The 69,643-nt window shown below is 53.6% G+C and overlaps 3 protein-coding genes across 7 annotated transcripts in view; all 3 read right to left on the bottom strand.

Moving 5' to 3' along the window:
* Nucleotides 1–5,838, bottom strand: part of LAD1 (ladinin 1) — a 22,106-nt gene extending 16,268 nt beyond the window's left edge. Inside the window, exon 1 of the mRNA XM_032422484.1 lies at nt 5,739–5,838. Coding sequence (XP_032278375.1) covers nt 5,739–5,776 — 38 coding nt within the window. The 5' untranslated portion in view covers nt 5,777–5,838. The remainder of the gene's footprint in view (nt 1–5,738) is intronic.
* Nucleotides 5,839–15,258: 9,420 nt separating this feature from the next.
* TNNI1 (troponin I1, slow skeletal type) lies at nt 15,259–44,254 on the bottom strand. Of its 5 annotated transcripts, none has more exons than XM_032422411.1 (11): nt 44,104–44,254; nt 28,478–28,624; nt 26,185–26,237; nt 22,688–22,720; nt 22,022–22,025; nt 20,484–20,525; nt 19,685–19,816; nt 18,965–19,054; nt 17,609–17,785; nt 16,566–16,675; nt 15,259–15,629 (listed from the first exon to the last, which is right to left on the bottom strand). In XM_032422411.1, exons 4-10 carry the CDS (start codon nt 22,696–22,698, stop codon nt 16,568–16,570), a joined length of 564 nt encoding a protein of 187 aa, XP_032278302.1. In that variant the 5' UTR covers nt 22,699–22,720; nt 26,185–26,237; nt 28,478–28,624; nt 44,104–44,254; the 3' UTR covers nt 15,259–15,629; nt 16,566–16,567. The 5 variants fall into 5 exon arrangements, with proteins under 5 accessions (XP_032278302.1, XP_032278299.1, XP_032278301.1 ...); XM_032422408.1 differs by having other exon boundaries at nt 28,483–28,624; XM_032422410.1 differs by lacking the exon at nt 44,104–44,254 and adding an exon at nt 38,047–38,193 and having other exon boundaries at nt 28,483–28,624.
* An 8,537-nt stretch (nt 44,255–52,791) lies between these two features.
* PHLDA3 (pleckstrin homology like domain family A member 3) lies at nt 52,792–59,734 on the bottom strand. Its single transcript, XM_032422436.1, has 2 exons — nt 59,192–59,734; nt 52,792–57,822 (listed from the first exon to the last, which is right to left on the bottom strand). Exon 1 carries the CDS (start codon nt 59,640–59,642, stop codon nt 59,265–59,267), a length of 378 nt encoding a protein of 125 aa, XP_032278327.1. The 5' UTR covers nt 59,643–59,734; the 3' UTR covers nt 52,792–57,822; nt 59,192–59,264.
* Between the last annotated feature and the right edge of the window lie 9,909 nt (nt 59,735–69,643).

Here is a 69,643-nt window from a genome sequence, read left to right as displayed (position 1 = left end):
GGGGAGATAGGGGCCCCCGTCAGGAGGCTCCTGCCATGGCCCAGGTGAGAGCCATGCTGGCCTGAACTGTGGTGGTGACAGAGAGAAGGAAAGAGGGATGGACTGGGAACACATCTTGTAGATAGAGCCAAGGGGAGATGGGCTGGATGGGGATGAAGGCAGAGACAAAGAGAAGAAAGAAGGAAGACTCCTAGATTTTTGGCGTGAGAAATTCCTGGTGCTGTTAGTAAGATGGGAAAGATGGGGGGAGGGGAGTTTGGGGAGATGGTGGCCGGCAGTGGGGGGCAGGGGGAGGAAAAGTTCCGTTTCTGGCTATTGAGGGTGAGGAGAAGACACCAGTGCAAAGGAGACCAAGGCCCTGAGCCGGGGAGATCAGAGGAAAATCAGGGCGGAGTGTGAACCTGGAGGCAGGAATGAGGTCCTGTCCAAGGCCAATTGGTGGGGGGGGGAGACCAGCACAGAGTAGTGAGCAGGGGTGCTGGTCCCAGAGCCAAGCCGGACTCGCAAGGGGAGAATGGGAGTCAAGAACGAGGAACCGGGGAGGACCAGCAACTCTTTGGAGAAGTTTTCCTCAGAAGAAAAGCAAATAAACTGGGACAGTAGCTAGAGCAGAATGGACTCAAGGAATGGTTTTGTAATTGAGGTAGAATTCATATACAATAGACACACATCAAGTTTTGTTTTCTTTTTAAAAATGGGGAAATGAAGGAAAGTGGAGAGGGTTTGAGAAGTCTGAAAACAAAGTGTGAAGATGTTGTCCTGCAGGGAGAGGAGAGCCCGCAGGAGAGGGTGTCTCTCATCTCTAGCACCCACTATGGGGCCCGGCACTAAGTGCCAACGAATGTGGAATGAACCAGTGTGACTGTCAACTTTCAGATGTGAGGGCTCTCCTCCTCCCTGGGGAATCGCGAAACGTCTGTCTTGACAAGGATGAGCATTAAGGGGGGTACAAATTCTGAGCTTCCCCAAAGACAATCCGCCCATCTGTTACGAGCCGGGCTCTGACTCCTGACCACTCCTCAGCTAAAGTTGGCTCATGAGAGATCATCAGTTCATGTGTGTGAATGAGTGAATGAATGATTGACTAATCTTCAAATACACAGAGCTCACAGGGGTCATGTGAGGGCCTATGGGAATCATGTTTAAATTCTGTGGTCAAGGCCATGGGACTCTGACTGGAGCCCTTCTCCACCAGACTTGGAAATGCCAGCTTCAGCTGGCTTTCATCTAAGGCCATGTTTTCATCTCTCACCTTCTCTGGACTTACTCCCTCCCCCTGTGTCCAATTTGGGACCAGTTCTTGCCCTCCAAAGTTGAGGAATCCATACACTGGGGAAAGGGCCCCCACAAAGCCAGAAGCTCCTCTCCCCTGACCACACCCAGCTGGGCTGGGCTGGAGCCTCCAGGATTCCTCGGTCCTGAGCAACCCCGTTCCCACACACACTCCTCTCAGCCCTGGGGGAAGCAGCTTATTTGTTTATCCTCCAGTGGGGCCATATATGGAGTGTGATCTGCCAGAGCCTTGTCTCTTCGGAAATGACTCACCCCCCCTTGTTCCCCAGGCCAGCCCTAGCCCTAAGGGGTCTTCAGGGCTGGAACTGCAGGAGGTGCGGCCCAGGTGTCCTTGAATGTCCACCAGCTTTATGCCACAACCCCACAATCCCCCAAGATGACTTGGTCACTCCCCTGCTGCTCAGGAATCATGGGGCTGCCTTCAACCCCTGGCAGAACATGAATCACTTCACCTTCACCACCTTTACCACCACCTCACCCTGGGGAAGAAACGTTATTGCCATTAACTCTTGCTTATAGGGGCGCCTGGGTGGCTCAGTCGTTAAGCGTCTGCCTTCGGCTCGAGTCATGATCCCAGGGTCCTGGGATCGAGCCCCGCATCGGGCTCCCTGCTCGGCGGGAAGCCTGCTTCTCCCTCTCCCGCTCCCCCTGCTTGTGTTCCCTCTCTTGCTGTGTCTCTCTCTGTCAAATAAATAAAGTCTTTAAAAAAAAAAAAAAAAAACTCTTGCTTATAAGATGAGGAAATGGACAGAATTGGGGGTGGAAGGGGGGAAGGAGGGGCAAGGGTCAGTTTTCAAGGGGAAACCCAGCAGGTGCAACTGTTGAAATCCCCATAATAAATATATGATAAGTAAGGGCGTTAGAAAGGTGCTTAACGTTCAGTAGCACACAAATATTAGTTGAATATGGTAAATAATAATAAGTCAATAAATAAAGGAATCAAGAAGTGAGAGTACTAACACCTAAGTGCTTACTATAATGCCAGGCACCGTTCTTAGTATTTTACAAAGAACGTGGACATTAAACTTCACAACAACCCCGTGAGGTAAGGTGGTGTTATCCCCATTTCACAGATGAGGAAATGGAAGGTCACTGGGGCTAGTAACTTTCCCAAGATAGCACAATTAATCAAAAGAAAAAAAATAAGATTCCATGCCAGATCAGCTTCTCAAAAGCCTGTACCCTTAACCACAATACCAGATGCCAGAAGAGGAGGTCCGAGGAGGGCTGCCCCTAAGCCAGAGTGAGTCCCCACCTTCTTGACAGCCTGTCAGTGTATGTTCAGAGGAAGAAGCTGGGGAGCCTGGGAGGGCCTCTGACCATGTGGGATTCTCCACCCCAGGGCAGGCCAGAGCTCATGGTGCAGCCTGGGAGAGCAGAGGTTTTGGGGAAGCCCCATGGCCAGCGCATTGACCAGAGCCAGGCCCAGGACGGAACCTGGGTCCCACCATCTGGGAGTCCCAGCCACTCTCCCCAGCTGATGCCACAGCCTTAGGCAGCCGCCCCACCACTCCCTCCTTCCCGACAATTCTTTCCTCTACCTCCTGCCCTTCACTTGGGGACAACATCCCTCTCTTCCCCTCCATGTACGGCCACTATCCTCCCCAATACGTCACTCACACCACTGCTTTCAGCTGCTTAACAGATAGAAGTTAGATCTAAGGAAGAACCTCCCTGCGGGAGACCTCAAAACAAGCTCAAAAAACAGATCAAGCCTCAGCTGCTCTGGTTAAATAGGGGAAGGGTGGGAAGTCTGCCCCAGAAACATCTGTAGAACCCTGGGCCTCAAGGAGCAGGATTTGCAACTCTTTGAAGGAAAGAACAGACAGCTGGGAGGCCCAGCTCTGACTGGCCTTATGACCTTGGGCCAGTCTTCAACCCCTAGGGAAGACAGGTCTCGGGCTGCCCTTCTGCACAAGGAGGGGTCACCACGGGCAGTCACGGAAGTCCCTTCCAGCCCTGATGGGCTAGGGAGAGGTGTCAGGGGAGGACGGAGAGCCGTGCTGGGAGGTGGGAGACCTGCTCAAGGCCTAGGCAGGGAAATGATTAACCACTGGCAGCTCAGTCCCAGGCACTCTCAGACCCACCCCTCACCCCCTGCAGACAGGCCCAGCCCAGCCTCACCCGTCACCTGGCCAGCCCCGGGAGGAAAGGACAAGGCCACGGACCAGGGCACCCTGCCAACCAGCTCGCCACCGCCCCCATCCCAGGGCTGGAGCATCTGAATGTCTACTTCACACCAAGGATGGGTGGCAGGCTGGCCCTCCGCTCCCCACCTGGACCCTGCCTGGAGCCACACCGGTCACACCCTCATCACAGGTTGACAGTGACTCACAGCCCTTTCCCTCCTGCCCGCTGAGGCTTGTTGTTCAGCCGGGGAGCAGAGCGGGAGCGGACCTCCGCTCCAGGCGCCTCATCAGAGTGACGGCTGGTACCAGCTGGGTCTGCCCACGGGGCTCTGCGCGGGCTGGGGCTGGCAGGGAGGGCAGGCCAGGGGCTCCTGTGGCAGGACTGGTTCCCCAGGGCGTTCCTGGCACTCACCCTGGGCATCCCGTGGGAACCCGGCCCCACCCCTGCAGCCACATGTCCATCTGAGCAGTGGACAAGCTAAGACCAGACCCTGCTCCCATTTTTAAAGTTCTCGTGCTCCAGCTGCCCACCCACCACACACACACACACACACACACACCCTATACATATCCAGGCACGCTCTCAGACACAAAATCACATATATCCCACCAGTCGGTGAGGTCCTGATGAAGTAGCGTGTGGTTTGCATTTTTCACCCAACGCACTATACTGAGATCTTCAATAAACGTTCACACCAAACATACTGAGACTCCTACAGCCCAAACTCAGCAACGTAAGAACCTGCTACTCACACAGATATCTCCATACTACACAGGCCATAAACACACTCACCCACACATACACCTGCACGCACCCATGTAAGCACACATCCACGGGCACAGATATGCCCTCACCTGGGAGCAAAGACACTCCCACATCAACCCCCAGGCACAATGACCCCCGTGCAGAGTACAAGGTCTGGACCCCCAAGCTCCACCCTCAGCACAGACCTTCCCCGGGGTGTGCCCAACCTCCCGGGCAGCCTAGATTCCTTTTCCCGGGGCACTGAGTTCCTTCCATTCTCGGGGCTTACCTTATCCCCTCTCTAGAACCCTTGGGCCCCGCCACATGGGGGGTTACTAGGCAACTGTGCTTCAGAGCATGTGAGGTCCTGAGGGTCTGAGGTGGGCCCCCAGCCCTCGGGAGGATGAGACTGAGACACGAGAGAAGCTGTAGAGCCCTTCTGGAGGGAGGCGAAGGAGATCCTAGAACACTGGAGAATGCCTGAAAGCCACCTTAATGGGGAAGGCCTGGGGAGGGTGCTGGTCTGCTCTGCAGAGAGAACCCTGGCCTCAGTATCCAAATGCCCACCTGGGAAGGGCAAAAAGGACAATTTCTACTTGGCTTAACCCTATGGGATCAAAGGAGTAGGAATCCAGCTCTGAGCTACTACACGGGCCTCAGTTTCTTCAAGGGCAAGAAGGGGGTAGACGGCAGGGAGAGTGGGGGGTCAAGAGATGAAGATGCTGGTGTGAACACTTCTGAGGGGAGGTGCCCCGTAGCTCCAAGAGGAGTCACCAGGGTCACCAGCCACAGTGAGGGGTGCTGCCTCCAGGACAACCCTCCAACATCCCAGGCTTATCTAACCCTGACAGGATGTCCAGCAGGCAAGGATAAGATACCCAGTGTCCTGACCCTGTGACAGACGAGCCTACAAAAAAAGACTGAAGCACAGAGGGGGACAGCAACTATCTTGAGGTCGCCCAGCCCAGACACCACCCCAAAATGCCACACTCTGAATTTGAGCCTCATTAGTGGGAGGGGGCTCTGTTGCCCAATGGTCTCTATTCCCTGATCCCTGTTCTTCTGACCCTCCAGGGAGAGAGTGCTGTCCCCACCCCTCTTCCCCAAGAGGGGGTGAGGGATACCTCCCCAGGGGCCCACTCTCCTAGTCTCTACCAGAGAAACATGGCAGCGGGGGAGGCCTCTCTGGGAGCGAGGCTTGGCGGTAACTCTTGAACACCTCCCCAGTCCCCCCAAATGTTCCCTCCACCCCGCAGGGGGTCATGGGGGGGCCTCTCCAGGCCGGGGACCAGCCTCCCCCAAGCACCCTGTGTGTGGCCTCAGTCCCCGAGAGGAGGAAAGGAAACCGTGGGGGAGCGAGAACATCCGCCCTGCCCCGTCACCTAAGAGCTCCCCACTTTGGCCCCAGTGGCTGCCACCACCCCCACCCCCCCAACCCCCAACCCCGCCCGACTACAGCAGCAGCAGGACCCAGGCTCGGAGCCCGGCTCCCGGGGACGGGAAGGGGGCCGACGCCGCGGCGGGGAGAGGAGAGCCCGGTGCGGCTCCCCGGGGCCGGCCGCGGCGCTCACCTGGACAGCGCCGACCAGTCCTTCCTGCTGACAGCCATGCCGCCGAGCCCGCGGCCGCCGAGTGCGCGTGCAGGGCCGGGCGGCCGCCGCCTCACCTGAGCGCCCCTCCCCCGCCGCCCGGCCCAGGTAAGGTCACATGGCCGCTAATCTCAGCCCGCCCGGCCCGCCGCGCTCGCACCCGCCGCCCCGAGCGGCCCCCGGGGTGTGGGCGGCCCCGCACAAAGCCGCATTGATCTCCGCCCCGGCCGGCCCGACCGCGCGCCTGCGAGCGCCGGCTAGCTGTCCGACCGGCCGCCGGACGGACCGACGGACGCCCAGGCCGGCGCGGGGTCGATCGGCCGCCGACAGCGAGGGCGGGGGACTTCCTGCTCAGAACCAGTCCGACCAGCTCGGCGCTGAGCCGCCTCCTCTCGCGGGGGCCGGGGTGCCGGGGAGTGGGGCGGCGGGCGGGGACCCGACGATCGGGGTCGGGCCGAGCTCGCTGCGGGTAAACCGGCTTAGCCCGGAGAAGCCCAAGAGCAGAAGCCGAGCGGGAGAGTTAGAGCAGGTACCGTGACCTCGGGTCCGGGACCCGAGCACCGGCTCCCGGGCCTGCAGCGCCCGCCGCGGCCCTCCGCCCCTAAGAGGCCCCGAGAGATGAGCCGGGCAGGGTTTTCGCTGAGCCGCCAGCAAAACCACAGAACGCGCCCCGTGTAAAGCCAGCCTCCCCCCAGACGAGATTCTTAGATTCAGTTCAGTAAACGTTTGAGAGCCCGCAGTTCGGAAAATGCAATGATGTCAAAGGCACTGTCCTGGCTTTGCTGGTGCTGGTCTTTGGGCTGGAGCGGCGGGCTGTGTAACAGGGCAGAGGAAGCTCAGCTTCTCCCCGGGAAGGAATGAACACGATCACCGGGACTGGGATGCTGAAGGCCGCTCGGGCACCAGCAGCAGCACCTGGCTCCCTTAAAGGGTGCCGCTGGGCGGGTGGGTGCCAGGGGCTCTCTATCCAGGAACCAGTCTCGGATGGGCTGAGAGACGGCCAGTCACTGAGCATGGAGACTCTGATCTCCCCTGATGGATCAGAACTGCAAGGTCAGCAGCAGCAGTTCCTGCTCTGAGAGGGATGGGTCGCAGCCCCAGGCACCAGGAGGAGGAGGAGGAGGAGGAGGAGGGGAGGCAGAACTGCCAGCATTCTGGCCTTGCTCCCCAGCCTGGCCTCCCTTTGGCACTGATCCAGGACTGATGGTCTCCACTGTGCCCTCCGGCTCTGAGATCTGAGTGTGATGAGCAAGCCAGTTGCTGAGCAGAAGCCTGGAAACACAGACACACAGCTAAGGCATCTCCTTCCCCAAAAGGCCCCCTCCTCCAGGGAGCCTTTCTTCTTGGCCTAGGTGGTGAGGAGTGAGGTTTAAGGAATGATTGCCGGACTAGGAGCCTGGAGATCTGGCTTTGAGCTCGGATTCTGCCATTTAGGAACCATGTGACTTGGGACAAATCACTTTCGTTTCCTCATCTATGTAGTGGAAATAATGATACTTTTTTTTTTTTTAAGATTTTATTTATTTATTTGAGAGAGAGAGCGAGAGAGCACAAGCAGGGGGATCAGTCGAAGGAGAGGGAGAAGCAGGCTCCCCGCCGAGCAGGGAGCCCGATGCGGGGCTCAATCCCAGGACCCTGAGACCATGACCTGAGCCGAAGGCAGACGCTCAACCATCTGAGCCACCCAGGCGCCCCGGAAATAATGATACTTTGCTTCCTTCCAGACTGTGGGGGTCAAATGAGTCAATCCTTGAGTGTTGGTGGCACGGGGGTGAGCAGTGTTAAGGTTGACAAGGCCCCAGAACGTTTTGAACAGAAGCCAAGGCAGGACCCAGAGCCATTTGCTCTTCGAAGGAAAGAGAAAGAGGGAATGATGGTAATTGAATGATGGTAATCTATGTCCCTGGATCCTCTGATACAGGGCCTGACGCTTCCCAGGGAGCCCACTGTCTGCTGGGGACCTAGGGAATGCTCTTTCCAAGGTTTGTCAGTGGCACCTCAACTTAGGAAGGAAAATACTCCCAGTCATGTGACACCTGTCCTTCTAGGGACACTTTATGAAGCCAGGGAGACAGTCAAGTATCTCTAAGTCCAAAATCCAACACCCTCTCTGTGGATATAAAAGCCCAAAGACATGGAAGGTTGGTATGTGGGTGATTCTAGAAGTAAGGAAAAGTGAATTAGGTTCATGTTAAAGCCCCCAAAGTTGTTTGAGGGCAGGCATTACAGATTTACTAGACGTTGTCTATGCACCAGACCCTGTGCTTGGTGCTGTCAACGTAGCAGCTTCCTAGGGCTGCTGTAGCAAGGTCCGCAGATGAAGGGGCTTAAAACAACAGAAATTTATTTTCTCACAGTTCTGGAGGGTAGAAGTTCAAGGTCAAGCTGTGGGCACAGACAGGCTGCCTCCCCAGGCCCTAGGGGAGAATCGTCCTCGCTTCTTCCCAGCTTCTGGCAGTTGCTGGTAATCTTTGGAGTTCCCTGGCTTCCGGGTGTGTTATTCCAATCTCCACCTCTACCGTCACAAGGAATTCTCCCTGTGTCTCTGTGTCTGCGTCCAAATTCCCCTCTTCTTATACAGACGTCAGTCATTAGATGAGGGCCCACCCCATGGAGTCGTACTGACGTACCTCATTTTAACTTGATTACATCTGCAAAGACCCTAGTTGCCAGTAAGGTCAGGCTCTTGGGTACCAGGGCTTAGGAATTAAACATGTCCTTTTGGGAGCCAGAATTCTACCCACCACAATCAGCCAAGTGGCTTTGACTTCAGGGACACAAAAATGGTAAGGCGCCGGCTCCTGACCTCCAGACCTTCCCACTCTAGCAATGGAGATGCACACCCAAGCCTCATTCCAGACAGACTGATAAAAACTGAAGTTATGTCATCAGGAGGGATTAACTCTAATGGAGGGATTGGGAAGTCTTAAAGAGAAAAGAACATCGGGGTTGGCCTTTGAAGGTTAAGTGGAATTCAACCGTCAGAAATGGCAGCTGAGCATCCAGCTACTGGACACAGCATGAACAAAAACAGAGGGGCAAAAGTGGAAGGTGTTTGTGGAGCAGAGAGAAGACTCATGTTCTTGAGGCTTAGAGCACCTTCCTTCCAAGGCTGAAGGGAAAGAGGGGGGACAGATAGTGAGGACCCTGGGTTGTGCTCAGGTGTTACCTTTTCACCATAGAATATGTAGAACTTGAAGGAAAAGGAAGGGTTAGTGGCCTTTGAATGGGAAAGGTCATAGACCCCGAAAGACAACTCTGGAGGCAGTATGAGTAGAGGTCAGATTAGAAGTGGGAGGCCATGCTGGGGAGGGTGTTTTGTACAGTCCACAAAAGAAATGAAGGGGGCTTGAGCAAGGGCAGCCAAGTAGGGGGAGAGGAGAGGTGTTGGCAAGAGCTTTCGAAGTTCAGTTGTCAAGACTGAGTTGACTGATTGTGGGCGGCAAAGGAGGACAAATCCCTGTGAAGCCCATCTCCCTAGGCTGAGGGGCTGGGTGAAGGCAGGTGCCACTGATGAAACTGGGCTGCAGGAGGAGGAGGAGGTTTCGGGAGGAAGGTGACTTTAGACCACTAGGGGTTCTTTAGCCTCAGCATTATTGACATTTTGGACCTGATCATTCTTTGTTGTGAGGACTGTCCATGCATGGTAAGATGGTCAGCAGCATCCCTGGCCTCCACTCATTAGAAAGTAGGGTCCGTGAAGACAGCCAGGTGGAGCTGTCCAACAGACGGCTGGCTGTGGGGAGTATGGGTGCTCCAGAGCCCCCAGCAGTGAGCTGCAGAGCAGGCAGGAGGAGGGAGGGTTTCCTGAGGACAGGCGGGGGAGAGAGGTGTTAATGTTCAAGATGTCTGTGCCCCTGCACTAACCCCCTGAGTGTCTTAAGAGCAAATGCCTTATTCGCCTCAGTATCCGCTCAACTCTATGCCTAGTATAGTAGGTGCTCAATAAAGGTTTGGAGAATTGCACTAACTTGCTTTGGGAAGAACAGGAAAACCCAAATCGGCCAAACCCCCTGCTGAGTATAACCTTAGGAGCTGGGTCTGGGAGAAGCTGAGATGGGGGCGGGGGGGACTCTAAGCATCCCTTGGCCTCCCGGATATAGCAAAACCAGGATATGGAGCATTAGCAACTACCCCTGTTGTTGGAAGGGGCGCACGAGGTACAATCTAGCAAAGGTGAAGATATGGTTCTTGACGCCCCAGCAATTGCGCTCCTGGGGAGAGAAACTCAAGCAGGAGCAGTAGAAGAAAGGTTCGTGAATATTCCAAGCAGCACTGTTTATAGTGGCAAAATTCTGGAAACCACCTCCATGTCTGTTAATAGAAAAATGGGTGAATAAGTGATGGTATTTTTGTCATGTCACAGCAAATGTATCAACAGGAGTGGATTTCATCACCTTCACCTCGAAGGGGAAAAAGCAGGAAGCATGCATTTATGTTAGGTTTACCCAAAAAATGCAAAAGCAGACAATATCTTGTTTAGGAATTCATAAATACAGAGCAGCGCTATAAAGAGAACAAAGAGAATAGTAAACACAGAGCTGAGGATTCTGTGGATTCCTCTGTGGAGAGGAAGGGCCTTGGAAAACATTTACAATACCCTCGTTCCTAACATGAGTGGTCGGCACATGGATGTTCGTTTTATAACTCTTCAACTGTACGCACGTTAAAAACCACAAGCGTGTGCTGGTCACTTCCTCCAAGGACAATCCACGGAGATAGGGCTTTTCACATGGGGAATTCCCTGGTCAAGGGCAGGAATTTTCAGGACTTCCCAGCCAGCAGTGGGGGAAGGGGGCATCTCTCTCCTCCCAGAACTGACGTCAGGCTCTGGAGCCCCCACCCCCACCCTTATCTACATAGCTCATAGGTCGTCCTCTCCTCCAAAGAGGCCAGAGTGGGGACCCAGGGGGATCCCTGGCCCCAGACTAGCAGGTTTGTAAATCACACCCTGACATTTCAGGTTTATTCCCATTCATATATACCCGCTGAGCACATGCCATGCCAGACCACTCTAGGGGAAGGCAGAAAACAAATGAGGTAATCACACTCATACCCTCAAAAACCCAGGGCGGTGGTTCCCTGGCTTTGGGTTTTTACTAACGAATAATATGTTTTAAATATGAATACCCTGGGGCGCCTGGGTGGCTCAGTCAGTTAAGCGGCTGCCTTCGGCTCAGATCATGATCCCAGGGTCCTGGGATGGAGCCCCACGTCCGGCTCCCTGCTCAGCGGGAAGCCTGCTTCTCCCTCCATCTGCCACTCCTTTAAAAACATATATGAATACCCAAATGGTGTTGATACCATTTTATTTTGCAAAGTAAGAACATTAAAAAACAATGACTACCTACCCTGCTCCCACTCCGTAAGTAAAGAATATGTTAGGACTAAAATCATAACATTAAGGCATGCATCATTTTAGAACAAAGGAGAGCCCTCGTCACTGAGTACATTAAGCTTTATGGAAACTTCCACCACAGCAGCCCTGGCTTCCCCATCGTGCAGCCGTTGAAATGTGGGTCACAAAGAGCGAGCGAATCAGGAGAGTTGTGTCTGGGAAGCCCCAGCACAAGGGACACACGAGCATCCGCCCCACCTGGGACAGGCAAGCCATTGCCCGCTCTGTGTGCACACGCACCAGCCTCACCTTCCGATGAACGGCTGCGAGCATTCACACGCACGCACACGCACGCACACACACACATCCCCTCCCCCAGGGGCTCCTAGGTTGGAACACCCGGCCCCCCAGATGAGGCCACACTTCTCTCTCAGACCTGGAGTAGAGGCGGGCTCGCCCGGTCTGTGCGGACCAGTGAGGGGGTACTTGGCACTAGGGCTAGATGCGTGCTGGGCCGGCCCAGAGGTGGGCCACCTGCTCAGGTCCCTGGACCTCTGCCTCTGGCTGGGATACCAAAACTCTACCCACATCCAGTTTTTTCAGGAGACTGGGGGTCCAAGGACCCATGTTTTCATCCCAATTATATCTGTGACCTTCAACAAATCACTTTCCCTCTCTGGGCCTGCAGACACTGACCATAGTTCTCTGGTGCCAGGGCCCCGGGGCTACAGGGACTCACTCTTCTCAGCCTCAGGGGACCCACAGGCCAGTTTAGGATTGTGTCTTGGGAGTAAGGGAATACCCTTGTTCCTCAGCTCCAGTGAAGGAGCCTCGGCCGGCAAGCTTCGGGGGTTTTTGAGGCGAGAGCCCCGATGTGGTCAGGAGAGGACCTGCCATCTGCACGGGTCCCAGCAACCTGTCCCAGTTTTCAGTAGCTTGATCACCCACCTGGAATGAAACTGCCCCCCTGGCTGCCCAGCCCGGATCCCTGCGGGGAGTCTGACTCACTTCGTGGGGGGCCTCTGGGGCTAATGTTTAACTCAGCTCCCTCCCTCCGCAGGCCCTGTAGTCCCAGCAGCCCTGGACACTGGGCCTGCCCTGATCGCCCTGCTGGGGGTGGGCTCCAGACAGACAGGGGCCCAGCCTCCCGCCCCCCATGGAGACAGGGACTTCACGGGGAGGGAGAGGCAGCTGCGGGCGTCCTGAGGGCTCTGGGACAGGCAGGGGTGGTAGCAGGGGGCATTCTGCCCTGGTCATTCCTACCAAGGTGGGAGGAGCAGCAGATCCATCTCCAGCTGCACAAGAGATACTTACCCAGCTTTGCCACAGGCATCCCAAAAAACCCTCCGTCCCTCCACCCCCAGTTCTGGCCCTGGTGTTGGAGGAAGACCTCTCCTTTGCTCAGTTGGGTGGCATTTGCATCTCATTTGAAGGTTTTCCCTTTCGGTGGGGATATTGGAATTCCTCAGGTGCATATGCAGGGCTCCTGACCCCCAGCTGTGTCCCTTCTGGAAAGTGGTTGGTTGGGTTCCCTGTGGCAGAGAACCTAGGCTGACCTAGGTTCCAAGTGCTGGTATGCGGCTGTCAAACCCTACAGCTCCAGGGGGATTAATTCACCTCTCCCAGCCTCCAGGTCCTCATCCTGCAAACCAAGATAAGAGTATTGGAGTACCTGGGTGGCTCAGTCCATTGAGTGGCTGACTCTTGCTTTCGGCTCAGGCCATGCATGATCTCAGGGTCCTGGGATCGAGCCCCCTCCCCCCCCAGTTGGGCTCTGCACTGAGCGGGGAGTCTGCCTGGGGCTTCTCTCTCTCTCTTTCCCCTCTTCCTCTGCCCCTCCTCCTGCTCTCCCTCTCTCTCTCTCAAATAAATAAATACATCTTTAAAAAAAAGAGTGTCTACTTCTTAGCATTTTGTGAGAATGTAATGATATAATTCTGATAAAGCATTGAGCATCATTTTTATTATTACTAAAATAGTGACTAAGCATATGGACTCTGACTGCCTGGGTCGAACCTTGGCACCTCCATGCACTTGCTGCGTGACCATGGGAGGGCAGGCGTTAACCTCTCTGTGCCCCTTTCTCAGAGGGGCATCGTGAAGGTGAAGTGTGAAGATGTGTAGAGTGGCGCCCGGCATATACTCAATGGGAGGTGTTTTTAGTGGGAGGCCCAGCTCCCAGCTCAGCTCCCCCTGCATCCGGTCCAGTGTTGGCCCTCCGTGGTGAAAGGGAGTAGACTCATGGCTCTCCAGATACCAGGCCTCCCACCCAGGCCCTGTTCCCAGCTACGACTCTACTAGCAGCCCCCTCCCAAAGGTTGCTCTTCCCCGCAAAGCAGCCCTGTGACAGAGCCTACCTCCTCCCTCACCCATTCAGTTCCCATGGTCTTCACTCTCAGGAAGCGTTTTGCCCCTTTGCCCTTGCTCCGCTCTCCCAGGAGATGGATTGGTTCTAGCCCTGCTGGGAAGCAAGAGGGACCAGATGATGACCTCCAGAAAGCCTCCACACGGGCCGGGCCGTGGCACTTTCCCAGAGGGCCCTTGCCTTGGGTGTGTTGAGTTGGCCCCGCAGGCTTTCTGCACCCAGGTGTTTGTTTTGAGTCAGGCCTGGGGCTGGGCTCCGGCTTTTGTAGGGCAGGGTGGAGACCCCAGTCTGCCAGGGCCCCAGGTTAATAGTTGACTGGCAGAACTGAGATTTGGCTCTGGAACTTGGGGCCAGGCTCTCTCCAAGGGCTGAGCAGAGACAGAGCAAGGAGACCATGCTTTGGACCCAGGCCAGCCGGGAGGAGCTCTGTGAGGCAGGGCAGGGTGGGTTTCTGTGGCTGCCTGGGCATGAAGCCCAACCCCATCCTCTGTGGCGTGGACTGGCCCCATCAGGTTCTCCAGCTTCGCATGTGTGTGTATGAGAGAGACTGGGTGTGTTTGTGCCTAAGGGTTTCTGTGTATGGTAGGAGCTGTTCTCTTTGCACACAACTGCCCTTCTGCCTCCTGGGCTGTTTGTAGCAAGGACCCCGGGTAGAGAGCTGCCTCGCCTACCCCATCCCAAGTTGCTGGTCCCTGCAGGGGCCGATGGGCTGAGCAGCCCTGGGTGCTAGACCCTGCCCCAGGGAGTAGCCGGCACTGCCCTTTGTACCCAGCTTCTCGTATTTATGGCAAATAATACACTGGGAGCAGAGGGCAGAACAGGGAGTCACAGGGCGGGAGGAAGGGGGACTCCTCAGGCAGCTCAGCCTCTCCTGGGACCAGTGCTGAGGTGGTTAAAAGTCAAAGGGCCCCGGTTTTGTAGGCTTAGTTCAGGAGTCGCCAGGACACTGCCCTGAAAAGCCAGGCTCTGCTCTTCCCAGAACTTTGGTCTCTGCTCCAGAGAAGCCACTCTCCTCGGTATGTGGGAGGGCAGGGAGGGAGGCTGCCCCTACCCCCATTCCACCCCAGCAGGCTCGCACCCCTCACTATGCTTTGGGTCCAGGTATCAGTGGGATGGAGGAAGAACCAGACCTAGAGGACAGATCACTGGCCGGCCCACCTGGAGGACAGTGGATCTGGAGGATGTGACCTGGAGGATATGACCAGTCCAGGAGTGTGAAGAGAAAATGACTGGGAGGAGGGTGCATGAGGGTGGAGAGAGCAGGGGTCAGGACAGGAGGCCCCCCGGGGCTGCGATGGGGAAAGGCGCCACCTCGTGGCAAGACATAGAACTGCAAGGTGTCCCTACCGGCTGGGCCAGGGTGCGGATTAACTCCCGCCCTGTGCCTGTAGGACCAAGTGAGGGCCTGAAAGCACCCTGACCTCTCAGTCCAGAATAGTCAGGAACATCCAGCAGCTACCAGGGAGAGGTGATCCAGGTTTGCAGAGAAAGGGAACTGTGAAATCAAGCAGGACAAGGGGCTCGAATGGAGAGGCCCATCTTGATGGCTGGAATCATTAGGAGGGGCTGGGGCTATTGCAGAGGTTAGGGCTTCGGTAATCTGAGCATCCTGGGTTGTGAGGGAGTGCTGTGTGATGTCACTGGGACTGAGCAGAATGGGTCCCAGAGGGGCCTTAGCAGACAGCTGCCAATTCCTTAGACCTCCATTCCGACCCTGAGCTCCCGCCTGGAGCCCAGCACACCCATCTCTCCAGACTCCCTGTCTCTTTCTCCTGAGCACTCACAGCCAGAGTTACAGAAATGACCAGAACCCTGGTTTTTAATGGAAAAGCTGTGATACCTGGGGGCACTCTACATGTCACAGAAGCAGTGGAGGGATGTGGCAAGGGGCCAGAGGGAAGGTGCTCTCACACCTCTTCCTCCTCAGCTTGGCTACACCGCGGCTGGCCGGGGTCTCCACCCTGCCAGGATGAGGTCTTCAGACACTGCTCTCTGTCCTCTTGGGTGTCTGTTTAATCCCAGTTCCAGAGGAGGGCACTCAGGCTGGAGGGGAGAAGTGGGAACAGGATGGGAGGTTCCAGAAAGGCAGGGTGGGATGCAGAGAGGTAGGTGAGCCAGGTTGGAGGGAGGAGCGCAAACGGAAGCCCAGAGCACAGCGCAGCAAGCCGGCCTGTAGGGACAAAGAGGCAGAAGCCATCTTACCGATTTCCCCGTGGGACATACAGTTCTGGGACTTCTCACCCCTAGCACCCGCCCCCCCCCACCCCGGGCTGGACCATCATCCAGAGGGGCTCCTATGAAGCCTCAGCCTCTCAGCCCAGGACCCGGGCTCCCTCCCCTCCCCTTTCGGAACCCCTGCCACGGCTGTCCACACTGTGGCTCCTCTACCACGGCTGGTTAAGTCCCACCTCAGCCTTACAACGCACCCTTCTCCTGTATCTGCTAACACTTGCCCATCTCTTCCTCCTGTACCAGGGCTACGCGCCAGACCCCTGCCCTGTTGCACAGCCCCTCAGCACTCCCGTGGGGCTTTTATGCAGCCTCGCTTTGCTGCTTTCTCCAGCAATTTCCTCAGAGAAGGGCTGGTCTTGTCTTCTCTGAATGGAACCCCCTGGGACCAGGGACTCTGAGTTTGGGGTACTTTACCAGGAGGTGTTTTTAAAAGCTTAGACTTTGAGAAAGTCAGAGCTGGAGGGCCTTCAGGGATCTTCCAACCCAGTGGCTCTCAAGGTCTTGCGGGAGAATCACCCGGAGGGCTGTCCCCGCCCCACACACCCCCACCCCCCCACCGAGTTGCCGATTCAAGGGCTCACGGGTGAAGCCAGATCATTTGCTGGTAGAACTGATACTCCTGGACCGAGGACCACACTTGGAGAACACTGATCTGATACAACCTCCAGGTTTATAGACGAGGGGAACAAAAAGTGTCCCAAAGCAGAAATGATGCGCCCAAGGTCTCCAGGGGCTGGAGCCAGGACCGAGCTGACCAGAGCTGACCCCCATCCATGCACCACACTGGGCCTGACCCACCGGCCGTCGTCCTGGAGCCCCTATTATCTGTTAGATTCTGGTGGGCCCCAGAGGAAGGGAGCTGGTCTCTAGGTACCTCTACTGTGAGGTCGGAGACTTAGCGGCATCAAACATCTTCTTCCGGCCTTCCATCCCAGACATGGCCTCCACGTTCTTCCTCCAGTCACCCACCTCCACGGGCCGTTCCTATTGGGGGGCCACACACACAAACACACACACACACGTCAGAGACCGAGCAGGCTGGAGGGCAGCTGGGGGCCCTCCAGGCACAAGAGCAACTAGGTGAGGGGAAAGTCAGCCTCTTCGAAAAGAGGAAATCCCAACACCCCTGCCCAACTGGGGAGGCCCAAGGACACATTTGGGGTAGACACGGGACAAGCTAAGGCTCCACTAGAAGAAGGAAGCTGTGTCGGCTGGGAGTTCTGGATGATCGCAGTGGGATGCCGGGGTCAGTTCCCACCCCAGTGAACCACAGCCCAGCCTTGCCTCCAGACCCACACCAACCTCCTGGTCTGGGGCTCAAGGCCACCTCTTCTAAGAAGCCTACCTCCTCCCTAAACTGGCTCGTTTTCCATTTTACCCGCATACTACCTGCCATCTCTTCTCTTTATGAAGTTCTCTGGGCCAGAGACCATGTCTTTCATTCATGTTCCTTCTAGAGCCCATCCATTCTGAGCACATATATTGAGTTCAATCAGCTTTGAGTGATTTGTTGCTGAATGAGTGATTGAACTCAGTTCTCTAATGTCTGTGCTCGTGTGTCCTATGACCACAATGACCTGCTGTCTTCTTTTCCCCAGTAGTGACAGAAGGCACTATCTCCCTGGTCACCCCAACTCTACATTCTCTTCACACTGGGTGCAGTTTCTACTTTATTGCTTGGCCTGGCTTCCTCTAGGTCCCGGTTTCCTTCTCAGATTGAGAGCAGCCTGAGGGAAGGGAGCAAGTCTTCTTTCTCCCAAAAGAGAATCACAAGACTTCATCACTGGTCTCCCAGAGGGTTCTAGAATGTTCTAGCAATCTGTCTGGCCTCCAACAGGAGCTCCTGCCTGAGGCTATGTGACAGAGTGACAGGTGATAGGACAGGGGGTGAAAGGTCCTGAGAAGAGGGGTCCTCACCTTCTCTGTGTCTTCCTTCTTCACTGACTTCAGGTTGGCCCTCAGATCCATAGACACCTTGTGCTTGGAGCCCAGTAGAGCCCGGAGCATGGCGTCGGCTGAGACCCGGACCCGACGCAGTGGTGGACGCTTGAATTTCCCACGGAGGTCCAGCACCTTCAGCTTCAGGTCCTTAATCTGCAGGTGAGAAGGAGCAGGGGTTCACAGGAGAGGGAGCACCCCCAGAGCACCCTTCCTGAGGATCTCAGACTTCTAGGGTCCCAGCCAAAGCTACACCCCACATTCTCCAGCTTCCAGGCCAGACCCTCTGGGACACTCAGACCCCCCCCCATCACTTTCAGAATAGCCACAACGTGTTTGTTGATAAACGAATGAATGCGTAAATGGACAGATAAAGCCCATTAGCCATCTCTGTCATGGTTACGTGAGTAGATGGGGCAGCCCCACCAAACTCAGCACAAGTCTGGTTTGAAAGCCCTCTTTGGAGTGTGGGGCTGCTTCCTCCTATTCCTGGGGCCCCATTCCTGCTTCTAACTAGTCCCTCCCGGTGAGCCTTCAAAGCAGTTCATTGAGAGCACAGCCTAAGTCCAGTGGGGTGGATAAAATTTCTAGGGTGCTATCTCTGGAGGGAATTCTGGGAAGATTCATGATGCTACAAATCATCATTCCTTCCGGGGAGAAATGGGAAGGAACAGAGTGGTCTCTGATCCCGCCCCCTCCCCTCCTCCCTGCTTGAACAAGCACCCAGGAGCAGCCCACGAGAGCCGCAGGGGTTCTGCCCTCCATGTTCTGCCCCACCACATGGGAGCAGGGTCAGCATGGAGCTCCCGCTCCCACACCCCTCGCCGAGGGAGCGCTGAGCACCGCAGTGGGGGGCAGCGACCAGCCCTGCTCCCACAACCACCACTGTGCGACCCGGACAAAAGTTCTCAGCCTCTCTGAACCTCAGCATCCCCCTTTGTAAGGTGCAGGTAATAGCACCTCCTTTATCCACACGCGTGTAGGGAGGATCAAAGGATGCAATGCACATGAAAGCCATTCGCAAAGGGAAGATGTTATTAACTAGCATGTGATTGTTTGTGTGGGTGAACAAAGAGGTGAAGAGCCCCTGTGGCAGATTGAGAGGAAGTTTGTGCTTTTCATCTGCGTGATTATCCTCTCTCTGCCCATCTCCAGCCCTATGGGCCTGGAGTGGAGGGACCACAGCTTCCCAAGTGGCCACTTGTGAAACCCTGCAGAAGGAGGGGGACCTAGTCGGCAGCTGCAGCATCAGTGCCCACGTCCCGGCCCCCCCGCCCATTGCCCCACCATGCACCTAGCCTGTGCTAGCCGTGCCCTCCCCTCCTGCAAGCTCACCTCCCTGGTGTTGTGGAGGCATTTGGCCTCAATGTCGTATCTCTCCTCATCCACCACCTCCACCTTGGCGTGCAGGTCCCGGCACAGGTCCTGGGGGAAGCCAGGTTAATCAGGCAGGAACAGAAAAGAGGAGAGAGGAGTCATCTGGACCGCAGCCTCCCTTTCCTGCCTCTTTGCCCAGTGCCTTTGCAAAACCTGCATTCTGGAAAGGAGCTGATATACCCCTTCTCTCTGAGGTTCATGGCTGCTGATAGCTCCCTGCATAAGCCCTTTGTTTTCCTTTCGGAATGTCATTGTTTTCTTTACAAAGTTTTCTCACGATAAAAATAATATAAGCGAGTTGCAGAAAATGTGAAAGCTAGGTATGAAACAAAAAGAATAAACTATAAATAACAAGTGATGCCACCAGTGGGAGGTGACCCCTGGTGACATTTTGGTGTATTTCTTTCCAGTCTCTTTTCTCTGCAGTCGCTGGCATTGAAACAGTTATCAGTGTTTTTCAAACATTAAAAACCTATTTGTAGGGGAAGGACAGACAAGTCCTGAGGCTCCCTCCCCGCACTTGCGAAATGGAATCTACCAGCACCACCTCCCAGGGGCCTATGCGCTGACATGGGACCATGTAAGGGAAGAGCCCCTTGAAAAGGAACAGAGCCCAGAGCTCCGGTATTAGTGCAGGCTCCTGCCACCTAGGCCCTGGGGTCAGCCCCGCAGACTCACCTGCAGGGCACTGAGGGACAGGCCGCGGGTCTGCAGCGTGGGGATGCGCTCGGCCAGGTAGCGCTCCTTCTCAGCCTCCCGCTCCTCGTGCTCCTGCTCCCAGCACTCCTTGGCCTTGGCCAGCATCAGGCTCTGGATAGGACAGAGCCTGCTGAGCCAGGAGCCCAGGGCTCTCGTGCTCCCCACCCAGCATCAGGGCATGAGGGGAGGAGGACCCCGGGCTGGAGCCGGCTCTTGCCGCTGGCCCTACAAGCAACGAGTCCTCTCGCACTGGTCAGGGCCCCGACCAGGCGGCCCTGGGAGCGTGTGAATGAGCCGGCCCCGAGGCCTGCAGATGTGTGTGCTGCCTACAGGCAGGGCCGGGGAAGAACAAACACTGAGCCACCACACACAGCATCTCTCGGACCCTGGAGCTGTTTTCCCTCACAGTCCTCCTCGTACCCACTTCTGGCGCGTTTTGGCCCACAGAGCTCCAAAGAGAGAAACTCTGGCCAAGATAAAGCAAGGCCCTCCGGCAGCCACCAGTGGATTACCACCCTGAAGCTGGTCACTGCCTCCCCTCAAGAACCCGGGCAGGAGCCAGGTCTCCCTAGTTTCAGGTTTCCACTCGCTGACCACCCGGCTCCAGGCAATGGCCGGCCTCCCTCATCATCATCCTCACTTTGTCTTCTCCTCATCATCCTCACTTTGGCCTCCTTCGTCTTCACCCTCCCCCGACCCTCCACACCCCCGCAGAGTCTGCACCGCATCCCCTCTGTCTCCCACTGGATGTCCCCCCAAAGCCAGCACAAAGCCTCACCTTCAGCAAGAGTTTGCGGGAGGCCGTGATCTTGGGCTTTCTCTGAGGGTGAGAAGGGGAGAGACAGGTGGTGAGATAGAGGTGGCAGAACTGGAAATCTGGTCTAGGCCAGCATGCGTGCCTGCCAGGTTCACCATGATTACCCAGAATCCTCGCCATAGGGTCCCTTAAAAGGCCCCTCATCGTTGTGATTTAACCCCTCAAATTCAAGGAATGCTGTAGTCAGTGACCTTGACCCTGACCTAGAGGCTGAAGCCCTCACTTTCAATCCTGGTTCCAGTGCTGGTGGGACCCTGTGTGGGTCATGTGACCTCTGTGGGCACGTCCTTCCTCATCTATAAATAAGGATGCTGAGACCCACCTTCCTCAGTTCACAGAATTATTACAGACAGAATGACATCATGGACGTGCAAATCCTTTGAAAAGCATGAAACAGAGGCACCTGCTTAGCGCTCTGGATAGTAATATACCAATACGTTGATGATCTGTCGTGTCCAGAAACAAGCTGTGAATTTCACACATCAAGAAGTGTATCTTTTTAGATGTCACAACTTTTTTTAATGTCAACACCATCCATATTAATCTTTCTCAGCTATAAAAATATTGTTTTCTCTTCTTATTAAAAATACTTGATATACTCTTGCCAACTAGGTATGTTCTAATAAGTCTTAGCTTGCGGCAGCATCCCCCCAACTCCAGGGGAGGTGACGGTAAGGAGGGCTGTTCAACCTCTAACTAATGAGGTTGTGAGGCTTTCTGAGCACTTGTATCTCTTCTTGACCATAGGTCGTCGTTTGTGGTTGCTGCCAGAGAGCGGCTATCTACTGGTACTGTGCTGTGTGCTGGGACAGCAGAAGTGAGCAGGCTTTAAGGGAGAAAAGGGGCTTCATATTTTATGGATGGAATGTGTGACTTCTAATCTGACTGTTCAGAATGGTTTGTCTGTCCTTTCCTCTCCTAAAGCGAGGGCTGGGCTACATTTCAGGTTAGTGTGCTTGTGGGAGAAATGGCCTGTTGCTATGGTCATCACCACTCACGGTTTACACCCTGTCATGTACCCACGGCAAATGTTTCTTTGCAATGTTGTTTCCCCACCAGCTGGTGAGCTTCTAGGCCATCTCGTTTGACCATCGATCAGTGGCGACTCACTTTAATATGAGCCTCAGCAAAACTGAGAAATTCATATGGTTATTGAAAAATGGTGTATGTGATTCTGAGAATCTCTGTGCCAAACGTCCCCTCCATCAGTGCTGCTAATTCCCACCCTTGCCAGTTCAGAGCCCGATCCCTGTAGTTCCTAACCCTGCAGTGGACACACGCTGTGTTCTCAGTACTGTTTCAGGATCAGAGTTATCTAAGACCTGAGGGGAGTGTAAGGACACCTCTTTGCTCCTCTCTCAATGTTTGGTCATTGGGCAGGGGTAGAATAACCCAATGATGATCCTTTGTTACTGGACTGACTCTACAAAAAAACAGGATGGTCCCTCAGGGTTAGACAAGTGAGCAAGAATGGGTGAGATACCCCACATCCCACTTACCTCGCTTCAGGCATCCACCACAGGAAAGACAGGAGGAGAGAGCAAAAGACAGAGTGTGAACAATTCATATGACATATGCAAGAGCAGGACCATGTGGATGAGCCCGGGCAGGGGCGGTGTGGTGACAACCACACACCAGAAGGACATCAGGCATCAGGCAGGGGGACCAGCTCAAGGGTTCCAGCAGAACAGAATAAAACTCCAGTGGCCCTCTGGGCTACTGGAGGTTCTTGCTGGGAGATGCTGGCCATTGTAAGTCGGGGAGGAGTGCTGGAGATTCCGGGAAGCCTCAACATAGGGTTCCAGCATGGGAAAGCTCCCGTCCCTGGCCTTGTGGGCAAGTTCCCAAAGCTTTGTTCATCTGTTGGGCCAAAGCAGAACCATGGCCTGGCACACGCAATTCATCTGGCCTGCGCAGAGAAAAACTCTGTAAGAGGCCACAAAGGTCTTCCCCAGGCAGCCTGGAGCATGGGTTCTGCTCAAAGACTAGGAGGACACGTGGTGGCACAGGGGACCTAGGTACTCAGGATTGTTCCTTCTGTTAAAACCTGTTCTCCTGGGAAGTTGCTTCAGGGCTTGGACAGATGGTGCCTCCCCTAGGGGGCTGAAATCTGCAGCAAAGGGCCTGGCTTCCTCCGAGCCCGAGAGAGGGATGGGGCTACTTACACTTCAGGCATGGTGGCGGTCGGGGGGCAGCACCTGGAGGCACAAAGCAAACGTCAGTGTGGGCAAGCTGTAACTCCTGCCGCCCAACCGAGCTGGGCCTTGGGACCGTGTCAGCACCCAGCCTGGGAGAGCCGGACGACAGGAAGAAGAAATCAGACAGAATGGATTCCAACAGGTCGGGATGGGATAAATATTTGTGCATTGATACTCTTTTTTTCGTTTATTCACTCATTCATTCATTCACTCATTCGTTCACAAGAGAGAGAAATCTTAGAAAAGCAAAGAAACAATATAAGAACTGTAAGTGGCTCTATTGGACAGGTATGTAGGGTGGGGATCTGCCAACTACAGCCCTCAGGCCAAATCTGCAACCCCCCCCCCCCCCCGCTCCGCCCCGCGGCCTTTTGTTGCTTAAAGCGTTGTAAAATAAGGAATACGCAACAGAACGTTATGTGACCTGCAAAGCCTAAAACATTTACATCAAGCTCTTTCCAGCAAGGTTTGCCAACCCTCATGGGGAACAGAATGGAATCCATAGAAATCTATTTGAAAAGTGAGGTCATGGGGCCCTCCACAACAGGCTGAGTTTAGAGTCTCTCCTGTGGACAAGGGTGAAGTTCTCAGAGAGAGGAGAATCTGAAAGTGGAGGGGCACAGAGCAAAGACGAAATGCAGGTAACTGCCATATGGCACAAGTCCAGGGGGCGCTATTCCCATGCTGGGCCATGTCCTTGTGCCAGGGGTGCCGTTCACATGGACGGCAGTGTGAGGGGCAGCCCTGGGGTGGGGCGGGGAGGAGGCCCTGCACGGAGGGGCTTGAAGCCAGCAGGTGAGGCAAATCCTGCCTTCTACTCTCATCTTCATCCTGACCCTCTCCAGGCCAGTTTTCTTCTCTGCAAAAATCCAGGTGAGATAAATTGTCGTCCACTTAAAAAAGCTCTTAAACCTTTTGTTCAAACCAAATTTTACTTGGACGCAAAACAAATTCAAGCAATCCGAGCAAACGGCACAGGCTGAAGGGGGTACGTAGGAGCCCGTGGCCCTCTGTGAGGACCCCGGCTGTGGAGCACAGTTTGAAGTCCCCTGACTGTGTTGTCCTGGGGCTCCCTTTAGTCCCGACAGTTGGGGGACCCAGGCCAAGAAGGGGGTCCTTGAGGCGGCACAGGGGGATACTCCAAAGCCAAACCCAACTCACCATCTTGCCTGGGCCTGGACAAAGAGCATTCTAATAGAGGGTGGGGATTGTGCAAAAGATCAGGGGAAGAAGGACAACTCTGGTGGGAGCAAGTGTGCGAGGCAGGACAGGAATCCGGAGCTGGGTTGTGTGTATTTGGTGGGGCGGGTGGGGGGGGGGACATGGAGCACAGGATCAGGAGTTTGAATTTGGCCCAGGAACCTGGTTTGGTACAGGGGAGGGCAGAATCCAAAGGACAATTGTAAAGTGGCTACCAGTCATTTCATTCCAGAGCCACCTCCTGTCTCTGCCTTAATTCTCTCCTTTCCCTGTGTGCCCGTGAAGCCTCCTCCCCCAGCCCATGAGTGGGGCTCGGCCACCTGTCCTGAATCTCCCCCCAACTGCCAGAAAGCCCTCTGGGCCTCCCACCTCTGCCTCTGCCACCTAGGGAGGGTGAGGCCTGGGGCGGAGGAGGGGGAAAGGGAGTGTGACCCCAGAGTCTCAGCTGTCACCCCGGGGCGCAGAGGGAGAGGTAGGATCCAATCCATAAATTCCCCAGATATTTGGCTGAAATTAGATTTTATCACCAGCTGTTTATTCTGAGGGCTCCACTCCTCGGACGACTAGCAAGCAGTCCAAAGAGAAACACTAGCCGGTGAAGAAACACCTCCAGGTCCGTCTGTCTGTCATCACTGCCCAGCCATGATGCCAGTCCCCAGGGGGCAGCAGGTCTCAGCTGGTGGGGATGTGCCTCACCCTTGGCGGGCATTTGGCCATGGTCACGCCTCCCTCAGAGAGCCCACTGTCACCAGCATGGGGCCCTACTGGCCCAGGCCAGCCTCGGGCTCCTGCCAAGCTGCAGGGCCTGCCCCCCCAGCCTGCCCCCCTGACAAATGCCAGGCCCAGGGGTCCCCAGCCTGTGCTTTGATACCCACCAGATGGGACCCCTTGACAGGTCCTGTGGAAGACAAGCAGAAACCTGATAAGAAGTCAGGATGCAGATAGCAAATGTGACGTTGGAGGGCCGGCATTCCATCTCCCCCACAAGTAGCAAGTGAGGAGACAGTTAGAAAATCCACCCCTGGAGGGAGGGAGTGAAGGATGGCCAGGGGTTGACTCAGAGCTAGGCTTTCTCTTCCCTGAGGCCCCGCGGGGTGGACCGGGAATATCAACTAGACTGGGAGACTGAGTGAGGGTGAGCGCATGAGCGTCTGTGTGTAATTGAGTGTGTGTGTGTGTGTGTGTGTGTGTGTCTATAGGGACAGGAACTGATCTTTTTGCACACCTGATAATCAGGGACACAAATTTCTGGTTAGGCTCATGTTCTTCCCTCTGCTCCCCACCCCCTGACCTTGGACCCTAGTTCAAGGGCATCCCAGTCCTCTTTGACTGATCATTAGCAAGCATTGTACTTCTACACCCCCCACACCCCTGTCTTGAGCTCTTAGCAGGAAAGCCTAACCTCAGAACCGCTGTGGGACAATCTCCCAAACCCAGCGTCTGGTGCTGCCTTTAGCCCCCACCCCACCCCCAGCCATGGATCCCAATATAGAAGGTCCCCTCTGTTTTGCATTCAGAGACTCTCGTGCCCCAACCCCAAATGCTGTCACCATCAGCCTTCCCTCTAGAGGCCCCCCACCACTACTTTCTACTCCTCAGAGCCAGGAGCGGTGGACAGCGGGGTTGGCAGCCTGTCCTCACCCACTCTTGCCCTGCTATAAGATGGGCGTGCAAGGGGAGCCAAGCACGTCCCTCGGAGACCAAGAACAAAGAGGCAAGATGGTTTCCTCAGTCCGCAGGGGCTGGGGTCTGGTCTACTAGGCTCCCCCCAAGTCCCACACACCAGAGCACCTTCTTTGTCCTCTGCTGCAGCCATCGCCCACTTTAATTGCTCACCACGCTCTTCCTAAACTTCCCAACGCAGCTCCGCCGCCCCCGCTCTCTGATTCCCAATGCCACCCCCTTCCTCTAGGCACCCTCTCCCTCCGGGACCTGCTGGGCAGCCTGGTGTATAACAATCCCCAGGCTCTACCCCGGGGCCCCTTGAGCAGCCTGGGGGGAAATTCTGCTCCTGGCTCTTAGCCTGAAAATGGGCAGTGGGGATTTTACCTCCAGTAACAGTTTTGCAGGAGAGAGGTCATTCCACAGGATAAAACACTGTGGGAGCATCTTAGAACTGTTCCCTCAGCCAACCCAAAGGTACAGGCCATGCATGATACGGGTCTTCTTCCATCTCCATGCCCTGGTGGTCTCCTCTAACTCAAGCCCCAGTTTCTCTCTCAGGGCTCGACCTAGATCCAAAGTTCTGGGCTGCAGACACTTACCTCGTTCAGGCTCTGTGAGCTGGGCTGGCCTGTGTCTCGCTGTGGACCGCAGACTGTGAGGGGCAGGCAGAGGGGAGGCTATGAAAACTATGGGCCACAGCAACTGGCCAGTAAAAATAGAACAGACCCGCTGCCCCTCCTCCCCCCCACCCCCCCCCCACACAGAGCAGACACACGCTGAGGAACACACAGGAGGCCCGCCCTGAAGACGCGTGTGTCCAGGCTCAGGGGGCACACTCATCCTGTGCACACAGAGACCACCGACTGAGTCAAACCAGCACCCACCTAGGGGGTCGCAAGCCAAAGAAGGGAGAGAATGAGCAGCCAGACCAGATGAGGCACTGAGCAGCGACGGGCCCAGGGCAGAGCCCGGGGCTCTGGCGGGGGCGGGGGGGGGGGGCGGGCACCGGGAAGCCTGGGGGGCCCAGCAGAGGCTGGGGGCAGGGGAACTGTCTCTCGGACCTACATCTCTCACAAGGAAATGTGGAGATCAGACTCCTGAGCCCATGTTCCAAAAGCCTAAGAGGACTAGAGACTGGATTTGGGGGCTCTCGTGCGGCTCTGGTACACGTGCCCTGGGAGGATACCCGGGCTCGGGGGTGACGTCAGCAGCGCTGCAGGCCAAGTCCAGGGAGCGATCTGGGGCTGAGCTGAGGTGCTGGTAGCCGTAGCGTCCACCTTTATGCTCAGGGAGGCCTGAGGGTCTGTGGACGCTCTGTACCCCCCTCCAAGTAGGTTTCCGGGAATCTAGGTTTCCCGGGTTCCAAATGGCACCCCACATCCCATGCCTGGAACTCAGTGAGACTAACTCACCTTCTCCCCTGCCCTACCCTCTGTCTCCAGCCAGAATCCAGGGGGCTGGTGGCGTGGAGGCTGCACCTGTTTACTGGGTATTTTTAGGACAGTTGATGAACACATAATACCCACCCTATAGTCAGAGAAAGACAATGCCTGCTATGTTAATCCTGGGGCTATTATCGTTGGTCATCTCCTGGGCCAGGATCCCAGGCTGAGACAGGACAAGCAGGATACTGAGCCCCCTTGGAGGCCAGCCAGAGGCCTCACAAGCAGCAGGAGGTTAGGGAGCTCTGCCATGCTGCCTGTTTGGTGGGAGAGAGAGCTGGTGGACAGGGGTGTCCTAAGGAGACACACCCACAGTGCCTACAGAGGGCTCAAAGACCCTGCCCTTTGGACACTGCCATTCTGGTGCCCAACGGAGGCTGCTCTAATTTGGTTCTGCTCAGGCCAGTTTGGGAATGCCCCCATGCTGGAAGGCTGCCAGGGAGAAGGGACAGGGCGGGGGAAGTTGTAGGGCTTGGAGGCATAGGATTCTGGGTGGAGGGGCTGGGATGGACAGTAAGGACAGGCATCCACCCAGGAACAGCAGGAGGTCAGAGAAGGGGTGTGAAGGTTGGGATGAGTCTACTGGAGTTTACCGCATTGGCTTAACCATGTTTGTAATTTACACAAGAACTTTCTTACAACAAGTTAAGATGCACCAAAATAAATGAATTATCTGCATGGATTATTCTGCTTTTTAGAAGGGAAAAAAGAAAAAAAACATTGACAAATGGAAGAACAAAAGGGGGTTGCAGGGACCACAACGAATCATGGACTCTGAGGGCCTTGGGGTGTTAGTCATGCTCAGTCCCCGATAGGACAGAGTGGGGCCAGCAACCCTCATCCCAGACCCCATCGACACCATCCCTCCACACCATGTGGTCCAACTCTCCATCCTCACATCCACCACAACCTGTCAGCCTCTTTCCTGCTGTCTGCTCACAAGTGACCTTCAAAAATGGGACTGTTTTGCCCTGTGGTCCTTGCATCTGCCCCAGTCTTCCTTCAAGTGTGGACCACTCTGGAGGCAAAGGCCTCTGAGGTCTGCCTGCAAGGCTGGCGATCTCTGGCGGGAGGCTGCCTACACCCAGCTGAAGGGCCACCGCTGGATGGCATCGGCCCTGGGCCCCACTCTCTGCCCCAGCCGAGTGTGCTTCTGCAGCCTTTCTCTTGGCCTCCCCACTCACTGTCACCCGCCTTAAAGGTCACCCCCGGCTCGGTGCTTATCTGCCCACCTCCCATTCTGCCTGTGGAGCGGGGGCCACTGTCCAGGGACCTCTGAGGCTGTGTCTCACACAGACACCCACCTGGCCAGGGGTGACCCCCAGACACAGAGCCAGAAACAGTCCTCATGGCCCTGTAAGACCCCCAGGCAGAACTCCCTGTGGTGGGCTGAATGATGGCCCCCCCCAAAGGGGCCCATGTCCTAATGAGCAAAATGTGAATATGCTACCTTACATGGCAAAAAGCGCTTTGCAGATCTGATGAAATGAAAGAACTGGAGTTGAAGAATTATCCTGGATTATCCATGGCGGCCCAATCTAATCACATGGGTCCTTATCAGACTGAGGCATTAGGACCAGGGTCGGTAGTAGGACACCTGATAAAGGAAGAAAGACCAAAAAAGAGAGAAGATGCTATTGTGCGGCTGGCTTGGAAGACAGAGGACGTGACCTTGAGCCAAGGAACGCACGCAGCTTCTAAAAAGCTGGAAAAGTCAAGGAAACAGATTCTCCCCTCGGAGCCTCAAGAGGGAAGCAGGCCTGCCGACACCTTGTCTGTTAGGCCAGTGAGGCTGATTTTGGACTTCCGCCCCCCGGAACCGTAAGATAACAAACTTGTGTTCTTCCGAATCACTGGGGCTGTGGCAATTTGGTACAGCAGACGTTAATATGCTCTGTAATGCTTTGGACATTCGCGAGCCCAGGACTTCACGGCTCAGGCTGTGCTCGGGGCCTGGGGGCGCTCAGGTCCAGTGTCCCCTGGGCCTGACAGCCCGGAGCAGACCCTCACGCATCCTTGGCCAGAATCCAGCCCACCAGGGCCTGGCCTTCCTAGAAGTCAGCTCTGAACTGACAGGATCACAGGATGTCAGAGCAGGAAAACCGTCCAGGGCAGTCACGGTGCCCTTGAGGACACAGAGGCCCAGAGAGAAGGGGCCACATGGTGAGTGGGCCAGGTCTCCTGACGGCCAACCCGGCACTCCGTCCCCTTGACTATACCCCAGTTCTCATCCTACCGTCCCTCCTTTAACTCTCCTCTAACCCTGGCCTCGCCTTTAACCCTCACAGCTGCCAGAGGCCTACAGGTACCCTCAACGTGCACCGGAAAGCGGCGCCCCACAGCTTCGTGGCCCCTGCGGCCCGGCCTGGCCTGCTCCGAGGTCCACGTGAGCGGAATCATCCCCCACGCTGCACCTGGCGGACCCAGCTCTAACCTACTAGAACCTTCATCTTCTGGCTCTCTATTCTCACATGTGAGGTTGCACTCGCCTTCTTGTGATCCATCCTGTGAACAATTTTGTGTGAAATGCTCAGGCTGATCTTGTTCATACACCTCATCCGGCTTCATCTCCAACCCCGCCCCCCCGTACTGAGCCAGTGAATCGAGCTTTGGCCCTCCACGCCTGCCTTAGCCTGACCCTGCTGTAGGCCTTCTAGACTCTAACCCAATGTAGGGTCACCATGATTGACCCAGCTGCAGTGTCCTCTCTGAAACTCAGCTTCCTCATTCGGACACCGGCTTTAGGGTGCACCGTGGCCCGAGGGAGAGCCTGGCCTCCTTGGGGACGCCCCCTCCCTGGGGCAAAGCTGATGGCCTTCCCTTAGCGCCTTTTGAAGTTCAGGGAGAGTCTGAGGCGGACTTGACCTGGGCCCATGTGGTCTGTACCCTCTCAGCTCTCCCAAGACTTTCCAGCTCAATGGAAAACAGAAGAAAGATTGCTGGAGAAGGAATGAGAACCAGGACTCGCCAGATCCAGGGAGAAAGGGGCCAATCCAGGAAGAGGGAGCAATTCGGGGTAGGTGAGTTGAGGGGAGAAAACCTGGAGGGGTTTCCAGCCTCTGGTCCCATTGCTCCCAATGTCCCAGAGCTGGGGAGGCCACAGGGCAAGGAAGGAAGTGTCTGGCCAGAGGAGCTAAGCCTTGTAAGGCCGTGGGTTGTGGAGTCAGGGCCCCATCCCCTCAGTGGCGACACCTGTCAGCCCGACTGCCCTGGCATTGTCTGGGAAGCAGAGGAGCCCAAATTAGCAAGTGACAAGGCTCAGCCTGCCTTCCAGGCAGCCCTGCCCCCACACACCCTTCCCCACACCACTCGGGCCATCACCTCGGGGGCAGCCAGTCCCCTCCCGGCCTCCTCCCCCCAGCCCACCTTAAGCCCAGCAGTTGATCCAGGGCCAGTTTCCAGGAGCCAAGTTCTGAGAGGAGGCCGGGCTGTGGGCTGAGGAGGCCAGAGCAGAAGGAACAAGGAGCCAAAAGTAATCACCCTTCACTTTGCTGCCACAGCCTAGCGTCACCATTAAAGCCTGTGGCATTAGACATGTGGCTCAGCCCAGGGAATCGACACACAGCTCACTAGCAATGCTCAATAGTGTAACCTCAGACCTTTAGCCCTTCCCAGGCTCTGCTTCACCTTCTGTAAAATGGGACAATAATGGCGCTTACCTCAGAGTGTGGCTGTGAGGCCCAAGTGAGGTAACGTGTCCGGAGGGCTTTGCGAACGTCTGGCACAAAGCAAATGCTTGACAAACGTTAGCTCGGAGGATATTCTCATTGAAGCCTCAAGGTAACACTCTGAGATAGGCACCATCATTAACCCCATTTTACCGATGAGGAAAGTGGGGACTCAGAATGATGAAGCAACTCACCCAAGACTCCACAGCAAGGAAGAGTCAGAGGTGAGACCAGCACCCAGGTCTCTGTGCTCCCTAACCAGCCCTGCCCCTGTCGTCTGGCACAGCAAGCGCTCGGTGAATACGGGCCATGCGTGTCTTCAGGCAGCATGATGCTTTCTACCAGGAATCTGGAACGGACCAGCCTTGGGCCCCCAAAGCCCCATGTAATTCATTCCAACGTTAGAAACTGTAAGTGATGCTTTGATGAGCTGTTCTCTATCTACCTCATTGTAAGAGGTGCGGTGGTGTAGCAACAGATGGTATTAGCCTGTACTTTCAGTGCTGAGATACCCTTAGGAGGAGGCCCTTCGCTCCCCTCCGAGGAGGCCTGGCTGGGGCCGGTGATAGGCGCAGCACCACTGCGCAGGCCAGAAGCCGGGGAGAGGCATGGCAGGGAGGGCCCCAGCAGGCTCCGGGCCTGGGCAGAGAGGGGGCTGACCTCCAGCTCAACAGCAGGTATCTCTCACCCTCCCTCCTTCAAAGCTCCGCACCTCCCCACCACCTTCACACACCCCTGACTTCCTCCCACACCCTGCCCAAACCTCTTGTGTCCTCCCTTGAGCACCCTTCTCCTCCAGCTCAGCATTGCCCACCCTGAGTCCTTCTCAGCCCATCTGCTCAGTTCCCCTGCCGGCCCAGTGCTATGATGGAGGAGGGGGACCAAAGGCCACCCCCACTCCCACCCCAGACCTCCTGTATGCTGCCAGCTAAGCCCTCACACCCAAGAGCCTGGAGCCAGCCCAGGCCTCGACAGGTCCCTTCTCCAGAAATCCCATAATCAGCAGGTGGAGTTTGGTACTGACTCTGTGGGGTTGGGAGGGGATGTGGGGGACGGAGGTGGACAGTGAGCTGGCAAACCAGGGGTGGACCCCACACTAGAAACAAATTCTTTTCAAAGTGACATGTGAGCTGGGGTACCTGGGTGGCTCAGTCGGTTAAGCGTCTGCCTTCAGCTCAGGTCATGATCCCGGGGTCCTGGGATCGAGTCCTGTGTCAGGCTCCTTGCTTGGTGGGGAGCCTGCTTCTCCCTCTGCCTCTGCCTGCAGCTCTCCCTGCTTGTGGGCTCTCTCTCTCTCTCTCTCTCTCCGGCAAATAAATAAATAAAATCTTTAAAAAATAAAAAAGTGGGGCACCTGGGTGGCTCAGTCGTTAAGTGTCTGCCTTCGGCTCAGATCATGATCCCAGGGTCCTGGGATCAAGCCCCGCATCGGGCTCCCTGCTCGGCAGGGATTCTGCTTCTCCCTCTCCCGTTCCCCCTGCTTGTGTTCCCTCTCTCGCTGTGTGTCTCTCTCTGTCAAATAAATAAATAAAATCTTTATAAATAAATAAATAAATAAATAAATAAATAAATAAATAAATTAAAAAGTGGCATGTGAGCAGTCAGCAAGGCTGGAACCCAGAAGCCAGCTCACTGTGTCTCTTCCCCAGTTCGGCCTCCCCTTCCCCCTTCCCACCCCTCCCCCAATGTGCCCCAGCTCTGTCTCCAGCCAGGCCTCTCTTGCCCAATTCCCAGTTTGCCTACCCCTCCGTCCTAGCCACGTGAGTCCATTCCTGCCTCCCGCCCGAATTCCCTGGCTTTCCACTTCTGTATCTTTGAGCTTGCCATCTTCCGAAGCAGAAACGTTACTCTCTTCTGCTTTCAGTCAGTGGATGGAGTCCCTGCTGGAAGCCACCTCCTCCCGGAGGCCTTCCCAGACTCCACACCCATCTCCTGCACAGGACTTCCTGTCTGCGCAGCTCAGCTGGTTCTAGGCATCACACCACTTCTCTCCAGGTACAGTTTTCCCTTCCTGCTGAGAAAGCTGTCTGCGGAGCGGGGCAGGAGATGGGGCTCAGGCGCAGCACGGAGTCAAAAGAGCAGGCCTCTGCTAGCCCCGTGGTTTGCAACTTTTATAGTGAGTGCATCAGCATCCCCTGCAGGGCTTGGTAAAACACAGACTCCGGGCCCCACCCCCGGAGTTTCGGATTCAGCAGGTCGTGGGCAGAGCCTGGAAATGTGCATTTCTAACAAGTTCTCAGGTGGTGCTGGTACTGCTGGCCTAGGGACCGATACTTTAAGAACTACTATAGTTATACCAAGTAGAAAAGGCACCCATTGTGGACAGACACAACCCTTTGGGTCAATGGCTTGACTTCAACCTGCGCCACCCCTCAGTAGAGCTGGTGACACACAGCCCAGAACCACTCTGACCCGCTTCCTGCTGTTGTCCTCCCCCCCGCGCCCATGCTCCAGACCCGGGGGACTCTGGAGGTCCCCACACAGCCACAGCCATTCATCCAGGCCCTGGGGATACCACAGTGAGCCTCGGGGCCCGGAAGCCAGGCTTGGGCACCTGGACACGGGTTTCCTGGGTCCTGGTTCTGGCTCACTGCTTTCCCTCTAGTCCTTCTTCCCAGCTGCAGAAGACATTATTTTCTTCTTTGTCAAAGGGCTGAACTTAGTCCCAGGGCTAAGAGGGGACGGTGAGTCAGTGGGGACAGAATCCCAGCCTGCTGTCCTGCCCTGGTGCCAAATCTGTGTCTTCTGCCGGGGCCACCGCGGCCTGTTCGCTATGCGCGCTTGCTTAGCCAACGGCAAGCCCCTCCTCACACCTGGGTCCCAACCCAAACCCCACGTCTGCCCCTCCTTCTGTTCTTCACATCACAGAAAATGGCACAGGCACCACCCCTGAGCCAACCCCCAAATCCCAGAGTCATCCACCACTCCTCTCCTCCCCCACTCCCCACGATCAGCGGAGCACCGAGTTCGGTCCTGCTCCCTGCTCGGGATCTCCGACCTGCCTCTGTCAACGTGGGCCACCACGTGTGGCCGGCTTGGTTGCAGCCTCTCCAGGATCCCCCTGCTGTCTGAACCATCTTCCTAAAACAAGGACAGAGTCATGTCACTTCCCCATTTCTCCCATCAGTGGCCTCAGGATGAAATGCAAACCCCGTAATCAAGTTACATGCCCTTTGGGATCTCACTCTTGAAGCTTCCCTGGCTTCCACAATCCCTTAGCTCCGGCCACACAGAGCTACTCAAAGCTCCTGGAGCAGCAGAGGCTTCTCGGACGGCCTTTCTCTCCCACCCCACCCCAGGCCCACTGTACCTACCCCCCTCCAAATCTCAGCAGCATGTTGACTCCTCCAGAAAGCCTTCCCAGACGACCCCAGACTGCATTAGGAGCCCTCGTCCAGGCTCCACAGCCCCCACGTGTCCCTCTTTCCCTGCATTTAACCCAGAATTTTGAAGTCACATTTTACTATCCTGGACAAACTTGAATGTTGACACCATGTCTCACTCATTTTTGCATCCTCAGTGCCCAGCACAGTGCTTGGCACATAGTACGTGCTCAATAAATGCTCGTTGAATAAATGAATGGACAACACAGAGAGAAGCCTTCTGACCAAAGACAGTGCAGGAAATTGGCCCTCAGGGCTCAGGAGAATCCTTGTTTGTTCCCCAGGGTCCTGAAATAAGGTTGGAGTGCTCATGGCTAAGGGCACAGGGAAAGGGCTGTCTGGGAAGCCATCTTGTTCAAGTTCTTGGCACCCAGAGGTCTGGGCACCCTCCCCCTGGGAGAAGCAGCCACTTACTGACCTTGACATAGGTGATGAACCGCTCTCCCCTCCAACAATGTGCTGGGACTTACATAGAAACAACAGCTGGACAGCTGGGCCTTTGTTGATGGTAAACTGAGCCTCTCAGAGGTCACTCCAGACTATGACCACCTCCTCACCCCATGTCCAGGCTGGGGCCAGGAACGTCAGGGGTAGAGACGCCAACACAGACAAAGGGCCCTGCCTAGACGCCTGGTGAGCACCTAGGGCCTGGCCAGCTTCCTCCTCCCCTCTCCACTCCGCTCCAAACCCCCCTCTGCAGGCTCCAGCCCTCTTTCTTCACCCTCTCTCACACCCGCCCCCACGCCATGACACCATGACTGTGTCTCAGGAATCTTGGGGCCGAATTGACCAGGAAGGGGACTTCCAATGAAGTTCCTTTAAGACCCCCACCAGGGAGCACCTGGGTGGCTCAGTTGGTTAAGAGCCTGTCTTTGGCTCAGGTCATGATCCCAGGGTCCTGGGATCGAGCCCCACATTGGGCTCCCTGCTCAGCGGGGAGTCTGCTTCTCCCTCTGCCCCTCCCCCCACTTATGCTCGCTCTCTCTCCCTCTCGCAAATAAATAAAATCTTAAAAAAAAAGACCCAAGCCAGGATGAAATAACCTCACCAAAACCCCAAGGCTGGGCGAACCTCCTTCTGAGAGCAGAGCTTCCATGCACCCCGCTCCCCGTTTTCACACTGGGACAGAGGGGCACCTGGGCGGCAGACTCTTAGTTTCAGCTCAGGTCATGATCTCAGGGTCCCCCACATCACTTCTGGGGCTCCGTGCTCAGCAGGGAGTCTGCTTGAAGAGTCTTTCCCTCTGCCCCTCCCCCCACTTGTGCTTGCTCTCTCTTGCTCTCTCTCAAATAAATAAATCAATCTTTAAAAAAAAGTGCTACATAATACATTGGATTTCAATGTAACAGACTATGAAAACTTCATTGTATGGTTTCAGATTCCACATGGTAGCTAACCTTTAAAAAAAACTCCCTCTTGGTGAGATTCATTTATTTATTTTAGAGAGAGAGAGCGCACAGTGGGGAGGGGCAGAGGGAGAGAGAGAGAGAGAGAAACCCAAGCATACTCGGTGCTGAGTGCAGAGCCTGGCTTGGGGTTCGATTCCACAACCTGGAGACTATGAGCGCAAGATCGCAACCAGGGCCAAAACCAAGAGTCAGACGCTTAACCGACTGCACCACCCAGGCGCCCCTGGTGAGTTTTAATATAGAAGACTATCCACAATTCTCTGAAAAGTCTATTAAAATACTCTCTTTTCTAACTACACGTCTGTATAAGGGTGGATGTTTTTATGTACTTCAACCAAAACATTCTAACAGATGGACTACAGAAGCAATGTGAGAATGCAACTGGCTTCTATTAAGCCAAACACTGAAAGGATTTATAAAAATACAAAATAGGGGCTCCTGGGTGGCTCAGTTGTTAAGCATCTGCCTTCGGCTCAGGTCATGATCCCAGGGTCCTGGGATCCAGCCCCGCGTTGGGCTCCCTGCTCAGTGGGAAGCCTGCTTCTCCCTCTCCCGCTCCCCCTGCTTGTGTTCCCTCTCTTGCTGTGTCTCTCTCTGTCAAATAAATAAATAAAATCTTTAAAAAATAAATAAATAAAACACATAAATAATGATAATTCATTTTATTTATATTATTTTTGTTTATGTGATTTATAACATATTTATTAAAATATTTTATTTATATTAACATGTAAGGTGGGTTATTAATATAGTTATTAAATGGATTAACCAGTATTTTAAATTTTTCTGTTTTAGTTTCTAAAAAGGTAAATATTGACAGCTACTACCTACTTAAACAAAAAGTGTATAGGCTTCTCAATAAAGAGTGTAAAGGGGTTTTAAACCCCCCAAATTTGGAAACCACTATTCTATGTTTTTAGTAGATTATTATTTTATCCTGATTCACTTATTTTACCTGTAAAATAAAGTTAAAAAAACAAAAATGATCAAGAAAAAATGAAGTATGATTTTTCATTTTGTCAAATGACAGCCAGTGACAGGAATCAATAAGTTTCATAATATCCAAGTTATTAAAGGTAGGACTGGCCACTGTGAGTAAGCTCTGGGGATTTTATGGTTTTGCGGTTTAATAAAATGTCCCTAAAATGACAAGTTAGGGAAATTTTCATAAGAAAGTCATGAAACAGTTTGTGCAACTGTGATTTTTATTTCCGTCCTCTGTGTGTTTTTGTATGAGATAACTGGCATTAACCGCCGTATTCCCAGGAGGTGAAATTCTAGTTCATAGGAGCTGGAGATGAAGTTTTCCTCCTTGCCACCAGAGGGAGGTGTGTGTGTGTGTGTGTGTGTGTGTGTGCGTGTGACTTTTTGTGGTACCTACCAACTATGTATATGAGATCCATTGTGAAAACTTAAGAGAATGTGAATCCCTTTCCATTTTATCTCTTCCTCCACCCCTTCACCCAGATGATAAACTATCAAAAGTGTGTCTAGTCCCAGGCCCTTCCTTATCCATCACCGGCAGAAACTTCCCTGCGCACATTCCTTGTTCACACTTGGTAATCTGGGTCAACCGCAGTACAAAGCTTGGAGAGCAACAAATACAGCGTCTCTGACAGGAGTGTTTTTTTAGTGCAATTACTGTAACCCCAATATAGGTGCTTTGACAATGTTGATCTTTCTTAAGGTGAGGTCTCCCTGCAATCTAGAAGTTCCTTGGAGGATCTAAGCGGTTATGTGGTTCTTTACTTTTTGAGGGGTTTAGAACTTTTTTGAAAACTGTTGAAATCCATAGCATTCATAACCAACATTTTGTTTTGTTTTGTTGTGTTTAAGATTTTATTTATTTATTTGACAGAGAGAGAGAGAGAAAGTGAGAGAGGGAACACAAGCAGGGGGCGTGGGAGAGGGAGAAGCAGGCTTCCCGAGGAGCAGGGAGCCTGATGCGGGGCTCGATCCCAGGACCCTGGGACCATGACCTGAGCCAAAGGCAGATGCTTAACGACTGAGCCACCCAGGCGCCCCTATAACCAACATTTTGAAAGTCATAAGCTTTCATACACACCAATTCCAGGGAACTCAGAAACCCTCTGAAAACCCATTCAAAGACCCACGTGGGAGGGGGTAATGCCTGAAGCTGTCGTGCGCGTACAACTGACTCCAAGGCCTTATAGAGCCTCCTTCCAGCCCCGGCTCCTCTCTGGCACCGCCAGAGATGAAGCGGAGGAAATGGGGCTGCAGGACAAGGCAGCCGACACTAGAGGGCAGTGTGAAGCAGGGAGTGAATGAACCATTTCTTGACTCCTCAGTAGGCAAAGAATAAAGGTATGGAAGGATGAAGAATATTCCTACTACTGTTTCTGCTATTTAAGGATATTGAGGTTCTCAGGATGCCTTGTGGAGGCCAGGGAGCCAAGATATTTCACAGCCTGTGACAAAACGATATTTATACTCATCAACACCTCTACCTTCGTGCACAATCAGCTCAAAATAATTTGGGAGTTTCAGCCTGGGGTGAAATACACACTTGCTAGACCCTCCCTGTTATTCTCCCCCTACCTTGATTAATGCGAATTCTTCATGATCCAGACTGAAAGGCACACAGAAGATAGCTTTCATCTCCTGCTTTGTTGTCCACATGAATATATTAAAAAACTCCCAAGCTTATGCAGCCATCAAAAGGAATGAGATCTTGCCATTTGCAACAACGTGGATGGAACTGGAGGGTATTATGCTGAGCAAAATAAGTCAAACAGAGAAAGACATGTATCATATGACCTCACTGATATGAGGAATTCTTAATCTCAGAAAAAAAAAAGCGGGGGGTTGGGGGGGGGGGGGGGGGGTGGGGGGGATGGGGTGACTGGGTGATAGACACTGGGGAGGGTATGTGCTCTGGTAAGCGCTGTGAATTGTGCAAGACTGTTGAATCTCAGATCTGTACCTCTGAAACAAATAATGCAATATATGTTAAGAAAAAAAAAAAAAGAAGAAGAAGATAGCAGGAGGGGAAGAATGAAGGGGGGAAAATCGGAGGGGGAGATGAACCATGAGAGACGATGGACTCTGAAAAACAAACTGAGGGTTCTGGAGGGGAAGGGGGTGGGAGGATGGGTTAGCCTGGTGATGGGTATTAAAGAGGGCACGTTCTGCATGGAGCACTGGGTGTTATGCACAAACAATGAATCATGGAACACTACATCTAAAACTAATGATATAATGTATGGTGATTAACATAACAATATAAAATTTAAAAAAAAACACTCCCAAGCATTTGTTATACATACAACAACTATGTGTTTTATTACAGCACTGACAAGGTGTGATGAATTCTCTCAGAAGGACTCAAGGTGGGGGGCGCCTGAGTGGTTCAGTCGTTAAGCATCTGCCTTCGGCTCAGGTCATGATCTCGGGGTCCTGGGATCGAGCCCCGGTCGGGCTCCCTGCTCAGCAGGAAACCTGCTTCTCCCTCTCCCACTCCCCCTGCTTGTGTTCCCTCTCTCGCTGTGTCTCTCTCTGTCAAATAAATAATCTTTAAAAAAAAAGAAGGACTCAAGTGGTGCCTGGGTGGCTCAGTCGGTTAAGTGGTGCCTGGGTGGCTCAGTCGGTTAAACTCTTGATCTCAGCTCAGGTCTTGATCTCAGGGTCATGAGTTCGAGCCCCACATTGGGCTCCATGCTGAGCATGGAGCCTACTTAAATTAAAAAAGCGGGGGGGGACTCAAAAGAAGCTTCACCAAGGAGGCAACGCCTGAGCTAGTTTTTTTAAGAAGTACAGGAGTTCATCAGGAAACCAAGGAGAAAGGGCATCATGCCCCAAGGAATGCCACAGTAGCATGAGGTGTGGCGTGTGGGGAATTATGGGCAGTCTGCTCTTGCTAGTGTGTGAAGGACTAGGCTGGGGACAGCAGGAGGAGTTGAAGCTGGGAGTAGATGTGGGATGATGACAAGTCACAAAACCTGATCTGCATGTTAAGTGCCAGGGAACCCAGACTTCATGCATTTAATTGAGGTCCATTAAAGTGTTATAAACCAGAGTAACACAGTCAGATGTGAATTGTAGAAAGTTCACGGAAGACTCCACTATAAAGGCTGGATTAGAGAGTGGAAGAATTGGAGGCCCAGGGACCCAGTTCAGAGGCAATAATAATAATAAACAAATATAATAAAAAATTAATACTATAATATAAATAATATACAAATATGACCAAATAATGAGAATAATAAGGGGTGACTTCTGAGGAGGACCTGGATGAAGGCAGCAGCATAGAGCAGAGGGAATTAGAAGGACAATCTTCGGAAGGAAAGAGGAGGAGAGGGAAAGGCAGGAGCAGAAAGTTGAGGACGAAACCCCAGGTGGAACAGACATGGGATGGAGAGGCAGAGGAAGGAACCCAGAGGAGTGGAAAAGAGATGTGGGTAGAGCATAGAAATCAAGAGAAGACAGAGTCCCAGGAAGGAGGGGTAATCAACTGCGTCAACATCCTCGAAGCTCACTCCACCAACTGTGTTCAGCAAGTGGGAAGTCTTTGATTATCTCAGTGGGAGGGTTTCAGTGCAAATACCAAAATGCTAGGGTTCAGGCCATAGTGGAAAAAGAGAGGTGTTCTCTCCAGAGACACTGGACCAGAGAGCTTTGGGATCGGGGATAACAGGCACAGCTGAGAACAGGAGTATCATACTAAAAACAAGGGGATGAAGGGAAGTTGACAAATAGAAGTGTAAGACACACCCACTCCCTCCTGCTTCTGCTCCAGGAGCAGCCAAGCTCGTACTCCCTGGTGGGAGACATGAAGATTCTGATCCAGGGAAACTGACCATCCCGAGAAAAGGCATTGACATTTGAGAGTCCTGCAATGCGGCCACAAAGTTGCAGCTTGATCACCCTGGAGTAAGAGCCATGAAAGGCCAGCCCCACCCATACACAGAGCTTCCAGTTAGCTTTTGAGTGTCTTAAATTCACATATATAAGTGGACATTCAAAGATCACCAGATCTTGTTTAAAGATTTATTTATTTATTTCAGAGAGAGTGAGAATCCTCAAGCAGACTCCCCGCTGAGCATAGAGCCCAGCGTGGGGCTCAATCTCAGGACCCTGAGATCATGACCTGAGCTGAAATCAAGAGTCGGACGCTTAACCGGCTGAGCCAGCCAGGCGCCCCAGGATCACCAAATATTTAAGGAAAACATCTAAGTTGAAAGAGAACTAAAACAAGCAGATTAAAAGCCATCTGGAAAAAGCACACAATGCAAGGAACAGAGCAAAACTTCAAAAAAAACTATGATTAATAGAGAGAGAGGAGTTGTTTTGTCCATGAAATAGGAACACAGTGCTGTATAAAAAGGACAAGAAACATTCAGAAAATGTTTTTAAAACTCTTGGAAATTAGAAATATGATAGCAACAATCTAACATTCAGTAGAAGGGCTGGATGAGAAAGTTGAAGAAGTCTTCCCAAAAGTACAAAAAAAGATGGGAAATAGATCAGGAAGGATAAGAAAATTAAAGGATCATCCAGGAGGTCAAATATCTTACTATTTGAAGTTCAGAAAGAGAGATCAGAGAATTTAAAAGGAGATGGTTATCAAAGCAATTAAACCTACACCTCCCAGAACTGAACGTTTGCGGTCACCAAGTATCCAGTTCTATTACAACAACGACCTAAGGCAAGGGGACAAAAGATATTTCAAGCTTCCAGGGAGAAAAAGTGGGTCACATACAAAAGACTGAAAAATTGAATGGCTGTAGGTCTCTCAATAACAATACTGGAAACTAGAATACAATAGAAAAAAAAATGCCTTCAAAATTCTAAGGGAAAACAATTTCTAACTAGAATGCTACAGATACCCAGCCAAACTATCAGTTAACTGTGAAGGCAGGGGACAGATAATTTCCACTACGCAAAGCCTCAAAATTTTCTTGCTTCTTTTCCCAGGAAGCTGCTGGAGATGGTGTTTTACCAAAATGAAGGAGCAAACCACAAAAGAGGAAGGCATGGGGGGCAGGAAATTGAGAATGGGTAGGTAAGAGGCAAAGGGAATTCTCAGGGTGATGGGGAGGAAAACACCAAGATCACTGCCGGCTGTGGATGAGTTCCAGTGAGTACCCCCCACAGATTAGAGCAGGAGGTGGGGGTGTGGGTGGGGCGGGGGGGGGAGTGGCTGCTCAGAAATTATGAAAGGAAAAAGAAAGAAAGGCAAGGGGAGGGGAGGGAAAGAACATTCCTAGATTCCCTTGTGGGTCTGGATGTCCTGAGCTTACTCTGCCATCGGCAAAATAGAGGCTGATATAGTCACAGACACACACACCAATGAGCAAATAAAAACAGGGCGCAACTTAACTTCAGAGAACGAAGTTGTATGAAAAGGGGATGTGAATCATAATATACGACATGGCTTGGATATGCAAAATACTTACATAGTCAAGAAATATGTAAATACTTTTAATTTAACTGAAACTTGAGATAGAACTAACTTGATTGCGAGGATGTGGGGGGGATGGGCAGGTGGGTGAGATGGAGGAGGGAGGCTTCGGTGTAGCTGTGGTATACTGAGTGTGTAGGAAGGTAACCGTGGGGACAGTGGGGCAGGTGACTCAGAGCCCACAGGGGCTGCAGGCAAAAGGGAGGTAGGAGAAGTGGGGTGATTTGGGTTAGCCACAGAAGAGAGGCGTCGCTCAGATATTCATCTCCCACTTGCTCTCAGCCAATTTCTTTGGGGACCTCAGTGCACTCATTCACAATAAAATGTCAATAACAAGGGGCACCTGGGTGGCTCAGTCGGTTAAGCCTCTGCCTTCGGCGCAGGGTCCTGGGTCCTGGGATCGAGCCCCGCATCGGGCTCCTTGCTCAGTGGGCAGCCTGCTTCTTCCTCTGCCTGCCACTCCCCCTGCTTGTGCTCTCTCTGTCTCTCTCTCTCTGACAAATAAATAAATAAAATCTTTAAAAAAAAACTTTTTTAAATGTCAATAACAAGGTCTGGCTCTTACCTCCCCCGGAGCATCGTGTTTTAATAGGGACAAGCCTGGTGGTGGAAAGCTGGTGGAATGAGCAGCTTTCTGACTTTAGCTAAATAACCGGGTGACCTTGACCTTGGACGTAGCTTCTCTGAACTTCAGGCTCGCCTATGAAATGGGAACAATGACATTGCCACCCCAGTATTGTTGTGAGAAGCAAATGAGGAAATGTCTGTGGAAAGTCTTTCAGAGTCATCAAGAGCAGTGTGGACCTTTTTATGACACCAAATGAATGAAATGTCACTGCTGGAAGTTCCGGGTCTGAGCCGCAAAGCCTGGCTGGTGATGCTTCTGTGTGTGCCCATGGAAGGATCCCACCTCGGGGCGGCCGACCCCACTAGGTCCAGGGGCTTCAGGGGATGGACACACGGACTCACACATCACAGAACAAGAACTATAAGAACTGCAGGGCCACACTGGACATATTCCAGCCTCAGAGCAGAGCCGTGAGGTAAGTACGGTTGATTCTCGTTACTCAGGGTTCTTAGGTTCTATCAAGCCACCCAAACACTGAATGTGCAAATACAGAACCACTGCTCCTGGGGAAATACGGAGTTAGGTTCCCGTGAGCCTCTGGTCACCACATTTTCATCAACCGATCAGTACAGAACCTTGTTGTATGTGTATTTCTGCTTGAAGACACCTTATTAATATATACTGTTGATTCATTAACAGCGAACTCTTGGCCAACAGCACTCTAACTCAGCCCCGCACAAAGCCTTTCTAAGACATGGATTTTCTCTGTGAGACACATCACAGGCTCCCTGTGCTTAGGAACACGGGACGGCATTTCAGCACTGTGCTTGGGGGCCACTGTAAACAGCGAAATTGCCAACAAAATGACAAAAATATGGCACTAAATAGACTGCAAAAGGAGTACTTGTCTACAGTATGAGAGCCAAAAGAGAAGGCAGAGCATCACCTTGCTCAACCTCAGCTGGGAACGTGTGCTTTGAACCACTCAAGTTGTTCACCACCCTGCACACGTCTGCAAACAACCGCTAAAGCGCCACAAGTATTGATTTGGGGGTTACTAATAACTGTTAGCAAGGAGGCTGATTTGCAAATACAGAATCCACCGATAATGAGGACTGACTATATCATTGTCCCCGGTTTACAAAGCAAGGAACAGACCCTCATCAGGGTGAAGAGCTGGCAGGCAGCCAGCAAGCGCAGAGCCCGGATTCAGACCCCCTGTGCTAGGCGTCCACACCCAGGATTTCAGCGCCCTTGTACACTGTTCTCCGGGCCAGGCTTTTCATTTCATAGATGAGGCCCTGAGCCCCAAAGCTGACTCACCTATGCTCACACAGGTGTGGGGGGAAGTTCGGGGGCTGAAGCCTGACCCTGGACCCACCGACTATCCCTTTTTCTCACAAGAGCACGCCTCTCTTTTTTTATTTTATTTATTTGAAAGAGCGAGCACAAGCAGGGGGAGCGGCAGAGGGAGAGGGAGAAGCAGACTCCCCGCGGAGCAGGGAGCCCAATGCGGGGCTCGATCCCAGGACCCTGGCATCATGACCTGAGCCAAAGGCAGACGTTTAACCGCTGATCCACCCAGGCGCCCCCAGAGCACCCCTCTCTTATGAAGTGCCTGACCCACCTGTGTTGTGCCTTCTTGCCGCCCAGAATCTCTCTCTCCTGCTCCACCCGGGGATCCTGGGACCTGGGTGGGGAGTGGTGAGCCGGGGCGGCCACCTGGAAGGTTTGACGCGGCTGCGGCGTGACAAGCACCGCGGGGACACCCGCACGTGTGCGTGCAGACTGGACCACCAGGGGGCGCCCCTGCCTCCCCGCGCCGCGCATTCCCCCGCCCCCAAAGCGCGCCCGGAGCGCCTCTGCAGCCCTAGTGGTCCTGGAAAGGGGAAAGGAACAATGGGGTAATTGATGCAAACGCGCCATGAAAGACAAATTGTTCAGATGAAGCGCATTCCGGGCTCCTGCCAAAGGCTCTGGGTGTGTGGAATTTCAAGGAGAAGCTGAGTAGATTTGGGCTGTGCGGCCGGACCCCGTGCCTCCCTTCCTGGAATGCTGCAGGCTTGGCCTGGGTTCCCAGGGCCCTGCGGGCTGGGGGGAGGGCAATGCAAGGGAATGGAAAAGGTGGACTGGTGAACTGGCTGACAGGAGCCTGCCTCCCTCTTCTCAGATGGCCTCCGGTCTCCTGAATCCGCTTAGCCTTGAATAGACTCTTCACCCCTCGCCTCCTCACCCCACTCCCCATCCTGGCAGGAATCCAGGAGCTTCCTCTTATGCCTTTTCTCCCTGGGTGGCCTCGGCTAAAGCTTCCACCTCTTCGAACTTCTGTTTTCTCCTCTATAAAATGGGACAAAGCATCCCTTCCATTCACATCCCACAGGGGTGTCGTGTGGATCAAATGAGAAAGGTCTGGAAACCTCAGCATGTCTGTTCCACTCCTCAAGCTCCACTAGAAGCTGCCCTGGGCAGCCAATACCGAAAGCCAGAGCATTCTACCCAGCCCCACCCTGGCGCCCTGAAGACCTCCAGGTGACCCCAGTCCCAGCGCTGGCCCTTACTGTGAGCTCCAGGCCTCCTCCCACCCCAGGATCTAAACTTCCGACCACCCCCCAGGGCCAGGGAGGGTGGAGCAGGATCTGGACAGGAGGCCTGCACAAGGGCTCCTTGTCCTGCTGGGCAGGCTGGCACCCGCCTGTCCTATCCCCCGAGGAGGTGGCTCTCTGGGACTATTGTCTTTCTGTTGAGACTTGGGGGCGGGGGCAATCAGAGTCCATCAGGGCGGGGCCAGAGTGTCCAGGCTCACAGCCCAGCCCACTTCTGGAGTGCTAGGTTTTAATGCCTCCCTCCCAGCCCGCAGTGGCCTACACTTCTGCCAGGATTTGTTCTGAGCAGGCAGGCATACTGTTAATCACAATGCCTCTGCCCCAGGCCCCTTTCTCCTCCTGAAAAACCTCACTTCCCCGTCCTCTATCTTCACAGCCTCCATCCCATCCTTGTTCCTTGCTGTCTTTCTGACATGAATTATTCATAATTCATACACTGCACCTAGCAGAGTCCTGGCCCACATTTAGCATTCAATAAAATGCTATTATTGCCCAGCCACCACCCTCAGTCACCCAGCGTAGGATCTAAGACTACCTAACCTTTATCCGGGGCCTCATATTCCAGTTTTTGCTTGCTGTCTCTCCTGCTGGCCCTGCTTTCCCCACACACACACACCCCTCTGGTGCCTACAGCATTTCCTTGCTCCCCCCTGGCCAGTTCTCAGCCCCACCAACCTGGGTTCTGATCCCAGCCCCGACATCACACAATCACTGGGCGATTTTGAACAAATTCCTAAACGTCTCTGCATTCTCATTTCTTTATCCACGAGTGAGAAGGATCATCTCTGCTCCAGGCAGTGGGGAAGATGAAATAAGATAGTAGTTATGAAAACCCCATGAAATTTTATTACCAGCACATACCAGCAGAGAGATTATTACTATCGAGAACCTGCTAATGGATGGCCTCCCCACCCTCCTGCAGATAAGGCTGTCCGCTTCCAGCCTCTGTGAGACTCTAATAATCATCCCTAAGGTGTGTGATTTCCTAACTTTATGAAACATCTTCACACCCTTCGAACCATTGCAACTTTCCCAAATGAATCCAATGTCAGAAGACGCAGAGAGGGAGAATAATTCTGGACAGCTTTATTCAGCATTATTCAGGCCATTTATAAGAATTTATTATCAGCCAAAGATAAACAAAGTCCCTACTCCCTAGACACATACAGTCTGGCGAGGAGAAAGCTAAGTAAACAGATTCCAGCAGCCGCGCCCTGGGGGGCCAATATGAGTATTTCCAGCTGGTCCTGGTTCATCCCAGAGCCCTGGACAGTTCAGTGTTGAACAAAGACCTTCTGGAGGCTAGGAGGCTCCTGTGCCCCAGGCACCCCCCTTCCTGCTGTGGTCAGCAGCAGCCACCCCAGGGGGTAAGCAGACCTTGCCCCTTCCCGGCTCCTGGTTGGATGGGCAGTTTTCAGCACCGCAGTGAACAAGACTGGGGCCATTGGTCAGCACTACACACAGGAGCAGAAGCTCAGGCCCAGGGAGTGGTCAGCAGGCCTGGAAAGGGTTAAGTCCACAGGATGTGCCTGGGACCCAGCTGTTTCCCGTGGGTGGGTGGGGGATTTACAGCCTCCCCCACTATGGGGCTACCAAGCTGGAGCTGGGGAAAGATGCTGCTCTCAGGAGAGAAAAGGAAGAGTCCCCGCTCTGAAGCCAGACTCCCCTGTCATGCGGCCAGGGCCTCCCACGCAGGCGCCAGCAGAGGGGAGGGCCAGGAAAGGGGAACCAAGGGATCCAGGAGAAGGCAGGGCTGGACTCCCTCCATACCAGGATGGGCAAAGGCAGAGCTGGCCCTGTCTGTCCTGGGCCTCCCTTCATTCGGGGATGGGGGTTAGTGGCCAAGAAGTTGGTCTGGAAGTTCAGACTCCAGCCTTCAGTTTTCAGATGAGAATATGATGTTGGGCTGCTCTATGCCTCAGTTTCTCTCCTGGGCACACCCTCCAGGGTAGGCTTGGTAATGGCCCCCAAATGTGCATATTCTAATCCCTGGAACCTCTGAGTGTTTTCTCATATGGCAAAGACATTGCAAATGTGGTTACGTTAAGGATCTTAAGATGGGGAGATTATTCAGGACTATCCAGGCAGGCTGTAAATGTTATGACAAGTGTCTTTATAAGAGGGAGGCACATAGAGATTACAGACAGAAGAGAAGAGGGCAGTGTGACCACGGAAGCAGAGAGTGGAGTGATGCTGCCACAAGCCAAGGAAAACCTGGAGCCACCAGAAGCTGGGAGAGGCCAGGAACCCGTTCTTCCCCAGAGCCTCCAGAGCGAGCACGGCCTGCCAATACCCTGGTTTCAGCCTGGTATCGGCCCAAGACTGACTTTGGACTTTTGGCCTCCAGAACTGTGAAAGAATAAATTTCTGTGGTGTTAAGCCACCAAGTTTATGGTAGATTATTATAGCAGGAAGCTATTGGTTGTGCTCTCCTGGCCTGGTGGAATGAGGTGAGTAGGTGCCTGGTCTGGCTCCTTGCAAAGTAGCTCTTTTTTAGGTTGTGTTGGGGAATTTCTTTCTTTTTTAAGATTTTATTTATTTATTTGACAGAGATAGCGGGAGCCGGAACACAAGTAGGGGGAGTGGGAGAGGGAGGAGCAGACTCCCCGCAGAGCAGGGAGCCCAATGTAGGGCTCAATCCCAGGACCCTGGGATCATGACCTGAGCCGAAGGCAGATACTTAACGACTTAGCCACCCAGGCACCCCGATTGGGGAATTTCTTTTTCTAGGAGTTCATTTTCCCTGTCATTGGGATAGCACTTTAATTGGCCAAAGGACATCATTCCAGCCTGGAAACATTCTCGAATGTCCTGAGGTAGGAAGGTAGGATGTCCTGTGCTCAGTAGGCCAGCTAGAGATGGTGCATTGTCCAAGTGGGTCCCCACTCTTCCTCACTCCCCATTCTCAGCTTTCCAGTGATTCATGTGGCCTCCAAAACCACTGGACTGAGCCCTGAGCATCTTCTCTGTTCACCCAGCACCCTCCTACAGCCCAGAGCATTCTAGTGTTGTCTACTGCTCAGTAATCTTGGGATGACCTGACCCCATTTCTGAAAAAGCAAACCATCAAATCTGGGGAGAGGTGGGGAGGTAAGGAGGGATAGAGATTTTAGAATCTCCATCACTCAGCAAACATTTATTGAACTCTGACTGTGTGCCAGGCACAGGGCCAGGCCCCAGAGATAAAAGGTAAAGAGCATGTGGTCCCTACCTAGAGAGGGAGACAAGTAAACCAATGTTATTCCAGTAAGAGTGTGTGCAGGGCACTGATGAATGTGAGCAGATGCGTGGCACCTGGCCCTGACTGGGGTATGAGGAGAATCATGGGAAATCTTCCTCAAGAAGACATCTGTATTATTTATCCATTGCTATGCAACAAATTAGCACAGACTAAGTGGCATAAAACAACACACATTTCTCATCTCGTAATTTCTACAGGTCAGGAACCTGGAAATGCCTGGCCGGGCCCCCTGCTTCAGGGCCTTTCACAAGGCAGAAATCGGGAGCCCAGCCAGGAACAGGGTCCCCTTGGAAGGCTTGGCTGGGGAAGGGCCTGCTTCCAAACTCACACGGTTGTTGGTGGGATTCAGTTTCTTTGGGGCTCTTGGCCAGAAGCCACCTCAGTTCCGAGCACATGAGCCTTTCCCACGTGGCAGTTTGCTTCAGCAAGCGAGCAAGGGAGAGGGTCAGAATGCAAAAGATGGAGATCACAATCCCAGGTAGCCACCTCACAGAAGGGACGCCCTATCTAATTCTATTCATTAGGAACAAAGTCACTAGGCCAATCTGCTCTCAAGGGGAGGGGTTTATACAAGAGCAGCCAGGAGGTGGAGACCACTGGGGGCCTTTTTAGGGTCTGCCTGGCACCAGGACTCCCACACTGGGTCTCAAAGGTACAGCAGGGACCGGCTCGGTCACGGCAGGAACAAAGGCCCAAGAAAAGCATGGAGCTCTCTTGGAAAGACCAGAGCAGGGCTGCCATGTGACGAGCACGCCAAGGGAATCCACAACTACCTGCAAACAGTCCAGGTATTTACGTTGCACTGCACGCTCGCTGACCTTGTCTTCTTGGCCTTGACCAATTTGTTGGCATATTATTCCTGGACGGACGGAATGAACACCGAGACCCAGACAGTAAGAGCGTGGCCAGAGACCAAGTGCCCCATGTGGGCTCCCTTCTCCAGGGACTCTTCTGATAAGGGTGGGATCAGAGAAAGTAAAATCACAAGGCAAGCTAAGATCTGAGGAAGACACAGGAAATGGAGAAACAAGATGGCCCTTGGCTGCCAGATGGCACTCCCCAGGACTGTGGCAGCTGAAGCTACGTGGGTATATATGAGATTGCAGGGTGTGTGTGTGTGTGTGTGTGTAACACCATTCAGCAGGTTCTGCTCAATAAACCTCCAACAGGCTGCCGGCGGCCAGGACAGCAGCCCTGAGCTCTTGATGACTGTCAGAGGTCATTGAGCATCATTTCCTTGGCCTGGCGACGTCAGAATCACCATGGGTGGGGTGAGGGGCTGACTGAAAATACTGATTCCTGGGCTCTAGCTCTAGGGGGTCAGATTTAGTGAGCTGCAGGTAGGGCCAGGGTTCTGTGCTTTTAGCAAACACCCAGGAAGTTCTGACCATCTGCTGGATTTAGAACCTACTGACTTACTTTGACTCCTTTGTTCTACAAGTGAGGAAAACAAGGCCCACAGCTTGCCCAGGGTCACAGGGCCAGGTATTGGCCCAGTTGGAAGAGGGACCCAGAGTGCTGCCTCCTAGGCCCAGTCTATCAGCATTCCTACAGAGAGCCGCTTAGAGGTCCCCTCAGTGCATTCCACCTGACTACATACCCACCTAATGTCTTCCGGGCTCTTTTTATTGGAAGTGTGCCAGGAGATGGCCCTGAGAGGCAGTGAGCCCCCAACATAGTACCCACAGACACACACGGGCACACGTACATAACCACTCACACACAACTTCCCATTTGCTCTCTCCACACTCTTTATGCGCACCTGCTACAGACCAGCCACTGGCCTGAGGATCCAGCAGTGAGCACAGTAAGGAAATGCAGGGCCTTGCCCTCCTGCACTTTCCCATCTAGGACAGTGAATCCGAGGGCTGCATGAAGCAGCCAGGCTTCGCCCAGGCTCAGAAGCAGCTGACCAAAGGAACAAGTGATTGGCTGCTGAGGTGGGGTGCACCTCTCACCAAACCGTGCAGGTAGACCTCGTGGCTGTGGATCTGGGAATCAGGAGGCACTGGGCAAAGCGAGGTGGACCCAGGTCTCCCTGCATGTCCCAGGCATCCCTCGTCTTAGCATTACTTTTTACATTGCAAGTATCTCAGGCCAGCAGTGGGTGCTGACAGCAAAGAGGACTTGTGGGCTAGCTGAGAGGAGCCCCCAGGTAGCCAGTAGAGGCCAAGGAGAAAGAGCTGAGAGGCTGTCCCCTCCCTAAACTCCTAAGTGGCCCAGATGCATACAGGCCGCAGCCTGCAACAGAATGACCAGCTAGGAACATTTGTCTATCTAATTTCAGACTGGGTGTTCACTCAGGGACCATGGCTCAACCTTGCAGAGGATGCTTTACTTCCCCGGGCCTTAGATTTACCATCTTATCTAGCAGGAAATATTCCAAGCTTTTCCTGTTTTGATAATACAAGATCACACCTGAAGATTCCTTGAGAGCCAGAGCGCTGGAAAGAAACACAGAGGGTGATGGTAAATATTCCAGGATTGAAAGGTGAAGATGGTGGGGAGTGGAGCTTCCAGAGACCTTGCCGGGGGAGGGTTATGTTTTGTTCTGCTGGAGAAATAAACTATTCTGGGCTGGACCCTCAAGATGGACCACCCAGATTGTGAGAAACAGCCATTGGGCGTATGTGTTTTGGAAGTGGGGCAAGCACAGAGTCTCAAGTCTCTCTTGGCACAAATAGGCAAAAGCTCCAAACTGCAGCCCTGACCACCGCAGTCAAGTATAATTAATAGACGCTGTCGGCATTTTAGAGTTGCTTTTTGAGCGCAGTTTGTTTACCTCTGCTGTCTGGGTAAGCATGGAGGCTCAACCCCTTTGCAACGGGGAGTCAGCCAAGGGCTCCCCGGGGCTGGCCTGGGCCAGACTCCCATGTTCTCCTCCTGGCGTGGTGTGCGACATGCTCTGTGAACTCAGACAAGTTGTGCAACTCGCCCTCTCCTTCCTGGCAGGGGAAGGGGCATTTCTGTGTGTGAAGGGCTCTGAGCCACTGGAGTGGAGCCCGGTTAGCGGTGCTGGTGAAGATAATGATAGTGCAGCGCATTCGGACGACAAAGGAATCTTGCTGGAGCATCACCTGCTCTCTCCATCCTCACTTCTAACCAGGAAGTTCCAACACCAGGAGGCACCGGGATGTCGCGAGAACCTCGTGGGTCCCGGAGTTGGGAGGCCCGAGTCTGCACCTGCCGCCGACTTCTCACGTCTCTGAATGTCAGTTTCATGGGCTGGAAGATGGACACTTATCCCGAAGGGATGTAAGTCTAGCCCAGTTTAGGCCGCGGTCCGTGGAAGTTAGGGGTGGGTATCAGGTAAAAGCACAGGCAAGCATTGCCAGTTTAAGTTGTTCATTACAGGCAGCTTTCTAAATGGGGGTTAGGCAGAGCAAGGTCAAGGGGAGGATTATCACACTACTGTAGTAACAAACGCTTACTGTGCATTATCTCTGTGCCTTATCTACTTTACAGGCTTTCCCTCAATTAATTCTCACCATGATCCTAGGGAGTAGGCTATTATCCTTCCCGTTTTAACGGGGTGCCAAATAACACTGCTAATGAGAGACCCAGCAGGGATTCACACTCAGATCTGTGATTAGAGCATAAGTGTTTTTCACTGCTACCTGAATGCCTCCACGTGGATGACATGAGTTCCCGCCCCACAGTGGGCATTTACCAACTAGTCACTGTCTCCTCATTGGCTCCCATCTTTCCCTTGCATTCCCACCGTGGCTCTTAGGCCTCATTGCTTCCAAACTGATTTCCCCGCTCCCAGGGTCTCCCTTCCCCAAGACCACCACCAACACCCATTCTCAAACCCAGGGCTCACCACACCAACCCTGCTCTCCAGGGTGGACCCAGCCATTCCACTTTAGGAAAGCTAATTTGACTTCAAAGTAATAAGTGGAAAGAAAGAAAGAAAAAGAAAAGAAACAACCAGAGACACAGAGGTTTAGATATGCCAACATTTATTACCACCTTGTATATAATAGAAAAAAAATACATGACCCCATGTGTGAAAAATAATCACATAACATATCATATGTAATAATTATATATCACATATCTCTTTGCATAGAAATAAATGTAGAGGGAAATACACCAAAATGTTAACAAAGATTATCTCTGCCAGATAGAAACATGAAAGGTGATATTTGTTTTCTTCTTCATAATGAGCTGTCCTTTCACATTTTTCTTCAATGAACACATTTTTGTAATAAAAATAAAAGGGTGTGTATGTGTTAAGAACAGAAGCCTTGTGGCACCTGGGTGGCCCAGTCGTTAAGCATCTGCCTTTGGCTCAGGTCACGATCCCAGGGTTGTGAGATCGAGCCTCAAGTCAGGCTCCCTGCTCAGCGGGGGGCCTGCTTCTCCCTCTGTGGTGCACCCCCCCCCCCCCCCCCCCCCTCGGGCTCTCTCTCTCTCAAATAAATAAAATCTTAAAAAAAAAAAAAAAAAGAACAAAAGCCTTGTGACAGACTCCCGCTGCCAATGAAAGAAGCTCAGACCCCCCGCCGGTCAATAGGCTCTGAGTCGGCCCGCCTCCTCTGTGCTCAGTTCTTGGACCTCCAGGTTCTGTGCAAACCTACTTGTGTTTCCTGTGCCACCCTACATTGTCCAGCCTGGCACCTGTGCACAGGTCATTTCTACCCCTGGAAGGCCTTGCCTCCCCTCCTCTCTCTGATAGAACTCTATCCTCCATCCCAAGGACCACCTGCATCCCCCGCCCACCCGTCACAGCTCTGTCCCCACCTGACAGTCCCCTCCCTTCCCTTGCTGCCTTCTCTGTTTCGATGATCTTCGGAGACTGGACAGGCCTCTGTACTTAACAGGTGCTTAACAAAGGGCCAGGCTGAGATGAATTGAATTACATTGAGGTTGGGGGCCGGTAGAAGCAGAGATGATTGAAGAGCCCCCAAAGACACCTGGCTCTCCTTCCTCCCTGCAGCTAGGGGCCCGGTGTCCCCTCCAAGGACAGCAGAAACCTCCGCTCCTGCCTGAGTCCAGGCTGCTGATGCCCCTGGGCCATCGCACCGCTGCTCCAGGTTTGGACTCTTCCATGGCCCCACTGGAGGGCAGAGCTGTGGGCAGAGCTGACGGGTGAGCTAAGAGGGTGGGAGCGGCCGTGCTTCCCGTCCCTGAGGCAGGGCATAGGGTGCCCCACTGTCCCAAGTTGCCCAGGACTGAGGGGTTTCTTGGGGCACAGAGCTTTCTGTGCTTAAACTTGGAGAGTCCCAGGCAAACTGGAATGATTGGTTGCCCTAGCTGGGTGTGAGCCCTGCCTGTGGGCCTCTGGGACCGGACCTGCTGCCACACGGGGTCACATCTACTGAGCCGACAGCCCTGCTCTCTGCAGCATGGTATGCAGGATGGGGCAGCCCTATACCCAGATCATGAGACAAACAGCATTTTGGGCCAACACAGGACCAGCACTCAGCCTGGAAAACTATGTGTTCCCTCAGAGTTCTCACTGTACCTTCCCACTCTGGGTCTCTCCATTCTTCCAGACTAGTCCTGCCCCAGGACGCCTCCTCCCAACCCACAGGACACCTCCCCATGTCCTTTCCTATAGTGAGACCCACCACTGTTTCAAGGACTGGCTGCGGTCAGCTCCTCCACACCCCAGCCCTAAGACGGACTCCCCACTCCTCTGGGCTTAGCTCCTTTCTCCCAGCTCCTGAGCATCTTTCTCCCAGTGACACTGTGGGTTCATTCCTCCATTCCTTCATTCACTCATCCAGTGAGAATTAATCCTCTGGTGCTGGGTTAAGAGAACATGCTAGAGTCCCACTGACCTGGCTGAATCCTGGCTCCGCCACTTAAGAGTGGCTGTGTGATTCTGAACAAATCACTTCACCTCTCTGGGCCTCAGTTTCTTAATGGAAAACATGGGAGTTCTAAGAATTAACAGCGACCTCACAGCATTGCTGGAGCATTACATGATTCAATAATTGAACAGTTCTTGGATCAATGCTTGGCACAGAGTAAGCTCGATCTACCCTTTGCCATTAAGAAACTGCTGTGTGTGTACCAGATACTTTGAGGGAGCAGGAATATGCAGATGACAGGTGCTGACGGTCTAGTCGACAGGCAGACAAGGAAGCCAACTGCCACGCAGGGTGACTAATGGAAGAGCTATGGCCACACAGAGGAGAGAACGGTTACTCAGCCTGGACTGGAGGCAGAACTGGGGAGGCTCCTCCGAGGTGGTGAGCCAACAATGCAAAAATGTGCCGAAGGAGGGGGGTGCGAAGGCCCGGGAGTGCGGGGCGGCCTTTGCCGGCCTGGAATGGGGGTGGCGGCATGCAGGGGCCCCGTGTGTGCAGACTGTGCGGGCAGGCATGAGAAAGAGCCCTGATTGAGGAGAGGGCATGTCCAAGGAGCCTGGACTTCCTCCATGGCAGTGGGGAAGCCCCTGGAGGTTTTAAGCAGGAGAATGGATTGCATTCTGGACAGAACACGCTGGGGGACCATGGCCCGCAGACTAGAGCAGAGACTGGAGGAGGCCAAGCCGGGGCTCACCGAGCCGCCGAGCAGCAGCATGGCGCACAGCAAAACACAGTCTGACCAGGGCCCTCGGGCCCCTGGTCCTGGTAGGATACCTGCCCACGGCACCTATGCATCCCCAGCTTCTGGGCAGGGCCAGATTTCAGAGCTGCACGCCCTAAGGCCCCATAGATCTACCCCCACTCCCTCCCGCAGCACCGCCTGACTGTGGCTTCCAATTCTGGCCCCTCACGCTGGCCTTCCTTCTCACCCTTGGAACAGGCTCACTCTTGCCAAAGCCTCAGCCCCAGCCTCAGCTCACCCTGACCTGAGCAAGCCCATCCCCTTCGCCCCTGTCTCCCCGCCCCTAGCCTCAGAGGCCTCCCAGTTGCTGGGCCGGGACTTGCCCTTTCTCATTTTCCCATCCATGACTCACGCATCAGGCGGGGGTGAGGCCAGGGGGAGAGAAGGCAGCAGGCTCTCCCTGGCCTTACAGCGTCCTCAGGCCCCACTGAGCGGTTTTTCCATTTCATGCATGTCTGCTGGCACTGTCAGGGCCTGTTTGTGCCCCCGAAGAGGCCTTGACCCTACTCTGCGGTCCAGCCAAGCATTCCTAGGGTGAAGGCCTATGCTCCATTTTTAGAATTCGGAGTTGCCGGACCAGTGAAGACACCCCTGAATTCATGAAGCAGGGTGTCTCCCTCCACAGCAGAGAGACAACGCTCCCCAGAGGTCACAGATCCTTAAAAAAACTAAATTCAGCATGTGAGCCCCCAGTCTCTGTGCTGCGAGTTCTTGGAGCCTTCAGGAAGCTACAGGACTTTTACAAATGGGAGGGAGTGTTCTTTCCCATGGCAACAACCACCATCTCTATTAATGTATATTGAGGACCTACTACATTCTAGGGTCTGTGTGAAGGGTTCTAATCGCAGCACGTCCTTCAGAGGGGCTGGGACTCTCCTAGCAAGGGGAGAAACCGAAGCTGGGTTTGGGCAGGAACCAAAGCATAGTTGGAACCGACAGGGCTGGGTTCCAGAAAAGCAGGGAGCGCCAGAACCCGGAGTCGGCCTCCTCCTCCACCTCGTGTGCCCCCTACCCTTGACAGCCCAGGCTGGCTGCGCCCCCATTGCCCTTTGCCAAGCTCCCAGAATGATCCTGGAAACTCCCCTGAGGCCGACCCAGTGCTGGGCGCAGGGGGAAGAGCCCAACTACAGGCACCAACTGGCATTTTATCTCCGCACCGGACTCTGGGCTCCTCGGGGCAGGTTTCAGATTGTTCCTCAACCCGGGATCTGCAGTGCCAAGCACAGGGCCTGGCCTATAAGAGGCATTTAGTACAAGTTTGGGTTGCCTTGCATCCCACTCCCATCTGCTCCCATTCTCCCACTTCGGAGGGCCTGGATACCTCTTTTCTTCCTTCATGTCTGAGTCCCCACCATTGGTCACCTTTCGGGCTCAATTGGAAGAGCAAGGATTCTATTTTAGAGGTCGTCTTACTGGATGGAGAAGCTAACCCTTTCCCATTCTCCTGGCTCCATCAAGGAAGGGGTGGCAGACACCATCTTCTCACCATCCCTCCCCCCCAACCCCTTATAAGCCTGGGCATTTTCCCCAGCCCATGGCAGACATCACCAATCGATCACAGCATGCTGGGGAGCCCAGATCTTTCTCAGCCCTGGTCAGGGTTGGCATGGAAGATGATGCTTCTTTGCCACACTGGGATTAAGCTATTCATGAGACGGGTATAAAGCCTAATGAGGTAATAACTGAGATATTTGTAAAAAAATTTCTCGGTAATTTTAATTTAGATTCTAGAGTAGGCCACTGCTTTGCCACAGGGACGGCCAGACGTGGTGGACCACAGAGGAAGGGAGGGCAGCCTAAACTGCCGGCCACAACATGGAAAGATCTCGAGGGCTACCCGATTAATAGTTTCTGAATAACTCAGGCAGCTAGTTCTCTGTACTTGAGGTTCTCATGTGCTGAAATTATTCCTCCTAAACCGCCCCACGAGGAGTACTTACTGCACATATTGTACGAATGTATAAAGCCTGAGTGTATAAATGACAGGGAGACAAGCTCTGTCCAGAACGCTGAGCCAGCTCCCAGGATGGCAGGGGTGGCACGGCCTTCTGGAGAAGATCGCCAGAGGCCGAGTTGGCCCGTATAACATCCCTCAGTCCTGACGGTTCCTCCTTCCTAGGACCACTGAGGTCATGCCTCCTGGGGTTGCCATGTCTCCCCCTCCCTAGGCTGGAGATTTCTGAATGGGCTGTGGAATGGGAAAGCGGGGGTGGGAGAGGGAACTTCCAAGCACTGGGGTCTTTGTGGGCAAAGAATTCCACTCGGCAAACAGTGTGGTCACTGCCCTTTGTAGGGCATCTTCATTTTGGGATAGGCATGAAATGGTAATGGTCAAACCCCCACCCCACCCCCACCACCTCCAGGCCTAGCACCACAGTGGGGGGAAGATGGGCAGGAGGTGGGGGAAGAAGTGTGCAAAGAGAAGGCCTGGATGGGTGGGGGTCCCAGAAGGACCTAAGCAGCAGGAGACCCCCACGCGTGGGCCTCAGGGCTGGTCAGCTCCCTCCCACCCAGGTGAGTCCAGAGGTGATGCCAGGGCGGTTCCCCCTCTGGGTACCAGGCTGGCCTCCCGAGTCCTGAGGCGCTGGCTGGGCACCCCACGGGGAAATGTCCTCCTCCAGGCGTGACACCAAGCTGGGGACTACCAGCAGTCTGCAGGACGGATGACAGGGCCGCTGGGGAGAGGATGCTTTGATGCCCGCGCTCCATCGTGAGATACAAGTCAGGCCTGTGGCTACAAAGCCCTGAGCTGGGAATGTCCTGAGAGTCTCAGAGTGTCCAGAGGCTGAATCTTCATCCTCAGCCCCACGTGGCCTTCTGCCCTCCGCCCTGGGCCCTGTCCATTCCTTCAGCTCCAACGCCTCCGCCACAGGACCACAGCTTCTGCCTGGACGCAGGGAGCAGAGTCATGCCCCATGAGCCAAAAGGGGCAGGAGAGCTGGCAAGAAAGAACAGCAGTGAGGGCGGGGCAGACCCCAGGAGAGTAAGTATCCACCATGAGCTGTTTCACACCAGGGCTTCCCAACCTTCTCCACAGCAGGGGAAAGCAGAAAATAGTATGTGTGCCACACACCGTGATCCACACCTGCTTCCTCCTAGCCCCCCTGAGGCCCGAGGGACCAAGAGGGGTCAGTTCTCAATACAGCACGTCTGCCTTCAGCCCAAGCTCTCAGCTAACCCTCACTACAGTCAGCAGGAGGGCCAAAGGGGTAGATGGCACCAGATGGGGCTCCCAGGCGCCCTGGGACTCTATTTGTTAAGGTGGGGAAGCTGGAGGGCTGGAGGCTGAGGCAGTGTGGGAGATGGTAGTGAGGGCCAGGGGGGTATGGGTGTCCACCCGAGAAATGAAAACCTGAGTGGTATAAATCCTTCCCCGGTCCCGCTCCTAGTTCCCACGGAGAGGGAGGGGCATCTGGGGAAGAGGGCACAGGGCTGGGAGCCAGAGTTTCTAGGTTCTATTCCTGGTCCCTCCCCTGGGCCTTCCTGACCACAAATCCGCCCCTCACCCCCTGCCCTACTGCTCAAGGAGGATTAAGACCTCACAAATAACAAATCCTGACCCCATCCTGCACCCGTTCCCCCCCCACACACCCCAGGTGCCCACTCCCTTCTCCAGCCTCTTCTCCTCTGGCCCAGCTGGGCACTAGCTGGCACTCAGGGGCAGGTGGGCAGGCCCACTCCCCCTTGGCATCGGTGGCCCACTCTCCAACACCTCTGGTCTGCCAGCAGCTTGGCCCTAGGACCCAATACCCACTGTCAAGAATGGGTAGTGGAGTCCTGGCCCAGCCTAGTCAGACCCTCCCCCTGAGGCCCCACCTTGGGAGCTGGGTTCTGTGCTCAACCCCTAATGATTCTGCTAACTGAAGGAGGCTACCTTTCTGCCCCAATTCCACGCTCAAACTCTTCTATGTAGACTGTTGATCCTAGCACAAGGAGGGGCAAACCTCAGTTCATCCCACCCCTGGCTCTCCCCAGCTCCCTGAAAGCCGTGGTGGGGAAAGCCTCAAGGGAATATTCAGGCCAGCCTCCCTCCACCGGAGCCAGGGCAGAAGCAACCTGATAGGGAGGCCCATCCCTCCTATCTTCCTCTCTGCCACCTGGGTCACATAGGACCCTCCTGCCTGAAAGCCGGAGGGCAATGTCCAGCTCTTGGGCCCCCTTGCTCAGACTCCTAAGCTCCTACTCTTTGTTGGCCCCAGCATGGTTCAGCTTTGAAGTGGAATGCTGGTGGGAGTCCCTCATTTTCTCCGTAAGGGCAAGAGAAGGGAGAGAGGAGAGAAAGAGGGTTCAGTCCCCAAGGGGCTTACCTGACTTGACATCTGGGACCCACGTGGTGGGGAGGGTGCGCAGCATGAAGGTAAGATGGTAAGCCGGGGGGGTTTAGGACACGAGGGTCCCAGCCCCGAGGCTCTGCCTGGCCCGCACTGTCTGGATGGCCTGCTGGTTCTTGAACTTGACCAGGCCCAGGGTGATCTGGGCGTTCCAGCCAGGATCCTCGAGGGGGCAGCGGAAGTCGATCTCGCCGCCGCCCTCGGTCACCAGCGTGAAGTAGATGTGGCGCCCGGTGCTCTCCACGCATTCCACGGCCTTGATGCGGGCGAAGCTGAGCTCCTTGGGCCGGCCGCCCGTGCCCTTGGCCTCGAAGAGCTGCAGCCCGCGCTCGGTGAGCACACAGCGCTTCCGCTTCCACAGCTGCAGCAGCCCGCCGCTGCGCTTCTCCAGCACGCCCTCCTTGAGCACCGTCGCCGCCGCCGTCATGGGCGCCCCGAGGTCCCGGGCAGGCTGTAGGCTGCGGTGGGCGCGGCGCCCTTCCCCGCTCGGCCGCGCCGGATTCTGCCGCCCGGGGCCGGCTGGCCGCGCGCCCTGCCACCTGCGCCCCGACTGCCCCGTGCGCCCGCCGCGCAGTCCTCCGGCCACCGCCGCCCGCTCGCCGCCCGCAGCCCCCGCTCCGGCCCTCCTCCGCGCCGCTCCCGGCCGCCACTGCCCGGTGCCCGCCGCGGCTTTCCGGCCCGAGAGCCCGGCTGCGCACTGGCTCCGCGCTCGCCCGCTCGCTCCGCTGGGCTCTGCCTGCGCGCTGGGCGGCAGCTCGAGGGATGTGCCCTTACATGTTCCGCCGCTCGCCTCCTGCGCCGCCCGCCGCGCATTCCTGCCCCGGCCGGCCCTCCCCTCCGCGCAGCGCACCCGCCGGGGCAGGGCTGCGGGGGGCGGGGCCGCGGCGGGGGCTCGGTCACGCACTGGAGGCGCTGGGCGCCGGGCGGGGACGGCTGGTACCGGCAGGGGGGCTGCTTACCCAACAGCCCAAGCCTCGTGGCCTGCCGTCTGCCGCTCCTTGGAACCACAGCTCCTCCAGGCCTTGGACACAGGGGACGATCGTGGGGGAGGCGGGAGACAGGGAGCGTCTCCTAGATGAGAGGGTCGCTGCTTGTAAGAGGGGGTGGGCTTGCTCTGCGGTCGCGCGGTGCACCGGCTGGGACTTGCAGAGTGGGCTCCAGACATCTGCTGGCTGCTTCCCGGGCCGGGGGTGTCCTGCCCCCGCAGCCCGTGCCCCCTCTCCTAGCTTGGCCAGCTCCCCCTTGGCATTGTGCAAATCAGAAAAACGAGGACGACCCTGAGGTGGGGCGTGGGGGTAGGAATCAAGCCTGTATTGGGTTCCTTCCCCTTCTCGGCAGGGAAAAAGAGAGGCTGCCCGGCTGTCTCTGCTGGGGCGACCCCCCCCTCCCTACCCGAATCCCCAGTTCGGGGAGCCGCGTAGAGAAAAGCCAAGGCGAGGGGCGCCTGGGTGGCTCAGTCCGTGAAGCGTCTGCCTTTGGCTCAGGTCATCATCTTGGGCTCCCAGCTCAGCGGGGTACCTGCTTCTTCTCCCTCTGCCGTTCCCCCTCCCCCACCCCACTTGTATTCTCTGGCTTTCTCTATCTCCCTGTCAAATAAATAAGTAAAATCTTTAAAAAAAAAAAAAAAAGGCCAAGGCGAACTGAGCAGAGAGGAACCTTGAGGTCACTCAACCTCCCTGTGGAGGCACAGGGGGGACCCCATTGTGGTCTGGAGAGGTCACTTCCTGCAGTCTTCTTCGTAGCACACGCTTGGAGGGACGGGTCGCTCAGCCCACGTGGACCGGCCCAGGAATTAGCTGCAGGTTCGCCGGCCCAACCCTGTTTGTCGCAGCCCCTCTGGCAGATTCTACCAACCTCCCTCCGCGCCACCTACGACAACGTACTTCCCCGGATGGGAGCTGAAGGGGGATGGGGAGGGAGAAGGCTTCCCTCCCTTTTTTGGCCTAAAGGGCTTTGTGTTAAGATGAAAGCTCTGCAGTGTTGGGTTCAAACCTCAACCCTTCCTCCCGGACCGTGGTGTCCCCGCCCACCTTGGGCTGCGGCATTATCCTTCCATTTCCTCGTCTGTCCATTCTCCGTTCATGGAGCTCTGATGAATAAGTTAGATAATATTTGTGAAAGGCCCAGGTCAGGGCCTGGCAACTCTCAGAGTCTCAATAAATGTCATTCCTCCCCTTCTCCCACTTGCATGGCCTTCAGAAGAGGATGGGGACCCTAAGATTAGGCCAGGCACAGGAAGGTGACTCTTCTAGGTCCTGATCCTGCCCCATCTTGGTCAGCTCCTCCAGGTCCCCCAGTTCCCTCAGGGCCTCTTCACTGCCATGTTAATAATAGAGTATTATGGGAATAATAATAGGTAGTAATGATAGTAATAAGACCTCTTTGTCCCCACAGCCTGTTTCCCTCCTCCTGCCCATTGATGTAGAACCTAGGCACAAGGAGGGTCCAGGGGAGAGAGGAGAGGTGCCCCAAGTCAGGAAGTGGGGAAGCAGCTGTCAAGTTTCCTACCACGACTCCTCAGCCTGTGTGCTGTAGGAGCCCCCCCCCCCCCCAACACACAGGAAGCGAACTGCCTAACCCATGGAATACCCCTCCAGGAGAGGAAGTGGCCAGCACCATGAAAGAAGAGAAGCAGCCAAGATAGATTTCTCTTGAGGCCCAGAGGACAGCATTTGAGAAAGCTCAAGGTACCCACAGCTCTGTCTTGGGGACCCCCAACGTCTCAGCCTATCTTCCAGCCATGCCCTCCCATAGCTTCTCTCTCTCCCCCCTCCCACTCCACCTCCTCCATAGGAATCTCCTGAGTGCGCCAATCTGGCCCAGTCCTGCCATGATCCAAAACTCTACCCTTGAGGAGACAGGGCGCTAGACCAGGCTACTAACTCTGCCCCTAACTTTGTTCTATCTCTATCACTTCAACTTCTCCCCGCACTGAGTCTGGGACTCACTGACTGTCTCTCCAGTTCCAGGTTAATTCACAAAAGCACAGGCATTTAGAGGTTACAGAGCCCTCTCGTGTTTTTTATTCTCACAACAGACTGGTATTGTTATTATTATTGTGCTCATTTTCCTGATGAGAAAAGTGAGCTCAGAAAGGTCAAGCAACCTAGATGAGGTCATACAGCTCTGTAAATGACAAAGCTGGGAAGAGAATGTGTGGTAGCTAAGAAGGTCCAGGATCTTGTATTGATACCCAGGGTTCTTTTTTTTTTTTTTTTTTAAGATTTTATTTATTTATGGGGCGCCTGGGTGGCTCAGTCGTTAAGCGTCTGCCTTCGGCTCAGGTCGTGATCCCAGGATCCTGGGATCGAGCCCCACATTGGGCTCCCTGCTCCACAGGAGGCCTGCTTCTCCCTCTCCCACTCCCCCTGCTTGTGTGCCCTCTCTCGCTGTCTCTCTCTCTGTCAAATAAATAAAATCTTAAAAAAAAAGATTTTATTTATTTATAAATAAATAAGGAGGGATAGAGGGAGCACGAGCAGTGCAGGGGGGAGGGGGGCAAAGCTGAGGTGAGCAGAGAGCCTGACTTGGGGCTCAATCCCAGGACCCTGGGATCATGACCTGAGCCGAAGGCAGATGCTTAATCTACTGAGCCACGCAGGTGCCCCTCACAGGGTTCTTTTTACACAAGATCCAGCCACCCACACTTTCCTCTTCAGCTTACTGGGTAGAGTGGTACCAAGTTTTTGGACACAGGAGGAAGGGCAAAAAAGACAGGAATGTTGGATAGCAAGATTGAGTGCGTAAAGAGGAGGCCATAGGAAGAACTTCAGTAGGGTATACTCTATTGCTGGAAAGGTCTTTACCAACTAAACATCCAGTTCCCAACACGACCTCTCCCGAGTGTCCTGCGTAGGCCCTACTGGGAGTCCTATCCTCCAGTCTCTTCACCTCCTGGAATAAGGGGAGGTGACTCACTCTAAATTTTTCCCCAGAATTGACATCCTGCCTGGTAGCCCCATCTGGGAGAGGCTTGGGCCCCAGTAATCCAACTTGGTCCAGCAGAAGGATCAATAAGCATTGTAAAGCCAAGGGAGCAGTGTCGGGGCCAGTGGGGGCTGGTGGGAGGCTGGTGACCTGCCCGCACCCCTTTGATATAGAGTCTTTTGCTCCCTTCCTGCCAGGGTATCCCTGCACTGCCCCTGGGAATGGGAGCTCTAAGTTAGCCTTCCCGGGGCACTCAGCTGGGGGCAGTGCTGGGCCCTGGAGATACTTAATTCTTACGGACTTGTTGACTACATGGGACTGCTGGGCTCCCTGCTCCGCAGGAGGCCTGCTTCTCCCTCTCCCACTCCCCCTGCTTGTGTTCCCTCTCGCTGTCTCTCTCTCTGTCAAATAAATAAAATCTTTTAAAAAAAAAGATTTTATTTATTTATAAATAAGGAGGGATAGAGGGAGCACGAGCAGTGCAGGGGGGGAGGGGGGCAAATTCAGCAGGGTATACTCTGCTTGCTCCACCCTCTGCCCAGCCCAAAGGAAAGCTGATTTGCACTGTCAGCCAATCTGAGTCCAGCTGGAACGGGCTAGACTACAAAATGGCCCCAGGGAATAGTGTGCTAGAAACGTTCTAGGTAGGTCTGAGCCATCCCTAGAAGGGCATAGGGAGCCCTGGATCCACTTGGTGGATACCCAGGACAGCACGGAACAGAAGATGGGAATAAGGAGGGATAGAGGCCAGAATGGGACCCAGAGGGGCATAAAAAGCAACCTAGCTTCTGTTTTCTACAATATTTATTTAATCTTCTAAATTTGGTTTAGTGGTCATTCATTGTTAGACTCAATCTATAGAAAAAGCATCAAAGATCATTTTATTTACAAAATAGAATGTCTATTAACACTATAAAATTTGTACAACGGAAGTAAGATCATGTCACTCCTTTTCCTGCAATCCACCAGAACCTTCTCATCTCTGTCTGAGTAAAGCGAAAGTCAGCGAGGCAGCCTATGAGACCTGCCTGCTACTTTCTGACCTCAGCACCCACGCTCTCCGCCCTCCCTCCCCTGGCTCCAGCCACACTCCTTGCCATCCCTCCACAAGGCCTTCCTCAGGGCCTTTGCTTATGCTGTTCTCTGCCTGGACTGTTCTCCCCCAGATCCTCACATGGTACATTTCCTCACTTCCCTCAGCTCTTTGTTCAGATATCACCTTCTCAGTGATGTCTTCCCAGACCGCCCTGTTTAACACTGCACCCCCCCCTCCCCACAGACACACAAACACATAGACACACACACTCAGTCATGCTCATGCACACAACATCCCCTCTCCTGCTTGATTTCTCTCTATAGCACATGCCACCATCTAAAATTCTTAATATTTTTCTCATTTATTATTTATCTCCTCTACTAGAATGTAAGCTCTGTGGCAGCAAGGAATTTTATCCTGTTTTCTTCACCCTTGTGTCTCCAGCACTGAGAATGTTGCCTGGTGCACAGTAGGGCCTCGGTAAATAATTATTGAATGAGGGAACAGAATGGTAATGGAACTGATGAACAGTGGGAACTGGAAAAGGAGAATGTAGTAGTTTCCCCTTCATCATAAATGTACCACACTAATGCAAGATGTTAATAACGGGGGAAATTTATGGGGTGGGGAGAGATACATGGGAACTCTGTACTATCTGATCGATTTTTCTGGAAATGCAAACCTGGTCTAAAAATCAAGTCTGTGGGCACCTGGGTGGCTCAGTCGGCTAAGCGTCTGCCTTCAGTTCAGGTCGTGATCCCGGGGTTCTGGGATCGAGTCCCATATCCTGCTCTCTGCTCAGTGGGGAGTCTGCTCTTTCCTTATCCCTCTACGCCTCCCCCCGCTTGTGCTCTCTCTCGCTCACTCTCTCTCTCAAATAAATAAATAAAAATTTTTAAATAAATAAATAAAGTCAGTTACTTAAAAAAAAAAAGTAGTTAACAGTAGCTCCTCTGGGGAAGGATGAGGAGAGAAGATTAAGACTTTTACTTTTTCATTGTTCATCATTCTGTACTGCTTGATTTTTATTTATTTTTTTTTCTTACCATCTGCATGTTTTGCTTCTCTTAAAAATCCAGTTAAATGCACAATACATAAACGTTCATACACGGTGGAGCAGTTAACAATAACGAAACAGACCTATAGATTTTTTTTTTTTAAGATTTTATTTATTTATTTGACAGAGAGAGACACAGTGAGAGAGGGAACACAAGCAGGGGGAGTGGGAGGGGGAAGCAGGCTTCCCGAGGAGCAGGGAGCCCGATGCGGGGCTCAGTCCCAGGACCCCGGGGATCATGACCTGAGCCGAAGGCAGACGCCTAACGACTGAGCCACCCAGGCGCCCCGGTATCTATAGATCTTAATAGAGAGAGATGTCTCTAAAATACATTGTTTTGTAGGGCAGACATTTCAGTACAATGAGCGTCATAAGATGTAGAATTTGATCCCAAATGAGCAAAAGTTTGTGCCTCTCTGTTGTACAGGTTATATCTGGAAGGATTCCCACCAATATGTTACCTGTGGAACCTCCAGGATGTGGATCGCCAGCATGAACATACTTGTTACTGTATAAGCATGTTTCTACAGGTGCTCCCTGTTTTATTGTACTTCGCAGATATTGTGCTTTTTACAAATGGAAGGTTTGTGGCCGCCCTGCATCGAGCAGATCTGTCCAACAGCCTTTCCTTACTCTGTGTCTCTATGTCACATTTTGGTAACTCTCACAACATTTCAAACTTTTTCATTATTATTATATTTGTTATGCTGTTCCGCGATCAGGGATTATAACTCAAGTGAAAGCTCAGGCCGTGGGTAGTATTTTTTAGCAATGAAGTATTTTTTAATTAAGGTATATGTACAGGGTCTTTTTAGACATAATGTTATTGCACACTTACTAGACTACAGTATAGTGTAAACATAACTTTTATATGCACTGGGAAACCAAAAAATTCATTTGACTCGCTTTATTGCAATATTTGCTTTATTGCAGTGGTCTGGAACCGAGCCCACATTATCTCCAAGGTATGCTTATATATGGTTTGCATGTCACATGCATGTATTACACCTATTTTTAAAAAATAAACACATATGTGGGACATATATTTGTAAAAATTAAACAAAAACCTGGGGCCAGCTTGAAAGCAAGGGCCAATTTGGAGACTTAAATGGCAGTCCTCTGGCCACAAGATTTCCCCAGGGTGGGCAGTGCAGAACCTTCTGGAGGGCGGTGTACAAACCCCACAGCAGAGCAGTCCCTGGGGCTGAGTGGGCAGCCTCTCCTATATCTGTGGTTCCCTCACCCATTCCCCTCCCTGGAAAACACAGAAACAGGCAACTTTCCCCATAGGCCCCTGGGCACCTGTCCCAGTGCCCCCCGGCAACTGGAATGGAAGGCTCATCTAGGCTGCCTGGGTTTGACCCCAGTAAGGAAGAGGTGGTGTGGTGTAGACCAGTGCTTCTCAGGTTCTAATGGGCAAACAGATCACCTGGGGATCTTGTAAATGCAAATTCTGATGCAGTAGGTCTGGAACAGAATCTGAGATTGTGCATTTCTAGAAGCTTCCGTGTCACATTGATGCTGCTAGTCCTTGGAACATACTTGAATATCAAGGGTCTAGAGCAGTGGTTCTCCAAAAGTGTGGAGCATCACCTGGGAACTTGTTAGAAATGCAAGTTCTCGGGTCCATTCCAGACCTACCAGAAATTCTGGGTTTGGGACCCAGCAGTCTCTGTTTTAATGAGCCTTCCCCGTGATTCTGATGCATCTGAAAGTGTGGGAATACTATGTGTCAAGGAAGGAGCACTCAGCCAGGAGACAAGCTGCCTGTGTTCTAGCCCTAGCTCCGGGACACCTTGAACAGGTCACTTCTCTCTCATCTTGTACATCCTGTCTAGCTTGTATCAGATTTGCAAGAAAGCCTGGCTAGGGGGAGCCTGGGTGGCTCAGTCGTTAAGCATCTGCCTCCGGCTCAGGTCATGATCCTGGGGTCCTGGGATCAAGCCCCGAATCGGGCTCCCTGCTCAGCTGGGAGTCTGCTTCTCCCTCTCCCTCTGCCTGCTGTCCCCCTGCCCCCGCTTGTGCTCTCTCTCTTTCTCTCTATCATATAAATGAATAAATTCATTAAAAAAAAAAAAAAAAAGAAAGAAAGAGAGAAAGCCTGGCTAGTGTGGGCGGGGGCGGAGGGGGGAGGTGGTGGGAGCGCGGTAAGGAACTCTATCTGTTGTCTTCTCTTTAGGTAAGACCAGAGCATTCCTACTTACTCCTCAACCTCCACAGTCCCAGATTCATGGGGTCAGGTAGCTCCTGCTCACTTAGATGAGACAGGAAAATGGGTTTGCCCACAGCCCTGCTCCTCCTCCCCTCCTCCCTTCTGGCTTTGGCACACGCCCTCCAGTCCACAGGTCCCTCCCTGCCCTCCTCTCCCTCGGAGACCCACCCCCCCCCCCCTCCACCCCCGCTGACCTGTCACTCAGACTTTTCCTGACCTGCCCGCACCCCTTTGATGTAGAGTCCTTTGTTCTAGAGCTTTGGGGTTTCCTCGGATCTCTGTTTCTCTAAAGGGAAACAGAAGAAAAAACTGATCAAGGCTTCAAGCCTAATGATTTGGGTTTTATGGGCACCATTGCAACAGACCTCAGTGGGCCACAACCCTGCAGCTGACCCGCCCAGGCTTGCTCCTGGGCCTGGCTCTCTCGGTGGAAATCCCCTCCCACGCTCAGCCCTTTAACCACTTTCTAGCCCAATAACTTTCCTGATTCACCAGGGATCCCTTTCGTCTTGAGAGCGCCCACTGCCCCCTCTCTGATGGGGCTGAGTTTGGGCTTGAAGGCATTTGATCCCAGCTTGGGTCTGGCAGAGACTGGACTTGTGGACCTGGGGATCAGGTTGGGGCCTGCCGAATTTTCCCTTTTCCCATGTCGTTCTGGCATCTGGATGCCCATGCTGGAGGAGCAAAGGGGCTGCCCTGGCATGACCCTCGTCCTCAGGAACAATGGGCCGAAGGGCAAGGACAGCAGAAAAAGACTGGCTGATGCCCAGGGATCTAGTGGCTTTAACCAACCCACCAGTAATAGGTGGGCAAACCTGCACGCATCGATTGCTTTCTATTCCATAGCTTGCTTTCTCTGTTCTTTTAACACGAATCATGCGTTTTAAGTGCAATTAATACTTGAATGCATTTTTGTTGCCAAAAAATTCAAAACACAGAAAGTATCTTTTCATCCCCCTTCCAGTGCCTCCCCCCAGCCCCCATAGACAACAGTCCCCCAGTAAGGGTTGTGCCAGACATTTGTCTTTACTTCACACACATTTGCACCCAAAATATTTTAAAGCAGTGTTCTCATCAGCCATGGGAGGGGCTGGCTGGACAATTCATAGGTCCCCTTCCAGCTCTGACATTTTCTGCATTTGTGGGTGGCTCTTCCCACTCCTAAAGAGCAACCATTCATGGGATCTTGTTATAATTATGCCGCGGGTGTGGGGGGGGTGGGGGAATGCATAGAAGAAGAAAGGATGGAGGGAAAGATAACAGTGGCAACAATAGTTCCTTCTGGGACAGGGGATTATAGATAATTTTTTTTTCCTGCTTGCCCTTGATTTTCAAATGTTTCATAGTGAGTGGTTGTGAATTTTCATGAGTATCACTTTCATAATTGAGAAGTTCCTATATAGTGCCATTGTCAAGATCAGGCAGGAAGGCAATGAGTTCCCTGCCTGGGACTGGGGTCAAGAAGAAATTAACCAATGGCTCAAGGCAGAAGTGTGGAGGGAAGCTCACAGTATATTCTTGAATGTAATCTACAGGGAGATTCATGGAAAGGAACATCAGAGTAAGTCCTATCAGGTGTAAATTAAGTGTTCTACAAGCCACACCCTGGGCTAGGCACTAGGGACACAGTGGTGAATCAGTAGATCATAGTTTTCTTCTTACTGGGGACTGGCAAAACAGGGGGAGGTGGAGCTCACATCCTCAGGGAACCCCCTCCTACCTTCGGCAAGAGGATGTTCCCTCCTATTGAAGAGGATCTCGGAGGTAAGCATCAGTTCGGTGACAGGCCCAAATCCTGACTTTGTAGAAACACGATCCCCCAGTACTGGACACAGCTTACCTAAGGTGTTATCCCCACATCACAGCTGATGTCAGTATGTGTATTAGTCATGATGGGCTAGGTTATGCTGCACTAACAAATCCCTCCCCCCCCCCACCAAATCCCAAAGGCGTAACACAGCAAAGCTTATCCATTCATACCATGTGTCCTACCAAAGCTGGCGGGGGAGGTTCTCCTGGCTGTGGTACTAACAGGTCCAGATTGATAGAAGCTCTATCTTGATACAAACGTATCATCTGCAGATGGGTTCAATGATAGCACCTACCTCTCGGGGTTACTGTGAGGATTAGATGAATGAACACATTTAAGGTCTTCCAATAAGCTATGGCACACAGTAAATACAAGAGATGGGAAAA

Source organism: Phoca vitulina, unplaced genomic scaffold, assembly GCF_004348235.1.
Source record: "Phoca vitulina isolate PV1807 unplaced genomic scaffold, GSC_HSeal_1.0 scaffold26, whole genome shotgun sequence".
NCBI classification, from domain to species: domain Eukaryota; kingdom Metazoa; phylum Chordata; class Mammalia; order Carnivora; family Phocidae; genus Phoca; species Phoca vitulina.
Note: the sequence above shows the minus strand (reverse complement) of the source record. Positions and strands in the feature narration are given on the sequence as shown.

Excerpts from the sequence above, each read along its gene's own strand:
- TNNI1 (XM_032422411.1), bottom strand. Across the intron at positions 19,817-20,483 it reads CCCGCAAACTCTTGCTGAAG|AGCCTGATGCTGGCCAAGGC; the intron begins GTGAGGCTTTGT and ends TGTCCTATCCAG. Across the intron at positions 16,676-17,608 it reads AGAAGGAAGACACAGAGAAG|GAACGGCCCGTGGAGGTGGG; the intron begins GTGAGGACCCCT and ends GCCCCCCAATAG.
- PHLDA3 (XM_032422436.1), bottom strand. The coding sequence starts at position 59,642 with ATGACGGCGGCGGCGACGGTGCTCAAGGAGGGCGTGCTGGAGAAGCGC.